This window comes from Octopus bimaculoides, chromosome 16 (assembly GCF_046866305.1).
Source record: "Octopus bimaculoides isolate indiv1 chromosome 16, ASM4686630v1, whole genome shotgun sequence".
In the NCBI taxonomy this organism is placed as follows: Eukaryota; Metazoa; Mollusca; class Cephalopoda; order Octopoda; family Octopodidae; genus Octopus; species Octopus bimaculoides.
Genome location: NC_142943.1, coordinates 39,912,352 through 39,984,440, shown reverse-complemented (window position 1 = coordinate 39,984,440; position 72,089 = coordinate 39,912,352). Strand labels below are relative to the sequence as shown.

Genomic DNA, 72,089 nt, shown 5'->3' with positions numbered 1-72,089 from the left:
ACTGTGAAAAAAAAACACTAAACTTTATATATTAAAATATATTTGGTCTTGATTCAGAGTTAAAACTAAAATTTAGAGAAGTAGCACATTTGCAAGTTTGTATGAAATTAATGATGATCATAATAATGGTGAAAACTAGGGAATTTCAGTAGCAACAAGATATTTAGCCTTGTTATAGTTGAGTTTTGTAACAAATATAATCAAAATATATGTTTACTGATATTTTCTTTGAAAACATGTTATTGTTCCAAGCAAAGTTTTAAAAAGATACTGGATTGGAGAGGAGACAAGTGAGAACCAGAAAGAGGCGGGTGGAAAGAGTCAAACAGAAAATAAGAAAGAAAATTTGTCAAGAGTAGAAAGTTTATAACAGGCTATTCCCGGAAGACTGGAGAATTAAGTAAACCAGAGATTGGTAAGCTTAGTTCAAACAAGAAAGAATGGTCATACACAGAGACTGATAGAAACAATAACACAGTAGATGTGAATACACGAACCAAGAACTCGTAGGCCGACACCGGCGATTCTTTACATTATGATCGTAAATTCAAATAAAATATATAATGCACAACAGAAGTTTAAAACCAAGATTTCTTGCTTCGGTCCATAAAGTATTGGATAAAACATAACCATCGCTAATTATATATTCTATACTATAACATGATTAGACTTAATTTTTGAATCATCGTTTATTTAGAAAATTGAATTGTTTTTGTTTGTATCGTGTAAAGGCTCTCCTGTACAATACGGTCCCGCCGACTCTCATTATTTTCAATACTTTGATCAGTCATTGTTTACCTTTTATTACTTCAGTTTAACACAAATAACTTGAGAATTGAGACACCAGCAACTCAAACTGATCTTAGAGATGTCGCGCATTATTAATGTGTTCTTGTATGTTTGAGTTATTTCGAAATAAATTCAACCAAGCGAAGTGAAGAACATTGAAACCAAATGTCGGTTTGTATCTAAAGAATCAAAGTATTCAGTCAGTATTATATATTTCATTACTGGTTTCAGTTTGTATGGAGTTTACTTTTAATGGTTTGCATTTACAGCCGTAATAAACGCTGTTGGTACAACACCTCACAGAATAAGGTAGGCGAGAAAGTTCAAAATACTCCGGTAAAATTCTGGTTTAAGCACCCCATATAACTTTTTATCTTCTGAAATTTTCAGAAAATTTTTGCGAATGTGTTCTGCACACAGGAATTCACACGATTAAGCAAAAGCAATTTTGCGTGTGATTTAAGGGCGATTTGGCTGTTGTATTTAGCACATCTCACAACCAGCTGATATCCTTCCTTGTTTCTTAGTCACTTGGGTATGTATTTATGCTTTTTCAGAATTCCGCGAATATTCTTTGGCACCGTCACAAATAGAATAGGTTATAAGATAGCAGTAAGAAAATAATTTAGCAGAAACGAGTTTATATGTGAGAAAGTTGAAATTACTCTTTACCACCGTCACAAATACAATATATTTAACAGATAAAAGTAACACAAAATGATTTGGCAGTAATAAAAGTTTATGTGTCTCTAAAAGGTATTTTATCATCGCCATACAGAAGTTATTTGAAAGTAACGCCTGTTTGTTATTGTTGATTATAAGGAAGTCATCTGTCATACTTACATTTTCTCCTGTAGAATACCGTAGAAAAAATAACACACCAAGATGCCCAGACTGCAAAAAAACAACATTCTTTTATTCTCTGTCGCCATATCGTTTCTTTCTATGGTCAGACTAACCTGCCGAGCTGATGCCGAAGTATCTTTGAAATCCAATTTTGCTTCTCTCTGTGATTGTGACATGTGCCCGGTATAGCTACGTGTACTTCCGCTAAACTGTAACGCTACGTCAACTTCCGGTTCTACATGCAACCGGGCTCCTGACCGAACACGTCGCACTGATTGCTCTATAACTGTGTATGTGTGTCTATGTAGGTGCTTGTATCTCTCTCTTTCCCTCTATATATGTGTATATATATATATATATATATATATATATATATATATATATTAATAATAATAATATAACAACAAAAGAATGAATGAGAGCTTGATATTATGTAAAATAGAGGAATTTATCTATACATATATGTGACAACTTGTTGGTTGTCATAATAATGTATATATGTGTGTATGTGTGTGTGTGTGTATAAAATCTACACTGATTGTTTATCTGTTTCTTTAGTTTCCAATAAATTCCATCAAAAGTCTTATTATAATATGCATTATAACGGTTCCGTTGGTTATTTGGCCAAATTCAACGTCTATTTTTTGCTATCTTCATTGCTCTTTTATCAAATATATTTGTTTTACACCGCCTCTAATTATATGGTATTAACAGTCTCTCTGTTGTTTAGAAATGCTTCTTTACACCTCAAAATATCTGTGCTTTGCTTGGTTCTGCTCTCCTTCTCTCTCTCTCTCTCTCTCTCTCTCTCTCTCTTCCTTTCTTCTCTCTTTCTCTCTTTTCTATCTATCTATCTATCTATCTACCAATATGTTCCGAATGTCCTCCCTTTAATAAAAAATTTCCCAGATTCCCCCCCCCCCCCACACACTGCCTCCTTCTCTTACTCTCTGACTTTCTCTCTCCTGTTCTTTCCCACCCATTTAGATGCGATAATCAACCTCAGGAATTCGGTTTTCTAGTTCACAGAAAGCCTACATTAATAATAGATCTCTACCCTACAGCAATAATTATTTAACAAGTGACTGCATCGCAGGGGTGTTCAGATATTTCGCGGATTTTTAAAAGTATGATTAAAGGCAGTGATGTTAAACATGGCTCGCAATGCTTTGTCCGTACAATATCGTATGATATACAGGCATACATCAATTTATGTCGTTTTGAGGTACGTCTTGATTGTTTTTTGTTTTTTTTTGGGGGGGGGGTCAGATTTTAATGAGAAATAATAAGCCTCAACCTAAGTCAATTTCTCGACTTTACGTTGGTCATAGCAAACATTCTTAAAAACATAAACATTAAAAATAAACAGGCACAGGAGTGGCTGTGTGGTAAGTAGCTTGCTTACCAACCACATGGTTCCGGGTTCAGTCCTACTGCGTGGCACCTTGGGCAAGTGTCTTCTACTATAGCCTCGGGCCGACCAATACCTTGTGAGTAGATTTGGTAGACGGAAACTCCAATATTCAATTTACAATGAAATATAGCAAGAGAGAGCTCCCATTACTTGACATCTTGATTATAAAAAAATCCAACAACCAAATTGCAACTCACATCTACTACAAACCACAGACTCAAAACAGTATATCCTTTTCAGTTCACATCAAAATAAATATCTCATTCAATCTAGCTAAAAGGATCTGTACAATTGTATCTGACACAACCACTCGGGAACTTCGCCTACAAGGCCTCAAAATAAGTCATTGAAAGTCAATACCCACCCGCACTTATAGACCATGGAATTGAACGTGCTAAGAAATTGGACACAAACACATTAAGGACAACAAAACAAAACACCACACCTCACTTTAAATCACTCCCATACATATCAACCCACAAACCCCGAAACAATGAAGCATACAACACAATTATACAAAATCTCCCTCTGCTGGCTCAAGACCCGAAAATGAGCAACATCCTAAATACACATAAACTCCTCAAATGCAAAAGACAAGACAAATCACTCAAGAGACTCCTAACAAATGCAAAACTATACTCAACACAAACGATACCAACGGTTAGAAAATGCAGACGACCCAACTGTGGTGCATGTCCAAACCTAACTGAAGGCTCGGAATTCACATTCCAGCAAGGAGAAAAATGCTCAATTAAGATCAACTTCACATGTGCTTCCCAGAAGCTTATCTATGTCCTAACCTGTTTGATAATGGGCACAGGAATGTTGGTCGACCATGGCTCAGATATAAGGACAAGCTGAAGAGTAACCTCTCAACAGTCAATAAAGGTCACAACATTTTTGAGTAAACAGCGTTGGAGTGAACAAAATGGAGATCGTCGTGTCAAATGGTATAAAAGACTTTGTTTCAATCAGCATTATCAGACTAAGGGGTGTCAGACAAAGGAGATAATCGACTACAAATATACCGCCTGCACTCATCTGCAATCCCCACTCTTGCAACATCTGAAGGTTTCTTTGCAAGTCGTTGGCGGGTTTTAAATGTCACATTCGACATAAGCATGATTTACATAAGTTTGCGAAGGCGAAACAGGCTTCTCTATCCAGCTGGCAAGCTACTTCAGGCTGATGACGAGCAAAGACTCAGAAACATGTCCCTGAATGCTGGCTAGGCTGGGTGGGGGAGCTTGTCTCCCCTTCACAAACTTAAGGACACAGTAATTGTGTCAAGGCCGACAGGAAGCGGTCCAGCTTCCTAGGGCTAAACGGCAGTAGTGTGTTCCCTTATTGGGATTGTCACATTAAGTTGACAATATACTACAACTTTATATATATATATATATATATATATATATATATATATATATATATATATATATATATATATATAATATGTTTTTTTTTATGGACTTGACATTGTCGAGGCACCCGCCCGCGGAAGCAGAGAAGAGATACTGACTTTCTTGTTTCTAGGCTCAGATGTAGCCCAACCTAATCAGTACGTCTTAACGAAGCCTTATTTCTATAGTCAGTTCATCAACAGATCACATTTTAGATTATAACATTTAAATACAAAGAGACAGAAAAAAAGACAAAAAAAGGAAAAGGATGAGGTAGAGCTGAAGATAGAGGTGGAAGAGGCGATGGGACACACACACACACACACACACACACACACCAGAACAAATGGTGAGCTCAGCTGCGCCCCGCGGTAATGACTGCGATGGCGTTGCTGCGAAGAATGGCCAACGATACTCGCTGCAGTAAGCCACTCCACCTCACAGGACTCGTTTCTCCGACGGGCGGCCGTTATCCTTATTTCGCGGAGGAAATCGGTAAGTACGTGGTCCCAGAACACCTGGCGTCCTGACAGCGACTGGTACAAGCCGAAAGCAGATTCACAATAACTTTTGGAAAATATAATCTTTGGACCCATGACAAGAGAATCGCAGGGAGATGGTGGTTCCTCCTTTATTTGGCCAGCACGATCAACACGAATGACGGGCGAAGTTCCTGATTTTCAGCTCGGTATTGCTATAGGAGTTGTTTAATTGGGTCTCAGTTAAAATCAAGAATTGTACGCTGTGAGTTGGTTCAGCAATACGACTCTCTTTGAAATGAATTTTATATTCCCGAGGGTTGACGGTAGGTTGATTGCCTTATGCATTTAATAAGAGAGTCGAAATTAAGGTAGATGATTGTTTGCTGTAAATATATGAATATATAGAGTTATTAATATTTCTAAGTCTCTCTAAAGGAGACTACGGCAGCGGTACTGGAAATTAATAGTTATCGCCAAGCCAACATGGCAGTCCCAAAATTAGGACGAAAGCTGCCGTGAATTAGCTCCAAGAAGCCATCGCCTCTAGCTAGCTATGTGACACACGAAACCTGTGTCACATAGCTAGCTAGAGGCGATGGCTTCTTGGAGCTAATTCACGGCAGCTTTCGTCCTAATTTTGGGACTGCCATGTTGGCTTGGCGATAACTATTAATATGCATATATATATATATATATATATATATATATATATATATATATATATGCCTGTGTGTTTGTGTGTGTGTGTGTCAGGACGCCCTTGAGTGCTACTGGCAACATGTAATCCAGTTCAACCTGTTGCATGGTCGAGTCAACGGCGACTAAAATGGAAATCTCACCAGGCTTGCTTGGTGAGGAGAGTGATTGTTGAACACCCTGCGGGATGAAAAATAAGACCCGTCAAAGGGCGAAGGAACTCATGAGCAGTGAACGGCCATCCAACAAATATGTGTAAATATGTATATAACTTTTTTTTTTTAATAATATTCTTATATGCATATATGTATATTTTTACATTTATATGTTATTTATATTTAAATCTTACTTTATTTATATTTTCAAAGTACATATCTTTTACTTTTAGATATATATATATATATATATATATATATATATATATATATATATATATATATATATATATAATTCATATTTAATTCTTATTTATATTTGTAAATCACATGTCCTACTTTTGTTTTTGTGTATGAATAAGCTACTCCGTATCGGACACCAGGGTGATATTTGATCACTTTATAAAATGTTTGGGTGTTAGTTTGGTGTCTGGAATGGTATAGTTTACCTCATGGGCAGATAGAAGCTCTTTAACCTTGGTTGGTAATCTACTCTGGAGAAGGAAATCTCCGTAATAAAACCTGAAGCCTTGGAAGTTCCTGGTTTTGTCAATTTTCATGTCACACCGAAGAAAGTCTTCTTGGGCCAATAGGTAGGGGTAGTACAGTGCAAGCTACACCCACTGAAAATTATTCATCTTCACAGGTACTTCTTGTACACCAAATCTTAGTAAAATCATTGAATTGGTTGGTTGGCAAAAACCTAAAAATGTACTTGTAATTTACTCTAAAATGTCACAAACAGATTCAGTAAATGGCAAAAGAAAAAAAAAAGGCTTGGGAACGTCAAGGGAACAGGTTTGGCTCGGCAGGTGTCCCAGTATATCACAGGCTGGGTCCGGTCGTTATCCGACCACTGGTCAAACAATCTTCAAGAAAAAGTAAAAATAAACATCCTTTGAATTTTGGCTGTTGAAATGTGCGCACACTTATTGCATGTGAGTTTAAGAAATATTTCCTTGATATAGTTGTGCTCTCTGAAACTCGTCTCTCTGGTGAGGGTCAAATAAATGAACCTACTTATGGATTGGATATACTATCTTTTGAAGCGACCTACCTGAGCGTAGAGAATCTGGTGTTGGGTTTGCTCTCAAGAATTCATTAGTATCCTCCATTGCAGAATTTCCAAGTGGTATATCTGAACGGACCATGTCATGTCGTATTAATCTGACAAAAGGTAGGTTTCTTACCGTTGTCAGTATTTATGCACGTGTTGTTGTTGGCGCTCTGTCGGTTACGACGACGAGGGTTCCAGTTGATCCGATCAACAGAACAGCCTGCTCGTGAAATTAACATGCAAGTGGCTGAGCACTCCACAGACACGTGTACTCTTAACGTAGTTCTCGGGGAGATCCAGCGTGACACAGAGTGTGACAAGGCTGGCCCTTTGAAATACAGGTACAAGAGAAACAGGAAGAAAGAGTGAGAGAAAGTTGTGGTGAAAGAGTACAGCAGGGTTCGTCACAGCCCCACCCCTGCCGGAGCCTCGTGGAGCTTTAGGTGTTTTCGCTCAATAAACACTCACAACGCCCGGTCTGCAATCGAAACCGCTATCCTATGACCGCGAGTCCGCTGCCCTAACCACTAGACCATTGCACCTCCACATTTATGCACCAACAATGTCTCATTCTGATGAAACTGTAGAACAGTTTTATGACGATCTAACACAATTATTGAGGAAAGTAATAATTTCTGACAAGCTGGTCATATTGGGAGATTTCAACGCAAGAGGTGGAAATGACTACGTTTCATGGCCTGTTTTAGGCCGTCATGGAACTGGAAAATGTAATAAAAATAGAGTAGCTCGTTTGACGTTTTGTATTGAGAATAATCTGGTTGTTACCAACACTCTGTTCAAGCAGAAAATATATATATAAAACCACCCGGATGCACCCAAGATCTAAGCACTCGCATCTCATAGATTATATTTTGATCATAAAACGTGATATGAAATATGTTTCTAGCATTCGGGCCATGAGAGGTGCAGAGAGCTGGACTGACCATCGTCTAGTGCATGGAAAAATAAATGTTTCGATAATGCCTAAAAGTCGACAGTCTGGTCCTAAGACACCCAAAAAGTTAAATGTTGCAAACTTCAAATTACCAAGCAACTTGCAAAGATTCTACACTGCTAAAGAAAGTATCAATATTGATCCAAACAATCTATGGGAAGATTTCAAAATAAAAGTATTATATATATATAAGCTTGTCAGTGGGATTTAAATCACGTAAGTCCAGTGACTGGTTCTCAGATATATCAGCAGAAGTACATAATCTACTTTTAGAAAAAACAAAACTTAGGCAATACACTTCTTCCTCAGTCCTTGAAATCCAACTCAAACGAAGCTTACAGAAGGCTGAAAGGGAAAGTGCAGACTGCTCTAAGGAAAATTAAGCAGGAATGGTGGAATGACAGAGCAAAAGGGCTCAAGAATCAGCTGATAGAAATGACGCCAAGGGTTTGTACTCTTATATTAAGGAGGTATACGGCCCAAAATCTTCTTCAATAGCTCCAGTAAGAACAGCAAATGGACTTTTGCTTCTGACTGACACCGCTTCTATTCATAAGCGCTGGGTAGAACATTTTTCTGCATTTTTGAATAGACCATCATCCGCTGACATGAGGACGATAGAAAAAGTCGAACACCTTCCAGTTATAGAAGAGATGGGATTTGAAGCAGCACTAAATGACATTTATTTAGCTGTGAATAAGCTGAATAACAATAAATCTTCAGGGTCTGATGGAATCTGTGCAGGGGTCTTTGAAATATGGAGGTGACAAAATGTTTAAACTCTTAAAGATATTAATTTGTCCCTGTTGGAGAACTGAGAAAATACCTCAAGACTGGATTGATGCCATTTTAGTCTCATTCTATAAATCGGGGCCAAAGGATTTGTATGGTAATTTCCGTGGGGTTTCGCTTTTGTCTGTAATTAGAAAAGTACTTGTACTCATTTTGTTAGAACGTTTAAGTACCTTTATAGTTCCAAGTATGGTGTCTGAGTCTCAGTGTGGTTTTCGTTCCTCCAGGAGCACAGCTGATTGTATCTTTACTATCGGACAGTTTCAGGAAAAGTGCATTGAACAGAATCTTGCCATATAACATTGCTTTGTTGATTTGAGTAAAGCATTCGATACTGTTAATCGAAATGCTCTGTGGCGAATGCTAAGGAAAATAGGTTGCCCAGAAAAATTTGTGAACATGATCAGGGCTTTGCCTCAAGATATGAAAGCTAGAGTTAACTTTGGTGGTAGGCTCTCTGAATCTGTTGCCGTGGAAAATGGATTAAAGCAAGGAGACCTTGATACACCCACCCACTTTGCAATATACTTTGCTGTTGTGTTGTCGCACACTTTTCAAAACTCCGAGGAGGGTATCTACATAAAATATCGAACAACAGGGAATGTTTTTAATCTGACCAGACTGAAATTCAAATCGAAGGTTTTTACTTCATTCATTGGGGAACTCTTATACGCTGACGATTGCGATCTCGTCAGCCATTCCGAAACAGGTCTGCAATCTCTTGTATCTGCATTTGACTCAGCTTGTGATGATTTTGGCTTGACCATCAATTTGAATAAACAGTTGTAATGTATCAACTTGCATGTGGTGCTGTTTGCAACCTACCTAAAACTTTTGTTAAGGGTAAGTTACTTGAAGTTGTTGATTCTTTCATCTACCTTGGAAGCTCTGTTCAAAATGATGGAAATCTGGATACAGGAATATATCTACGTATTCAAAGGGTAGTACAAGCTTTTGGTGGCTTGGAGTCACGCGTTTGGCACCAACGATATATAAATAACAATGAAAAATTGGCTCTTTACAAATCATTTGTCTTACCAACCTTGCTGTATTCTTCTGGAACATGGATATGTTATGAAAGATATTTCAAATTCTTAGAACAATTCCACCAAAAATGCCTTCATCGCATTTTAAACATTAAATGGAGTTCTTTTACTCACAACACAGATGTCCTTGCATCTGCAGACATCACCTCAATTAAAGCTATGATTTTGAAAAACCAAATGAGATGGTATGGCCATATTGTTCGATGAACGCACGCCCAAACAGCTATTTTATGGTGAGCTTGCAGAGAGGAAACGGTATCGGTGTAAATCTAAAAAAAAAAAAAAAGAAGGTTTAAGGACGGCATAAGGACTACCATGAAGTCACTTGGAATGAATCCAGAGGACATAGAAAGCCTTGCTTCGGATTGTGCTGGATGGCGAAGAAAAGTGTGGAATGGAGTGAAAGCGTTTGAAGAGGCCAGGATGACGCATGCAAGACTCAAGAGAGATTTAAAGAGGAACGTTGCGATCGTGAAGCTGAAGGACCTTTTTCTGTGACAGACGATGCCTGTCTTTTGCGGGGCTCAAATCTCATTTGCGAACCCATGGAAAACGAACCTCCACCAACTATTCTGCCTATATATGTCTGTGCACACCTTTCAATGCAGTGTATGCCAGATGGTTTGCAAATCTAACGGAGGCCTCAAAAGACATTTTAAGATCCACTAAGATCACAACTTATCTGCAGCTCTTGGTGGTCCAAATAGGATATGCAATCTATGAGGGTGTCTTTTCAAAACATTGTCTGGTTTAAAAAGCCACGTCAGATGCCATGATAGATCTAAGGTGTAGGTACAGGAAGGGGTCAAACTCTGCATAAGGAGTAGACAACCACCACCATATATATATATATATATATATATATAATATATACACACACACATGCACGCACGCACGCACACACACACACACATATATATATACACACACACACACATATATATATATATACACACACACAAGCTTATGTATTTTTGGTTCACAAAATTCCTGATGTGAAATCGGTGTGTTGAAACAAATATTGTTATATTTAGGGATGGTCATATTTCTTGCCAGTTAACCACAAGCACTATATACTTGGTGTGCACTTTAGTTTTGTTATTATTCTTATTTTAGACTCCTTTGAAATTTTTGTATGAAGAAAGATTTTATTCAGACAAAGATAAGAATGATAACAAAACTAAAGAGAAGACTAAGTACGTAGTGCATGTGGTTATATATATATATATATATATATATATATATATATATATATATATATATATATATATATATATATATATACATATACATACATATATATATATATATATATATATATATATATATATATATATATATATATATATATATATATATATATATATATATATATATATATATATATATATATATATATATATATATATATATATATATATATCTATATATATATATATATATAGGCGTGTGGAAAGAAGCTTGCTTACCAACCATATGTATCTATGTTCAGTCCCACTGCTTGGTACCTTGGGCAAGTGTCTTCTCCTTTAGCCTCGGGCAGACCAAAGCTTGTGAGTGGATTTGGTAGACGGAAACTATGTGTGTGTGTGTATAAGTATATATTTATGTGTGCGTCTGTGTTTGTCCTCCATCACGCTTGACAACCAGGGCGGTGTGTTTACGGTCCTCGTGACATAGCAGTTCGGCAAAAACCACCGATAGAATAACTACTGGGCTTAAGAAATAAGTCCTGGGGTCGATTTGTTCGACTAAAACCCTTCAAGGCGGTGCTCTAGCATGGCCGCTGTCAAATGATTGAAATAAGTAAGAGATAAAAGATGTGTGTGTGTGTGTGTGAACACCTACATTCACACGCCACTCCCACTCTGTTTCTGAAATATGTTAGTCTGCAGCTTTAAACAAACACCCATTGGATCTTTCTGACCCATTTAACGCCAGAATATCAGATATCTCTTTCCTACACAAACACAAACACGAATGAAAATTTTGCAGGATACGGAAGATTCAATCAAATCTATTTTTCATCCAAAGACAAGAGTATTCGAACCTAAAATATAGAGCTTAGAAACAAAATACTGTAATGCAAGATAATACGATCTTCAATTATGCCAAGCTCTCCACCTCTTCTCTAGTCTGATAAATTATAACTGGATTTACGACATTACAATAAAAATAATAGGACACCTCAACTTAGTTGTAGACATTCTCTGGTAGCTATCTATTTCATTTGTCTTACCAGTTTTTTTTTTAATTAATGCCAAAATCTGTACACAACAGCCAGTCACAATCAACACGACCAGCACATAGATAGTCTCAAGGCTACTTGTCTCCGCCTTTTGACACCAAACTCAATGAAATTCCCGCCGTATTTTCTTCCTCCTACGACAAAACTTGTTGACACTAGACTCTCTCTCTATTTTTGCCTCCCTCTCTACCTCATCTTCAACTCTACACGACTTGAATCAAAGAAGGAGCCTCTAAGTGGTCACTCGATGTGCTTAAAATAGCAGCCAAATTTCATTCCCCTCACATATCCTAGCGGTTTAAATAAAGGACAAATTGAACAATGGAGTCCCTCACGCACAAAATAAAGTTGAAGATGAACAGGTATTTAACAATGCAAGATATGGGTGAGGTGAACGTATATATAGCACTGGGTAAACGTGTATATATATATATATATATATATATATATATATATATATAGCTTTACCCCTCTCGTTCTTCCTCTGTTACTACTACGTATCTCTTTTTTTCCCTCGTACTTCCTCTCTTCCTCCCGTTGCTTACCTATTCTTCTACTTCCTCCCTCTACCACTCTCTCTCTTCCCCTTACACCGGCATGGTCACATGCTTCCGGTCAATAATTCTTTTCTTCCTTGGCTATCGCCGAGCAAACACACGAACTTACTTCGTCCCTGCCTCACAGCGTTCATACACACATAATTTTTCCCGTCTGGCCGTAAAGCCTTTTCTGTTTGTTTTCCTGTCTTGTTTTTTGTCCGCCACTACATTCCTCCATGGCAAGGTTTAATTTGTGTATACAAATTTAATTTGCGGTCCATGGGAAGAGCCGTTTTAACGATGCGTCCTACCCAGCTCTTCGAAACGCAGGTGTTAAAACGGGGGTAGCTGATGAAGGAAAATGTTCTCTATGTGGCTTGTGTGTTTTCTTGTCTACGTTTTGTTTGCAATGTCCTGTACCCAGATATGCACCTATACATACAGGTGGATGTCGGTATGCACATACCTGTACGTATATATGCATATACTCATTTACTATTTGTTTATATATATATATATATATATATATATATATATATATATATATATATATATAGATGTATGTGTGTTATATATTATGTATGAAAATCAAGCACTATGCAACATCGAATACAATGCGATACACACCATCAAACACTTGACAAAAAAAAAAAATAATAATATATTTTATCCTTTCCTGTTTTTTCTATTCGAACTTACATTCATAGTTTGAATGCCTTCCATCACAGTTCTACTCAAACAATTACAGATAAATTAGAACATTTCTCACAAAGGTTTAAATGGCCAAAGCGATGTAAGGCTGTAATATTTATTCATTACCCTACTGGATTAGTAGCGACCACAAACGTAAGTCCAGAAATTATTTCAGCTGTGAGCATTTACAGATTCTATATAACGTACAAGTGCAGCCTTCGCTAAAGTACAGCTCATTCACCGGGGCCCGTAGATAGGTGAAGGGTCTTTTTGTTGTTTCACACACAAATAAAAAGACGAGATTTTAAAAATAACCATCTGACTACATACCTAACTCAGTAACAACTACAATGATAGCCAAGTCGTTGTCTATGACCCACTTCCCTAGCAATTTATCATCCACCTCCCAAGCAAGTTGTCTATCACTCACCTCCTTCAAGTTGTCTATCACCTACCTCTCCAGCAAGCTGTGTACTACACCTTTGTACCATCAATTCACCCGTCTTTCCGTCATCCTGTTAGGAAGCCTATCAAAACAGTTGTATCTGAGGAGAATGAATTAAACCTTAATCACAATACACTCATTAAACTAGAATTGAACTACAAATAGTCAGACACCCCTGTATGGATTATTATTACAACTATATCAACGTGAGTAAACCATAGAGAGCTGGCAGTTAGCAGAGAACTGTAATGTCTCTCGGTAGTCCCTTCTTCGTTAATACAAAGGTGTTTGCAAAATTCAACAACGTCGTAACTCCTCCCACTCCACCTCAAGTCAATTGAAAATTTCATCCGTAATAAGAAGGGAAAATCATTTGCGTTAACTGCAAACTCAAAAATTCAAATTAGTATAAAATAAAATGTAACCGTTCAGTGGAGAACGAGTTTCTTGGATGATAAGGGCGATAACTTAGGGCATGTTTCAGTGTTATAAAAATAACCTATAGCGAACATCAGCAGTTTGTCCATCGACTGAATATCAGTTTCACCGATACCGACCTGTCCAACTTATAATCTTTCACTTTGATAAAGAATAAAGGTTGTATTTCTCTAGATGCCATATTAATTACTTCTATGAACTGCAACCGCTTGAACATCCTTCGCACTTTTATTCATGATTTCCCTCAACTTTTGTCTTGTTATCACGATAAACAGACGATACCACCACCACCACCGCTGCCATCATCGTTATGTCCATTTTTCATGCTTGTATCATTTGGTTGGGTCTTCTCTAACACTTCTTGAGATCAACCTTCACTACTTCTGCCTTTATCTTTCTTGATCTTCTTCCGCTGGTGCTTTCTACACGAATCTCCTGGTACAGCTTCACACATCTATCATCCATACATATTCATATGTTCGTGTTAGCACAAACTCTTACACACCACATCTGATTCCTCTTATACCTAGCTTTTATGTGTCTCACTCGTTTGTATTTCGTCCTTCTCTTACATTACGCTACACCCATCAAATTATGACCACTTCGTTTCTTTCCAACTTACACCCACCTGTATTTAGTATCCCCACCTACCGCTGTCTCACTATCATGCAGCATTGCAATTTGTACATAAGCGTCGTACAATGTTCCCTTCACTGGGAGAGAGAATCCTTTGGTCAGCAGCCAAAGTGATAACCTCCGGAACTCTTACCACCATATTCTAATTCTGGTTACGATGCTTTCAGAATATTCTCCTCAGCTGCTGCCAAGGTCACCTACATAATTGAAACTTCTGTCTCATGCCTTCTGAGCATTGCAAGGAGTTCATATTCTCGATATCCTGTGGTCAACATCTAATTCAGGCAAAGTCTTTATTCACTATCAGTCTATCCTTGATTTCGCTCTCTTGTGCACCTGTAGATCATATTGTGTATAGCGTAATGAATTCCTACCAACTCCATTTCTGTATACTGAGCTCGGCCATTTCCATATTGGTTTCAGAATCCTGTCTTTCTTTCTGACTCAGGTTAGTATAAGGCCTATTGAGTAATTTCGTTTTTTTTATGTAACCACATCCGTAATTTCTTCTCTGACTCTTTCACAGTCTCTGTTATACAAATACTAGTACATGCGCGCGCATATATGCGTCTGAGTGCGTGTGTACGTGCATGTGTGTATACATACATTCGTGCATAATCTGTAAAACTTCCCAGATGTTTATCATTTAAGTATATATGAGCATGTCTAGATATGCAAGTGTATGCATGAGAAGACATACATAAAACAAAACACAAATCTGCACACATACATACATACATACACATATACATACGTACATACATACAAAAAAACACCCTTGTTGATGTTGAAATTCCAATGAAAGATCCTTGGATCTAGGTTAGAAACCAGTTCTTTCTCTATTGGCAAGAAATCTTGAAATAAAACTGAATAAAAGCATGCATGCTTGATGGGGCTGGGGTTATTCCAGGTTCGACTATCTATTTGTCTGTCTGTCTGTCTATCTTCGTTTATAAATCTCGTCAGCCACATAATGGCTTAATTAACACGTGTCTACCGTTTAAAGACCAAATAAAGAGGGAAATCTATGAAGAAGACACCAGTGGATGTTAATGGTAGAGGCATGTCTTGAACGAGTTACATTTTCCATTAGTTCAAATAGGAGATATCCTATATCTTTTTATCTCAACCAGCTAGAAATAACAGGCAAATTCTCTCGAATTACTCTACATCCTAATACAAAAAAAAAAAAGAAACAAAAAAACATTGCAGAATGTAGATTTGAATATCGTTAAATTATATGATCACGGATGGAATGTCTCCTCATCCGAGGTAACTCAACGGTTTCTTACAACAAAAGCCACTGTTGAACTGATCTGACCAGTTGATGTCATTCATACGACTATTCACTTGCACAAACACGGGTTTCTCTTTGTTGGGAAAGGGTACATAGATATATTTGTCCTTACCTTCGAAACCGGGGAGTAGATGGACAGGGACAACTGATGAAGGGAAATATTCTTTATGTTGCATGTCTCGTTTCTTTGTTTTTTTCGTTGTTCGAAAAAAAGTTCGTTTTCTGTTTTCGTTTCTCATTGTGTTTAACGTTTTTTTTTTTTTGTGATGTCCTGTACCGATATATGCATGTATGTATACTTATAGATGTAGGTACGTACATATATGTATGGATATATGAATATATTTATATATTATTTATATTAGTATATAGATATACATACATACGTATAAGACATTCTTTCGATAGCCGTACATGAAAAGTGAAAGCTTTCGGCAATTTCCGTAAAAATGTTTTTTCTTTCATTTTCTGAATCACTTGTGTTCATGTACTTTTTGTGTATATATGTGTGTTTATGTGGCTGTAAGTATATGTATATACATATATATTTTGTGTATACAAAAAATATACAAACATAAGTGATTCAGAAGAAAAAAACTATGTAAGGTTTTTTTTACGGAAATTGCCGAAGAAAGGTTTTCACTTTACATGTACGGCTATCGAAAGATGGCATATATGTATATCAGAACTGACCAAGGATCGGGAACGTGAAACTCTGAGTAGCAGTCTTTTTGTTTTTTGTAAAGTTTTGGCAACTTTAATAAAAAAGGTATACACACGCATGTGGATCATATCTCTCTCTCTATATATATACACACACACACACACACACGTATGCGAGAGGATGCACAAACTGAACAGAAAATATTAGAAATTGATATTGATCTTGACCATAAGGCCGAGAAAAAAATATCCTAATATTTAGTTAGATAAATATAAACTTGTTACCAGTTCAAATATTTTAAGAAAGTTTATTCATTCAAATTCAAAAGTGCATCGATACTCCATTACAACCACTCCGCGTTTCCAGTTTATTTTTTTTTATAGTTTTCCATATATATATATATATATATACACAGACAGATAGGCATGTGTGTGTATATATATATATATATGTGTATAATGTATGTATATTTGAGTGTGTATATATATATATATATATATATATATAGTCCACACGTTTAGAGAGAGCACGAGGGAGAGAGAAAGGGGGGAGAGAGAGAGAGAGATCTTGATAATTTTTTTTTCAACCACTTGGTTTTACTCTTACTTGCTAGAAAAAATAAATGAATGCAATATTCATCATTAGCATGCAAGACTGCATTTAAAAAAAGAGTCTGATAAAAAATTGAAAAAGTAAAATAGTAAGACATACTATTATTACTATTATATATATATATATATATCACACATATATACATACATTTATAGCTAAACACATACACACACACATATCTCTCTCTCTCTCTCTCTCTCTCTCTCTCTCTCTCTCTCTCTATATATATATATATATATATATATATATATATATATATATATATATATATATATATATATTTATTTACTTTAAATTCTCTGCTGCTGAGAATGAATATGAACAAAGGTACAGTGTGTTACAAATATATCACCCCCTATATTTATAGAAACAGACATTTTGTAAACTCACTAATGTTCGAACAATAAAACAAAAATACTGTACAGATTTCCCGCGATTCAGCTTGGGTACGGAAGTGACATCACAGAGCAAAAGGACTATTTGTAAGCGTGGTGGGAGATTGTCAACATTTCCTCGAGTTCCCACCTCATCTCTACTGTATTACCACCCTCTAGTGACCTAAATATCTGTGGGGATAACTTGCAGTTAGCTCTGGCCTGAAAGCTTTTCGCTACACTTTGCTGACCCCTCTGCTTAAAAGTGCTGGTCAAGTGAGGCGTCTGAGAAGAATTAGACCAAGCTGACAGTTGGCATATTGGGACGGTGTTATGTTTTGGCGGGAAATCCCCGTCTCCGCTTGCCTCACCCTACCTCCACCCCGAGGGTAGACACATTGCTTCTGTTCTCTTTATCTTGGCGTTATATGTATTTGTATATTTACTTGTAAATGCATGTCTTTTCTACATATACAGCTATGTATGGCATTTTATAAACTTTTACATTTATAAAATCAATGCATTTTCATGAGCATGCTTATGTGACAGGCAAAAGTATATTTTTACTTAGAACCTTCTGCTTTATATATGCACACACACACACACACACTTGTGTGTGTATGTATATATGCTTTATAAATACACATATACATATGCATAACTTTACATATTTTAGTCCCTCACACATACACAGCTACATTCACACAGATAGACACATATATCTATAAACACATATCTTTGATTAAATACTCTAATCTATACAACCATCTTAGAAGATGGACAATTTCCAAAAAGTGGAAAAAATCGGGGAAGGAACTTATGGTGTTGTTTATAAAGCACGGGACAAGATTACTGGACAGTTTGTAGCTTTGAAGAAGATCAGGCTGGATGCGTGAGTATACAGTTTTATTATATACACAAACACGTATGCATACATACATTCTACACACACACACATTCCCATCCATCCATATATATATATATATATATATATATATATACATATATATATATATATATATATATATGTGTGTGTGTTTCTACATGTTAAAATTCTTTGATTCAAAGGACCACAAAATATATTAAAATAATTCACATTTTCGCATAACGGAGTCCATGGAGGTGGTCGAAACAGCCTACTAAAAATAGTTGCGAAATTAGTTCTCCTCTAAGTCCCATGCCTTATGAAGAAGAAAAAGTGTAGAGAATTGGGGTGACACAAAGTGTAAAATATTGAAAATTGTATCAGAATCGTGATTCCCGTTGCATGAAACACAGGAATACAATAAAAAGAAAAAGTAATGAAGGCAAAAACTTCTCTTTCTTTTCTCATGCGGTATAGGATTTGGACCTGTTTTAAAGGGAAGGAGACCTGAAGTTTTAGATATACAGTATGTATGTGTATAAACGTGGGCGGGGGGGGGGGGGGGGGACATGTATGTGTGTGATGTACGCATGTGCAAAAATTGAGCAGATCTCTGAACAAAGTTATTCCCGTCACAAACCACTTTCTCTTATTTCAGATACTGTATGGTCCAGATGGACTATATGTAATCTAAAACTACCTTACTTCAGCTCTCCTTCCCTTTAAAACGGGACCAAATCCTATACCGCATGAGAAAGGAAAGAGCAGTTTTTGTCTTCATTACTTTTTCTTTTTATTGTATTCCTGTGTTTCATACAACGGGGGATCACGATTCTGATACAATTTTTAATATTTTACACTTTGTGTCACCCCACTTCTGTACACTGAGTCGTGATACATTCTTACAATGAACCGTTTTTTTTTTCAATAGAATCTTTCGGAAGACACCATGCTGAAAAAGAAAAAAAAACTCGTCTCATAATTAAAACATTCCTAAATATTTGCAGCCAATTGTCTCAAGGGTTAATAGTCCTATTCTCGTCTGTTGTTATTCTCTTCTGTTTTCTGATCAAGGCATTCCAGTTTTATTGTCTTTCATTGCTGCATTGTCTAATAATGCAGATGCGTATCTCCCCTTAAAAAATGCATTTTTCTGAAAAAGTTTATTCGGATTCCTAGGTTTTAAGGGGCTAATGCAGTTTCGCACCTATCCTTGAAAAATGCATTTTTTGGAAAAAAATTTTTCGGGTTTCTATATTTTAGATGTTGGAGATTACAAATATTCCCCGTCTTGCCCCCCCCCCCCCCCAATTTAAGTTTGTTTACTTTAAAGAGATTGTAGAGAATTGACGAACATATGCAAATCGAAATTAAATATAGACAAAAACATTAAAGTGAAAAAGGTTTTACATGTCGAGATTACGAATGTGCAAAAAAATAAATTGACGTCAGATGAATTCAACAGATTGCTTGAAGTTGCAATCTACGAGATAATGAAAACTATGATTTGAGGGAGACTTCCTGCTGTTTCTAGCAGGTTAGTGACATATAGACTCCTTTCGCTCATGTGGGAGATTCGGTTGTTATTTTTAAAGGCTCAGCGAACGACCACGTAATCTCCATGAGTTCGTGAGGGAGATAGATGTAACTTCTATTTTGAGCAGGTCTTTCATGTAGAAGTTGTGTCACGGATGACTTACTGAATGAATATTAGTTTCTTCAATCATCAAGACCAATAGGTCTCCGGCAGTTGCTGTTGGCCCAGTTCCACTTACAAGGCTTTGGCTGCCCTAAGTATGGTAGAAGACATGTCTCCAGGTAGTAGGGGCGAACCTGGGACCTTGTCATTTCATCATACACAGGAATCTCATTCTCTACGCCATATTATTGTTGTTGCACTGATTGCTAATATCACTCTACATCAGACTATCAAAGTGATTAACGCTTAATCCATGATACCTAATAGTAACATTGGTTGCTAACGTCCAGACAACCTTGGTTAATGGGTACTTTTTGGTTATCTCACTCCCATTAAAAAATTGGGTTATCTCCACCAACTAAAAAAATGCTTAACCCTCAATAAAACAAAAGAAAAAAGAAATGAAAAATTAATAAACATGCAAAGTGAAAAAATTAAACATCTTATTGAATCAGATATTTTTTATAACAAATCATACAAAACTGAAAAAAATTAATAAACATGAAAACTAAAAAAATTAAACGTCTTATTGAATCTGATAACATTTTTATAACAAATCGTACCATGAACTATTGAGGAGGCCAATCTCTTGTCGCTACATAAACTCAACTTTTTATTGGGGAGATAACCCAACTTTTTAATGGGGCTCAGGTAACCAAAAAGTACCATTTAATGTTAGCATATGCTAATGGGAGAATTTCTGTATGATCGCTCGATATTCTAGGAATGGCCAGGAAATTTCCCACTAAATCATATTCAGGTGTTAGAAGACATGGCAGCAACTGATCATCGTATGCTGTCTTTTTTTCAATACTGTATTTCTAAAACTATAGAAGTACCTTCATTAGATTGTCTTTACTGTAACCATTTATTTTTATTCAGATAGTGCACCCTGGATCCACACTATCAATGTCGCCTCTTTTATAAAAAAGCAGAATATGATTTAGTGGGGAATTTCCTGGCCATTCCTAGAATATCGAGCGATCATACAGAAATAATCTTGCATGCATTAACTTCAAACCTTATTAATAGCTTCGTTGTTTCTTTCCAGGTTTAGCCCCAAAAGACATTTATGCTGATATGGTTGCTACATTAGATGAAGATCCAGCTTTATCAACAGCTGAATTTAAGGAGGGAAAAGGAGAGTCTTGAAGATCACCCCCAACGTCTGGACATCTTGCAACTGCTACTGTGGCGATCTTTCGATAGCAACCATATCAGCATAAATGTCTTTTGGGGCTAAACCTGGAAAGAAACAATGAAGCTATTAATAAGAAGGCTTGAAGTTAATGCATGCAAGATTTCACAGCTCCTAACATCATTCAGCCAACTCTTATATATATATATATATATATATATATATATATATATATATATATATATATATATAAATTCAATAATAGGACGAATTCTTTTACAAGAATTTATCAAGTAGCTAGCGTGAATCCCTCATAGCGTGAGGCATTATTGTATAATAATGACCTTATATAAATAAGAATATATATATATATATAATCTGTAAAAGGCAGATTTTCTGTATGTGTGTATATGTTTAAAATTCATACATTTACACAATTCCAAATTTCTTGGATGAAAGAATTGGAATTAATATTCTAAATACCATAACTGAGGTCACAGCGTCATTTTTTTCCGTCAAAATAACTCCCATAAAACTACACAAATTAACATTTTCCCCTCTAATAAAATCTAATTTCCTCTTTCTACTACCTATACAGATCCTTTCAACTCCTACTTTCTCTTATGAACCTTTACGAACAATCCAACAACAAATACAAAAAAAAAAGGAAGGAGAAACACTCACAGTAAAAGAAACGGACACAATACCAATCCTACGTAAAAACACATCACATTTTGATACTGTAATGACAGATACTTTCACTTTAATGGTTTCATTTTCATACTGAGACTACTAGTGAAACTATACTCTCACATATATACAGGCATACATACATACATGCATATGTATATCTGCACAAATGTATCCATATACATGTATATATATAGGAGAGAGAGAGAGATGTATATGTATACATATAGATGTATATGTACACATATATGTATAGATATAGATCTATATGCATACATGTATATGTATACATATATACACCCATACACAAACACACACATTAGTCATTTTTTTATTATCCAAAACTATGTCAAAAGTACTGAATGGATCTAAAGAAATTTGGAAATTATATTCTATGCATAACGGCTATAACCCCCTTGAAAGTTCATATATTTTTGATGTTGATGAAATTTTAACCATTCATATTACACACAAATAAAGTAATATTTCTAAAATTTCTTCTTAGGAATTACAAAGACCCCTTCATGGGCACTTCACACCCACAATTTAGTCATTTTTCCTAAGCAAAGACGAATACAGTTATTGATTGTAAATTTTTTCCGCCCAGTTACCTATCGATATAGTGGTCATTTGCAAACTCCAGAGGCAACACTTTCATTTCCCTTTACACCAAATGTCACATGTTATTTCAATTGGGTCATGCCCTTCCAGTTGCTATAGATTTGTAATGCATCTTACAGCTGTGCCTGTCACCTGTATGGTGACGAATCCTACATTGGGGAGTGGTAACGACTAAGCTAGGGTAGCTGACTGATTATCGTGATCATTCGTCTTTTGCTTTCCTGTAGCTTTGCTCTCTTTTACAAACTCAGTGAACATATATTTCCTATTTCAAAGAAATTCAAACAATACATATAAGACCCAAGTTAAAAAGATTCCCATCAATTCAACTTCTCTGGTTGACATTAAAACACCCACCCCCAATAGAGGCCTTGACTCCCACATTTTTCAGCTCCATGAGCTCCATTTTCAGGAGCAAAATCCTTTTTACAGGGTCCATAACCCTGGAATTTTTGAGTGTGCGCATAAATATCAGTACTATGGGATACATGTGTCATGATTAGAATTTTTTAGGGTCTGTAAAGAAGGAAAGGACCCCCATATGCATTTTTGATGAAATTCAAATCATGGGGATAAAGAAGATGATGTCACATGTTATCGAGGCTACCATTCTTTCTGGATGTGGAAAAAGTGATGGCGTCTTTATTCCAAGAATTCCTCTTACTCCATCAGGAGCAGACATTCCTTTTACATTCAGAAGACTTCAATTCCCCATTCGTGTCACTTTTGCCATGTCCATTAACATATCTCAGGGTCAGATCTTCTCTGTGGCTGGTCTTCTCTTGGAAGAGCCCTGCTTCTCACATGAACAACTGTATGTTGGCTGCTCAAGAGTGGGAAGCAAAACAAACCTATTTGCATTTGCTCCACAAGGAAAAACAAGGAATATTTACGAGGTGTTCTAATCACAACAGCAAGAAAGTATGTACATGATCACCTTTTTTTACCAAACTTCATTGGCATTTATTGATACACACACACATATATATATATATATATATATATATATATATATATGTGTTTGGGTGTGTGTGTATATATATATATCTATATATATATATCTATATATATATAAAGATGAGAATGTGTGTCTGTGTGAATCCCTAAAACTCGAGAACTACACAACCAATTTCATTCTAAGTTTACACATGCCTTACTTAGGGTCCATGTAGTGTCTTAGCCCCAAAAAATTTTAACTTCTTGCATAGTTCGAGCCTACAGCAATATCATATCTCCTCCACTATTTCAGTATTACGTGTCAAAAGTGAAACAATAACATCACTCTACTGTAATGTCAGATACTTTCACTTAAATACTTTCAATTTCATACTGAAATTATTAAAGTGAAACTATACTCTCACGTATATACAGGCATACTGTAAGACCCAAGTTAAAAACATTCTCAACAATTCAACTTGTTGACATTTACACCCCCACCCCCAATAGGGGCCTTCATTCCCACATTTTAGAGCTCCATGAGCTCCATTTTTCAGGAGCAAAATCATTTTTATTGGTTCCAGAAGACTGGAATTTTGGAATATGCGCATAAATATCAATAGTATGGGATACATGTGTCATGATTAGAATTTTTTTAGGGTGTGTAAAGAGGGAAAGGACCCTCATGTGCAATTTTGATGAAATTCGAATCCTAGGTATTCCAGTTCCTTAAAGAAAATATAACAGAAAAGTCTCATTCTTCAATTGCATGTTACACGGGCAACGCTGGATATCTCTGCTAGTATATATATATATATATATACACATTTCGAATTTACAGAAAACAAAAGATGGGTGAGGGAACAACTGACGCTTGGGAAGAACGGAAAATTCTTTGATGATTTGAGCCTATGCTCTTCAATCCCAATGTATTTCATCTGATGGGTAAATCCTGGGTTTGCTTCATTGGATTATAAGCAGTTTACTGAGTTAATATCCAAAACAATTTCAATAAATAAGGAGATTAATACTGTAACAATTTATACACCATATTTAGTTTAGACTTATGTCTGACATATGTTTCTGCTGCATGGGTATCATGCAGTGTGATTTTCATTCAGGTTAAAAACGTGTCCATGCAGTGTGATTTTCTTTCAGGTTAAAAACGTGTCCATGCAGCCTTTATTCAAGATGCTGTCACTATTGAAGTTTGAAGTTCAAACTTTAATAGTGGCAACACCTTCATTTCTGTATTTTCTGACATTTCTCTTTCTCTCTCTGATGATAGAATATCTAGCTTATGGATGACTCTGTCTCTGACAACAGGACTCTGCACCTTGCCACACAAACAGGAGAACCCAGTCATGGCTGTCAGACAGTTTCTGTGACCACATCACCCCTAACATCTGGCCCACTAACTCCCCAGACAGCAACCCCCTTGATTATTACTCCTTTTATCACCAAAGATGAACTGGAGACGAGGATTATGGCAGCATTCACCAACTTAAATAAGGAGACTGTCCAGAAGAGTTGCAGAAGATTCCAAAGTCGTCTGGAGGCCGTGGTTGAAGCCAATGGCAATTTTATGGAACGAATTTACTCTTTAGTATTTCAAGATATTTTTTTGTAATTTTGGTAAATATATAGGTGTAGGAGTGGCTGTGTGGTAAGTAGCTTGCTTACGAACCACATGGTTCCGGGTTCAGTCCCACTGCATGGCACTTTGGGCAAGTGTCTTCTGCTATAGCCTCAGGCCGACCAAAGCTTTGTGAGTGGATTTGGTAGACAGAAACTGAAAGAAGCCCGTCGAATATATATGTGTATGTTTGTGTCTGTTTGTCCCCCCCCAACATTGCTTGACAACTGATGCTGGTGTGTTTATGTTCCCATAACTTAGCGGTTCGGCAAAAGAGACCGTTAGAATAAGTACTAGGCTTACAAAGAATAAGTCCTGGGGTCGATTTGCTCAACTGAAACAGGTAAAAGAGTAATATCTTAAAATGAGATGTTTGTTATTTTCATTTTTGTGAAATTTTGGTGAGTTTATTCACTGCACCCTGTGTATGTATGTGTGTGTGTGTATATATATATATATATATATATATATATATATATATATATATATATCATCATCATCATCATTTAACGTCTGCTTTCCATGCTAGCATGGGTTGGACGATTTGACTGAAGACTGGCGAACCGGATGGCTGCACCAGGCTCCAATCTGATCTGGCAGAGTTTCTACAGCTGGATGCCCTTCCTAACGCCAACCACTCCGAGAGTATAGTGGGTGTTTTTACGTGCCACTGGCACGAGAGCCAGTCGAGCGGTACTGGCAATGGCCACACTCAAATGGTGTTTTTTATGTGGTACCTGCACAGGAGCCAATCCAGTGGCACTGGCAACGACCTCGCTCAGTAAGGCATATATATATATATATATATATATATATATATATACATATACATGGTGGTTGTCTACTCCTTAAACAGAGTTTGACCACCTCCTGCACCTACACCTTAGCCCTTTCATGGCGTCTGATGTGGCTTTTTAAACCAGACAGTGTTTTGAAAAAACACCCACACAGATTGCACCTCTGATTTGCGCTACCAATACCTGCAAGTAAGTTCTGCTCATTGTGGATCCTAACATGTCTTTTAAGACCCCCATTGGATTTGCAAACCCTCTGGCACACACCACATTCAAACGTGTGCACAGACATAATCAGAATAGCTGGATGAGGTTTGTTTTCCATGGGTGTTTGGTAAGAAGTTTGCTTCCCAACCACTGCATGGCACCTTGGGCAAGTGGATTTGGTAGATGAAAACTGAAAGAAGCCTGTCATATATATATATTTGTGTCTGTGTTTGCACCCCCGTCCCCAAATTGTATGACAACCAATGTTGGTGTGTTTATGTCCCTGTGTCTTAGTGGTTTGGCAAAAGAGTCCAATAAAATAAGTACTAGGCTTGCAAAGAATAAGTCCTGGGGTTAATTTGTTTTGACAAAAGGCGGTGCTCCAGCATGGCTGCAGTCAAATGACTGAAACAAGTAAAAGAATATATATATATATACAGGGTGTCCACAAAGTCTGGGTACATTGGGTACATGGGGATTAACACATACTTTAAGAAATTATTATTTCTTATATTTAATTGTTCATGTTGTGATTTTTTTGTTCTTCATGTACCCAGACCTTGTGGACACCCTGTGTATGTATATATGTATAGGCTTTGGAACATGTTCATGCACACACACTCCCTCCCCTCTCTGTCACTCCTCACTCCTCCTCTTTCTCCTCCCTCCCCTCTACCCTCTCTATTCTCTCTCCCCCTCTCCTCCCTTTTCCCCCCCTCTCTCTCTCACAGAGAGGAAGTGGAAATACTATGATAGTGACTGACTTCTAATGGGTGGTTAGAAGGAGTAAGCAGCTGGCCGAAGCTGACGGTGATGCCTGTTGTGTGTTACATGTAGGTCACTGATAGCACCACCACCACCACCACCACCACCACCACCACCACCACCACCACCACCACCACCACCTCCTTGTGCTGTTCTCATTTACTGGTTCACTTGTGTGTTCTGTATACATATGTATATACACTTTATGTACACTTGACTGTCTCGTTGAGATCCTGTTCACCTTGGGGGCCATCATTAATCTAAAGATGTAGAAGCAGACAAAAAAATTTGTGACTATTTATAAGCTCAGTATTTTTTTAAATAATTTTTTGTCCTTATTGGATTGGTCTGGATTAAAAGAGCTGTGCCCATATTTTTCACAGAGAGGGAATTGCAGAAGACAGTTTGAATTCTGAAGAGAGGTAGGGTAAGGTATAATCAAGACTGATGTTAGGAAGTGTGGGGCCCAATTAGAGAATTGTCAGTGGGGTCCTCTCCTCTACAAGAGCTAAGATTGATGTTTTATGTTTTGTGTTGTACACCAGTCCCAGCCAAAAAGCATTGAGGGCTTCAGGTTCCACCATTAGCCACAATGATTTACTAAAAATTGAAAACTCGTATGAAAGTTTAAATGGTTTTATTACAGGGTGAGCATGTGCATAGGGCCCTCTCTTGGCGCAAGACCCAATTTGAACAAATTTTGGTTTAAAACCAGCCCTAGGTGTAATAGTTAGTGTGGACACAATATGATAGGAAGAAAGGAGTTAGTGAGTCAAGAATACCTGCATACAGTTGGGTGTAAGATCCCAGTCACATGTGAAGAGCAGAAGCTACTGTAGTAGCATCAATAGTAAATGTAAAGAGCATGCAGTATATTTGTGAATGATTTTGTACCAGTCATTTGAGTAGTCTTTCTTGGTTAAGGTCTAAGATGATGCAGTTCTGTCCCAGGTCTGGGTGCTGTAGCCCCAATCAATAGTTGGTGTCGGTGCTGGTGCCATGTAAAAAGCACAGGTTTTGGTGTTATGTGAAAAGCACTGGTGATAATACCTGGTACACCCTGTAAAGTGGTTGGCATTAGGAAGGGCACCCAGCCATTGAAACCAAGCCCCCCCCCCCCCCACCCACCCCAAAAAACTATGGAACCTGGTGTGGACCCTGACCATGTCAGTTCTTGTCCAGCTGTCCAACCCATGCTAGCATAGAAAATGGACATTAAATAATGATGATGATGATGAAGTTTTCCTAACCCTGAACAAGAAGGTCAGTCTTGGTAGAGACATTTTTAGACTGATGATTCTTGTTGTATATTGCTCATGTTTAGAAGTGAGACAGTCCGTCAGTCTAGTAGTGGTCAGGGTGCTGTTGGAAAAAGACTGATATGATCACATTGAAGTGTGAGGTGTCTCCCCTGGCACTCCATCAGTTATGATAAGGATTCCAATTTATCTGATCAATAGAACAGCCTCCTCATGAAATTAATGTGCAAGTGGCTTAGCACTCCACAGATGTGTATACCTTTAATATAGTTCTCAAGGAGATTCAGTGTGACAAGTAGAATATATATATATATATATATATATATATATATATGACAGGCTTCTTTCAGTTCCCATCTATCAAACCCACTCACATGGCTTTGGTTGATTTCAGTAGAAGTCACTTGCTGAACCTGGAACCATGTGGTTGGGAAGCAAGCTTCTTGCCACACATCCACACATGTGCCTGCATGATTGTTTAGTTTTTGAATGACATTGTAGGGTATGTGTGTGAAGCCAAATCTGGCCAGTTTGAATATAAAACAGGTAGAATTTTCAAGCCAGGCATAGCTGGTCTAAATACTAGAGGGTTAAACCAGCTGTACCCAGCCTAAATATTCCACCTGTTTTATGTTCATACTGGCTAGATTTGACCTCTGGACACCTAGTCTATAATGTCATTCTAAAAATAATTCAAAACTCAAAACAATGTGAATAAATAAGCATGATGTTTACCAGTGTAATCTGACTGCTAAAGAGTTAAATGGCTTAAAAGAATCATTAGCTTTTAAATTTGGTAGGGAAACATAATCCATGGAATTCTTGATTGCATTTGTAACCAAATTTCCTGGACATTGGCAACCTGGGAATCCCTAAAGAGAAGCCATATTACTCAAATGCACTTAGTTATGTATGTTGAGGAAGAATGCATGTTAGGAAGATCTTAGAGGTGGTCTTGTGCCAGATGATGAAAGGTTAGAGTGTAACAAAAACAGGTGTCTTGCTGTAAAGGAAATACATGGTTGCCCGATCAGAGAGAGAGGGAGAGTGAGAGAGATCATGAATGAGGACAGAAACAGGTACGTTGTATGATAAACAGTAGCTGACTGGTGTGGGGACCTTGTGATGTTAAGTGAAGTGAGATGTCATAGCTTCTTGACAGATCAGATCTCTGTGTGTGTCACTACTGAGTGTTGGAAACAAACTTTACTAACCCATAATATAACAGCTTGTAAGTGGAGTGAAGTATGTCACATGAGTGACAGGTGTGTGCTGCTATGAGGTTCACTTTAACTCTGGGAAGTCATGAACAGCTTTAAAATTGTGTAAATTATGTCATTTATGTAATCCCTGACATTGAGGATCCTGCTGCATGAATGAATCTCTGAGCCAGTTTTAATTCCAGGTTGAAAGTAATTCATTTTAGTTATAATAATAGTACAATTGTAAAAAAAAAAACCTGACCCAGTCTCCAGTCTGTCTATCTTTCTAACTTCCTTTCTAAGTATTCACATGATTACACTCCTCATTAATAATTATGCTATCTGTAAAATTTATGTAAATATCTAATTCAAACTCTTCAACTCTTTTTCTCTCACTTATCACAAATGATTGAGATAATTTATTGACATCTGACCTACACTGCAGGATGTATTATGCAAGAAAAACAGAAGAAAAAAAAACCAAAACACTAGCAAATTAACTGCTGGTTAAGTCCACCAAAATTACCAAAAAAAAAAAAAAAAAGTATAGGTTTTGACATGGCTTTGTGGTAAGAAGCTTGCTTCCCAACCACATGGGTTCTGGGTTCAGTCCCAATGTATGGCATCTTGGGCAAGTGCCTTCTACTATAGCCTTTGGCTGATCAAAGCCTTGTGAGTGAATTTAGTAGATGAAAACTGAAAGAAGTCCATTGTGTGTATATATTCTGTGTATGTATGTGCGTACATGCATGTCTTCGTATCTGTTTGTTCCCTGTCACCACTTGACAACCAGCATTGGTGGGTTTACATCTTTGTAACTTAGTGGTTCTGCAGAATCAGTGTTGCGACGGGAACGCATGGGTTGGGAGTTTGAACAGCAGAGGTGATCAGGTTGCACGTGCTGGGCCTTTCGGACCACCCCCCCATCATCTAACCAGCCTTGGCCCATGGGTTGGGAGCCCTTCTAGCAAGGAAAATAGAACGCCCAAAAGGGCTCCCAATCCTGAAATGTCTAGACTTCTTTTAGTGAGCTCTTCTCTTATTCACCAGCATAATGATTTTTTTTTTCTTTCTTTCTCCGACTGGACTGTTGTTAACTTCCGAATTCATGGTATCATTTCACCTTCTTTACATTGCCAAGTCCACTGTTTTCACAGCAAGTTCAAAACCATCCACTGTTCACATTAACCACTGAAACCAACTTCACATTTGATACCAAATACCTGTTCCACATGAATTCGCTTGGCACCATCTCACACATTAACCATGTTGCATCGACTACTGCATAAAACTGTTCACAACAGCTTCCAGCACATCATCTTCCAGCACATCATCTTCCAGCACATCATCTTCCAGCACATCATCTTCCAGCACATCATCTTCTAGCACATCATCTTCCAGCAGACTTTGAACCACCTGTTCGATATCATTGGCTTCCAGTACAAACTAACTCACCACATGTACAATACTAGTCTTTATCATTGGCCCAAACAGTAAAAAGCATGGCAAAATCATACCACTTATGCTTTAAGCAGTCACATGACCACAAAGAATTAATTTTTTGGTCTTTACTTGCAAAACCAGAGAGTGATGTTTCAATTCACATTGTGCAAACAAGAAATTATCTGAATATAACTTTTAATTCGTAACAATACGATGAAGTGTTCTCAGATGGTCTGTTGTGGTTGAGCATTTATATACGTTTGAATATGTGTGGTGCTGAAAAGTTCTTGGGTATTGCAAAGCCCTGGTTGGAGGCCCAACCTTCTGAGTTCTTTTACAGGGCTTAGTCAAACAGAAGGACCACTGTAATAAATCAGTGAATCTCAACTGATCCTCCTGTATTTTCTTTTAATTGAAGCCAGGAACTTTTCAGTACTCCCTCGTATATATATATATATATATATATATATATATATACTCTTTTACTTGTTTCAGTCATTTGACTGTGGCCCTTCTGGAGCACCGCTTTTAGTCGAGCAAATTGACCCCGGGACTTATTCTTTGTAAGCCTAGTACTTATTCTATCTGTCTCTTTTGCTGAACCGCTAAGTAACGGGGACATAAACACACCAGCATCAGTTGTCAAACAATGCTAGGGGACAAACACAGACGCACAAACACACACACACACACACACATATATACGACGGGCTTCTTTCAGTTTCCATCTACCAAATCCACTCACAAGGCTTTGGTTGGCCCGAGGCTATAGTAGAAAACACTTATATTTTTTACTTGTTTCAGCCATTAGACTCCAGCCATGCTACGATACTGCCTTGGTGAAGTTTTTAATCAAATGAATCGACTCCAGTTCCTATTTTCCTATAAAATATTCCCCATATCTCACCCCCACCCCCTGCAACTCCCACAACACCTATCGTTCCTCTCTCTCTATGGTGCTACTTAGCTGCTGTCATCACTTCAGAACAGAATCAGCAGGTATTACATCACCCACTTTGTATTATCAGTTCCCTCTTCATCTCTCCACCCCTTGGAACCTCTTTCATCCCTCAATTCTTACTATCATCCACTCCCACGTTATTTTCACAAGTCACCTTCCTGTGCCTTCTGTTGTTTGCCCCTGTCCTCTGCCATACTTTGTCTTACCACCTCTCATGTTTATCATTCTCAGTACTCTCTCACATCTGCCATCATACCTCACTCACTGTAGCCACCCTTACCTCTACTTCACCCTCCCCACTACTTCTATACCTTGCACTTCTAACTCTCTCACCATAACCGCTTTCCATGCTGGTATTTTGTTCCTGTCAGCTACACCTCCACCTTCATTCATCACCCATTACATTTACCTATATCTCCCACCATCTATTATCCTCCCTTCATACTTGCTTCCACCATCTACCGTCCATCCGTATCTTTTCTTATGCTCACCTTCTTGCACCTTGAAAGTTTGCTCAGGTACCTCATCGCTACCATCCTTATCTTCTCCCCAGTTCCTCGCACCTGCTTTTGTATAATGCTGGGGTAGCCAAGTGTTTCCATAATAACAAGACACCTGTGCTTACACCTCTATCATACTTCAGCCACTTAACACCTGGCATAAAGCCAGCTCCTCTCTCAAATATTTCACTGGCTTTTTCATGTTGTTTTCCTGTTTTGCAAGTTACTTGGTGATCTCTCTAGTGTCAAGTGATATATATATATATAAAAAAAAAGCACCCAGTACACATTGTGAAGTAGTTGGCATCAAGAAGGGCACCCATCTGTAGAAACCAAGCCTAAGCTGATCCTGTCAAACCATCCATGCTATGCCAGCATTGAAAATAGGCAGCAAATGATAGATATATATAGTCATTGTCTTAACCTCCACTTCTCCGTACTTGCATGGGGTGACTTGTGGAATGTCACCTTATATCATCATCATCATCGTCGTCGTCGTCGTTTAACGTCCGCTTTCCATGCTAGCATGGGTTGGACGATTTGACTGAAGACTGGTGAAACCAGATGGCTACACCAGGCTCCAATTGATTTGGCAGAGTTTCTACAGTTGGATGCCCTTCCTAAACGCCGACCACTCAGAGTGTAGTGGGTGCTTTTACGTGTTACCCGCACGAAGGCCAGTCAGGCGGTACTGGCAACGGCCACGCTCAAGATGGTGTATTTTATGTACCACCCGCACGAGCCAGTCCAGGGGCACTGGCAATGATTTCGCTCGAAAGTCCTTAGACATGCCGTGGGCATATATATATATATATATATATATATATATATATATATATATATATATATATATATATATATATACAGGGGAAGAATTCACAAAAAAAAAAAAAAAGATGATGGCAAGTGGTGTAGACAACAAACAGATGTATTAGTTTAACACTCAAGAAGTGAAAAAGTCTTTAACCTTTCAAACCTATGCTCTTCCACAGAAAGAAACAGGGAGAGAAAATAGTGTGTAGTGGCTAGCGATCTATCATGCCGAATGTGTGTGTGTGTATGTATGTATGTATATATATATATATATATATATATATATATCATCATCATCATCATCATCATCGTTTAACGTCCGCTTTCCATGCTAGCATGGGTTGGACGATTTGACTGAGGACTGGTGAAACCGGATGGCAACACCAGAGTTTCTACAGTTGGATGCCCTTCCTAACGCCAACTACTCAGAGAGTGTAGTGGGTGCTTTTACGTGTCACCCGCACGAAAACGGCCACGCTCGAAATGGTGTCTTTTATGTGCCACCCGCACAAGCCAGTCCAGGGGCACTGGCAACGATCTCACTCGAAAATCCTACGGGAGCCAGTCAGGCGGTACTGGCAACGGCCACGCTCAAAATGGTGCATCTCGTGTGCCACCCGCACAAGAGCCAGTCCAGGGGCACTGGCAACAATCTTACTTGGCTTGCCGGGTCTTCTCACGCACAGCACATTTCCAAAGGTCTCGGTCAGTAGTCATCGCCTCGGTGAGGCCCAATGTACGAAGGTCTTGCCTCACCACCTCAGCCCAGGTCTTCCTGGGCCTACCACTTCCACGGGTTCCCTCAACTGTTAGGGTGTGGCACTTTTTCACGCAGCTATCCTCATCCATTCTCACCACATGTCCATACCAGCGCAATCGTCTCTCTTGCACACCACAACTGATGCTTCTAATGTTCAGCTTTTCTCTCAAGATACTTACACTCTGACGGGTATTCACATTGACATTACACATCCAACGGAGCATACTGGCTTCATTCCTTGCGAGCTTACGTATGTCCTCAGCAGTTACAGCCCATGTTTCACTGCCATGTAGCATGGCTGTTCGTACGCATGCGTCATACAGTCTGCCTTTTACTCTGAGTGAGAGTCCCTTTGTCGCCAGCAGGGGTAAGAGCTCTCTAAACTTTGCCCAGGCTATTCTTATTCTAGCAGCTACACTTTCAGCGCACCCACCCCCACTACTAACTTGGTCGCCCAGATAGCGGAAGCTATCGACTACCCCTAGTTTTTCACCCTGGAATGAGATATATATATATATATACATACATACAAATATATACATATATACAGGTATAGGTGAAGTCACAAGTCTTGGTGGCACATTATGTTCTTGAGCAAGGCACTTAATTTCACGTTCCAGTCCACTCAGTTGACAAAAATGAGTAGTACCTGTAATTCAAAGGGCCAGCCTTGTCTCGTGCTGTGTCATGCTGAATCTTCCTGAGAATTACATTAAGGGTATACATGTCTCTGGAGTACTCACCCACTTGTACTTCAATTTCATGAGCAGGTTGTCCCATTGATTAAATCAACTGGAGGACACAGTTTTTTTTATATATATATACTGGCAAACCCCAACTTAAGCTTGTAATTGGGTTCTAAGGCATGCAATTTATCTCAATTTATTAGTTTATATCTTTCAGTAAATGGCAGTACATATTTTCATTTCTATTTTGATTTCCCCTTCAGTATCGGTTTCTAGATGTCTTAAATTTTCATGCTTTTAAATGTTTGCTGAGACTGATGTAAAGTCAGATAAATCAGCTTCAGATTATCTTTCTCATTAATTTCTTTAAAATTAAAAAAAGGAACTATGTAAAGTAAGAAAAAAAACGTAATTCAAAATGATGTAATTTGAGACATGCACACACACACACACACACACACACACACACACACACACACACACATATTGCTTAGGCATTGCAAAATTAATTACCTGGAGTAGAACTCAATATATGTATGTTTCAGAATGAAACGTTAGATGAGTATAGAGCGGTATATTGCACAAATGTAGTTTGTTCCCCCCCCCCCCCCAAATAATTTGCATTTTATATTCGAGACTCTGATGAAGCTATACAATGTTAATCACGCACTCAATTATGAGCCCACTACATTTCACAGCAGAAACAGCTGTAAGCTAATGAGGTTTATAACATAACTATCGTTTTTCCTGTGCCATTTCTTTTTCTTATTACCACTCTATACTCACCTAACACTTTGTTCTGAAATATATAGATATATATATATATATATAAAATTTATTAATGAGGGTAGAAATTGATATTAATCAATTAAAACCAGTGGTCTAGCATATTAAAAAAATCCGAAGATTAAAATTATATTACATACAAAAATAAGAGGAATGACCAGCAAATCTATTTCTAGCATATAGGAGTCCACATTTGCTGGTCATTCCTCTTATTTTTGTATATATATATATATATATATATATATATATAAATAACCTAAAATGTGTGTAATTTCAGAGTAGTTTAACACTACTAAAGTAGCTGTTGTATTATATTTCAGGGAAACAGAAGGGGTCCCCAGCACAGCAATTCGAGAGATTTCTTTACTTCGAGAGTTGACACACCACAATGTTGTACAGTAAGTAATTATTTAGTTGATGACTGATGATGTATTAGATGTTGTTTTTAAGAGAACAGACCTCGTTTACTTCAGTTTCCATCCTGGGTGGCACACTGTCCACCTTGTGCTTAATAGTTATTGAGTAAGCTAAGGCAGTGAGCTGGTTGAATCACTAGCATGCTGGGTAAAATGCATAGCAGCATTTCATATCTGTCTTAATGTTCTGAGTTTAAATTCTGCTGAGGTCGACTTCACCTTTTATCCTTTTGGGCTCAATAATGATGCCAATAGAATAGTAATTGCAGTTTAGTCCCAGGTCAGTCCTTCTTCACAAGACCTATAAGCAAAGGTGTTCCAACAGTGACCATCCCCTTGGAGTAACACTACATACATTGACGTGTCCTTTCTTAAGACAGATATGATCTGAAGGAACTTGTAGCTATTTCTAGCAATTGGAATGACTTCATAGAGGCTCCTTCTTTAGTTGGAGCCTCTATGTTGAGAGAAACCAGTGTCTTGGTATCTGGAAATTATCTGTTGTTAGATAGAGAAAACCATGTATTTATGATATGCCAGGGCATGTTTATGAATGTTACCTTTCTTCTAATATACCTGACTTATCTTTTAACACAGAATCCCAACTATTGGGCCACAGCCCAGTACCATACTCCAGGTCATTTGAGACTTGGCCACGAAGAAAGAATAAATCTTAAAATCTTATTTCGATTTTATTGACAACCACAGTCCACAGGATGATTTTTGCATTACATATGTAATATATATGTATTAGGTATCAAGGCAGCGAGCTGGCAGAGTCGTTAGCACGCCGGGTGAAATGCTTAGCGGTATTTTGTCTGATGTTACGTTCTGAGTTCAAATTCCGCTGCGGTTGACTTTGCCTTTCATCCTTTCAGGTTCGATTAAATAAGTACCAGTTATGCACTGGGGTCGATGTAATCGACTTAATCCCTTTGTCCTTGTTTGTCCCCTCTATGTTTAGCCCCGTATGGGCAATAAAGAAATAAAAGAAATAAATATATATGTATTATATATTATGCACTTTATTGTGTTTAGTTACGCATGTGATCCCCACATCTGTGGAAAAATTGCCTTGCCTGAAACTGGTTTGTGATTCAAAATTGGTTAGGGACTGTTGTTCTTACACATTAATTCTCATCCAGGGTCCATATAGCCCTTGGGGTTCATATAGCATTTTGTTGCTAAAATTTATCAGCAATAAATCGGTTATACTTCTACAATACCCAAAATATAAAAATGTGTTTTTGTACAATTCTTAATAATATTTAATTACAAAATTATCATAGAATTTTTTTGTAACATCAAATGACTAGGAGGGTCCATCGGAGTAAAATAGGAATCAAAGGTGGAAGTGGGTTGAGAAACACTGTTCTAACACACCAGATGTATACATTACACAGTGTATCGCTGTTATCTTCATTGTAGGCTGCTTGATGTTGTACAGAGTGATAAAAAGCTTTATCTTGTCTTTGAATATCTTGACCAAGATCTGAAGAAGTACATGGACACAGCACCAGCATCAGGACTTTCACCAGAATTAATAAAGGTACCTCCCTCTCACTCCCCACTCGGCCATTGTTTCTTACTCATTCTTTTTTTTTTGTTTCCCTTATTTGCATTTTCTCTTGAAGTCCTTCATTGCCTTATAGCTTGATGCACAACATCATCTAAGATTACAGTAATTCACAGTATAATATGGAGGTAGCAAAGGTACACTACAATTTACATTCATAATTATTTAATAATGAACTTTTAATTGCAAGAACATATATTTTTCCCAGCTGTTAGTGTTTTAACTTTAAAGAGACAATTGTCGACCCCCTGGGCACAATTTGTAATTACAAACGTTAAGGTACAGATTCATATGTGCTGTAAGACACAGTATTTCTCTAGTTAATAATGAGGATCTCACAGATCCTCATTAACTAGATTTTGAGAAACTAGGGATTGATGGCAAATGTGAATTTGTCTGCATTGAGTGGGGAACATCTCTTCCAATGTGGACAAACCCTGACATTTGTTGATATGCACACTGACACATTTCACATATATATATATACACACACACAAACACACATGCACACATATTTACATCATGGACTCGTCCATCAAAAATGATGTATGACCTGCACAAATGATTTATTTATAGCATATGCTGTGCATTAGCTCACTTCCTCTATCAGATCAATGTTGCCTGAACAGGCGCACGGTGTATCACATGTCAGGTGTCGAAGTGACTTGCTCAAGAACACAATGCACCATCTGGTCTAGGAATTGGAACCATGATCTCAGGATCATAAGTGTCATACCCTAACCACTAGGCTTCACACACACATACGGAGTCATGTAGTGTATGTGTGTGTGTGTATATATATATATATATATAAGAAGTAAAAGGGATTCATAACCCCAGGCATATATCTATAAAGAACTCAATGTTAATGAATTTAGTTAACTATATCAAACAAACAGATACCAATGAATGCAAGTAGAATAAACATCTAAGTTAATTCTTCAGGTATGACAAATAAATCCAAATATTACTTAGAAGAATATCAGAATGGAGCAAATCACATCTTTAATTGGTGATTACACCATACATTACTGATGAACATTTAAGTATTTCAATACAAAATAACCCATTAATTATAATTGCTTTTCCTTTATTCTAATTATGCATAATTTTTCTAATTGTTATGATATTGAATTTCTATGTTTATAATTGTCGTGACATGGAATTCCTGTCATCAAAAGTTAAATACTAGACTGGCTTTTCTTATGCATTCACCTATTAGAGATATTTTCTTAGTTCATTTTGAATTTAACCCATTTTGATAATGTTGTGTTATATATTTTCAGATAGATTAATTTACTGGTAGTGTATACTTTTACTGTATATGCTGGTACAATAGAAATGATTGTCTGTATTGTATGGTGTAATCACAAATTAAAGATGTGATTTTCTCCTTTCTTAGTCTTGTTATATATATATATATATATATATATATATATATATATATATATAATTGACCACACATTCTTAATGTATGTGTTTTGTTTGTTTGCCAGTTTGCTGCGTCACTGCACTCTAGGGTTGACTTGCTCTTAGCACTAGGTGTTAAAACACCCGAGTCATAGACAGGCGAGACAACTCGCCTCCAATTCCATTCAGGAGGGGTGGACACTGATATTTCGCCATTTTTGTAGCTTATCAACATCACATCCTCAAATCGAACCAGGGGTGAACAGAATCACTAATTTATGACTCTATACAAATAGTGTATGAACCATTTGCTGGTATGCCACAACAATGCATACATATGAAGAAATTCAATTATGAATCCTAAAGCTGGTTTTCTGTAGTAGTAGTAGTAGCAGCAGTAGTACAGCATTGGCTATAGTTCAAAGTGGGAGTCGTACCTAGAATGCTATACTGTAGCCAACTGGCAGGCAAGCAAAGCACATAGAGTGAGTATGTGTGGTCTGTAATGCTTATGACACAGAAGCTGCTTTTAGTATATTACACTATATGCTGCACATTATACATGTTTATATTTAAAATAATGAAATTTTGTTGAAATGAAAACAGTTGGATCTGAAGTAAATACTAACTTGGCATTGGTATTTGGACTAAGTGACTTAGGTTGCTCATCCCTGGGCATACCCCAGGACAGTGTGAATGTGAGTGTTATGTCATTGATATATCAAAATATGAAATAAAAACAATGAAATGTCTTACATTGTGTTCGTCTTCTTATATTGATGCCATGTTTGTGTAATGTTTTCATTCCTATTTGCTCTTTCTAGAGTTATATGTACCAACTGCTCACAGGGATCGCCTACATTCATGCCCACCGAGTCCTCCATCGAGACTTAAAACCACAGAACTTGTTAATTGATGCTGAAGGGAATATAAAATTGGCAGATTTTGGTCTGGCGAGAGCTTTTGGAGTTCCTGTCAGGACTTACACACATGAGGTTAGTAACGTTGTTCTTGTTGAGTCCCGGATCAATTCAGCAGACTTATGGTCCAAGGCGTTCCAACCATGACTATCTCATTCCATTTTCCCTTCCTATCATGACTGAAATGTGCTCTCATTAGCTAGAAAGTATACTGCATCTCCTAATTACTCATCTGAAGATATATTTGCCAACAACCATATTTTCTAACATTCTTACTTAACTCTATATTCAGGGGCTGGATTTTTGTTTGGGCTAATATGGGCTATGGACCAGGGATTCCCAAGTTTGTAGTGAGGACCCTTTAACTCAGAGAAACATAAGGCTTAGAGTTAAAAATTTTTTTAAATATACTTACAGCAATAAAATAAATCATTTGTAATTTCTTTTACTCTTTTAAATTTATTTTTAATCTAGTAAAGTTCTTATAAAATTATTGAGCCCTCTTGATTTAATTGACCTGCAAAATCCTATGCCCCCACCTATTGACTCAGGGACCCCACATCGTTTAAAGCTGGCTCTGTATTTTTTCTCTTTTTTGTCTCTTACTTGCTTTGGTCATTAAACTGCAGCCATGAAACAAACCAACACCAATTGTCAAGCAGTGGTGGTGGGGACAAACACGCACGTGCACATGCACACACACATATAATCATCGTTTAACATCTGCTTCCTATGCTGGCATGGGTTGGATGGTTTGACATGGAGCTGTCCAGACTCCAATTGTCTGCTGTGGCATTATTTCTATGGCTGGATGCCCTTCCATACACCAAAAAACTTAACAGTGTGCTGGGTGCCTTTTCATGTCATGTGCTTCTTTCAGTTTCTGTCTACCAAATCCACTCACAAGGTTTTGGTTGGCCCGAGGATGTAGTAGAAGGTACTTGCCCAAAGTGCTATGCAGAGGGACTGGAATCATATGGTTGGGAAGCAAACTTCTTACCACATAGCCACATAGGTTTTTCCAGTTGAGGTAATTGTGAAGTATAGATAGATCCTTAATATTGTTTCTAGAACATTGAGGATTCTTAAGTGACGGACATCAATCAACAGTCAGATCAATACATGATGTGATAGAGATCAATATGTATTGTTATTGTTATCGAAATCAAAATGGAAATTGTTGTAGTGGCAGTGCCACCTGACAGGCTCCTGTTCTGGTGGCATGCAATAAGCACCATTCATGTGTGGGTTGATGCCAGTGCTGCCTGACTGGCTCCCTGTGCCGGTGGCACGTAAAAAGCACCCACTACACTCGGAGTAGTTGGCGTTAGGAAGGGCATCCAGCTGTAGAAACCTTGCCAGACCAGATTGGAGCTTGGTGCAGCCTCCTGGCTTGCCAGTCCCCAGTCAAACCGCCCAACCCATGCCAGCATGGGAAACAGACGTTAAACGATGATGCTGATTGTGAGAGGATACAGTTTCCACTCGTCAAAAAACTACTGAAAACTTTAGATAACCTAAATGACTGAATATATAACATTAATTGAGAAAGACATTCGTCCATCCATCCCCTCTGTCCACCATTCATGGGAGTAGAATCCTCAGGCACCTCCTGCACAAGGTCCTATCAGAAGCAGCTGTCATTAAATTTGCTGAGTAGATTATCAAGTACAGTCAACTGAAACTTTGGATATTTTCCAACCATCTTGTTCTTGATCTATGCCTAGGTCTACTGCTTGTTGGCTTGACTTGAAGAATCCTTCTTGCAATTATTTTCTGGAGCATTATAGTCAAATGTCCATAGTACCAGAACTGTAACTTCTCAGTGTGAAGAGACTCACTGATTTCCAAGCTACTCACCTCATGCTGTTGTGTTAAAAGCGCCCAGCATATGCTGTAAAGTGGTTGGTGTTAGGAAGGGCATCCAACCGTAGAAACAAAGCTATAAATCAAACTGGAACCTGGTACAGCTCTCCTGCTAGCCAGCTCTGGTTAAACTGTCCAACCCATGCCAGCATGAAAAACAAGCATTAAATAATGAGGCTGAAGAAGCAGCAGCAGCAACTCCTTGTTGAGTAATGTCACTCTTGAGGTCCTTCAATGGAACCCTATTTTGACTGATTGTTTTACATTTGACCACATAGGTGAAAATAGGCACAAAAACTAATTTGATAATAATGTGTTTGGGCTTTTTTTTTTTAACTACTTTCTCCATTTTTAAGGATGAAATATTGGAGCTGGTACATGTCTGTGCCAGCACCTGCTATTCTGGCATCCAGTTCTGCTTCCTATTTTCCATCACTCGTGAATATGTCTGAAATTCCTCTACTTGTCTCGGTGAGAAAGACGTGGATAAACGTTCAGGGCCAAGTCAGCTTAATAAAACTGTTATTCTTTAATTGAAGTGTCATTTATTCTGCAGTAGTTTTGTGGCATTGCAGTCTAATGGATTAGAAGTATGAATTCAATTCCAACCCAAGTGGACTATATATAAATATGGGCAAGGTGACAAGGAACAAGTTGTTAAAATAATTGTTTTACATGAATACGAAGATTTTGCTTGTGCCATCTTGACTAAAATGTCTTAATATTCACCTGAGTATTAAAAAAAAAATCTGTTAAGGGGAGATAATTTTCATAGTCTAATGTAGGAGTTATCTGCTGCTGGATTATATTATTTTCTTTGATGTTGCGTTCTGTTAATGCTAGCCTTTCAAACCTTTTCGAGTCCGGCTTCTGTTTCTGAGTCATTTTTATTTCACCTATGGACCGCTTTGATTCCTATTTTACTCTGATGGACCCTGTTACCCATTAAATGTTTAAAAAATCATATTTTTATAATTAAATGTTATTAGGAATTTTATTAAAAAAAATTAAAATATTTTGTGTATTGTAGAAATATAACAAATTTATTGCAGATAAATTTTAACAACAAAATCTTATATGGAAGCCCAAGGGCCACATGAACAGCAGTTGAGAACGACTGTTTTATTCACCCTTAGGTAATTTTCATCAGAACATTACTTTCTGCGAGCCCCTACGTGGTTACATGAACTGCTAGAAATAAGTAAAATCCACTTCAAATTATTTACTGCCATCTTACAATAAGGACAGAACACCTTAGATAATCTAGACCTGTGCATCTGTAAAAAGACAAGACGATCATGCTGGAATATCTTCTAATAGTTTTGACTTCGAGCTAAACAGCTACAATGAAACTCACTATTTATTCATTATTAAAGTGTATTGTTACAGTTGTGAAGGTTAAGATAATTTTTCTTTCATGATCTTTGGTCTAAATCTACCAAGCTTCTTTCTGAGCTACTGTTCATTTGTATGCATGTTTAAACACATGCATGCATATATATATATATATATATATATATATATATATATATATATATATACACATACATACATACATACATATATATTCATACATACATATATTTCTATAAATATATACATACATACATAATTAAGCACAGTTTCCTCTTCTGCACTGTATGTTTAGAGAAAAAGAAACTTAAGATCTCTTCGCTCCATCCAACTCTCTCGCTTTCATGCTAATTTATTATTGTCATTTATTCTTCCATTTATCTAATTTGGCTGACTGAAAAACTCTTGGTTATAGCTCTAGTTTAGAATTCAAATGACCAATTCTATCTCATTCTTTTCTACTCTAGGCACAATGCTCGAAATTTTGGGGGAGGGTGCCAGTCGATTAGATCGACCCCAGTATGCAACTGGTACTTAATTTATCGATCCCGAAAGGATGAAAGGCAAAGTTGACCTTGGCGGGATTTGAACTCAGAACGTAAAGGCAGACGAAATACTGCTAAGCATTTCGTTTGTTTAATAAAAATTCCTCCTCATAATGATTTTGCTTTCATTTTGTGCTATAATGCAGAAAATGTCAGCTTCCAAATCTTGTTTTCGGATTAAGTAAAATTGATTAAATTTTCTATCCCAGTGCAATGTAAAGAAAGAACTCCTGAATGATTTTATATTCTTGCATCTTCTAGTTTGAGTTGTGTGTTATTTTTCAATTTTATATTAAGAATGAAACAGTTTTAGCTATGGAACACAATGAAAGACATTATCTATAATTTTATTGCTTCAGTATGTTGGTTAAGTTTTAATAAAGCTTAATGCGTTGGGTTTTGAAAACAAATATAAAAACACTTTACCTTTCACTTGTTAGTTTTACATCTGTTGTTGGACATATTGTAAGTTTTGACTGAGCATATGACAGTTAATTCACTAAAGCACATGTGTTAACTGATAGGTAAAAATTAAAGAACAAAGTATTAAAATTCACTGTTCCCTTCAATAAACACATTCTCTCTCTCCTGCTCTATCTCTGTCTGTTGCCTTGTCTCTCACATTGTCTGTCTCTTCCTGTCTCCTCCTCTTGATATCAACCACCTTCATTATGCCACCACATTTTCCTCAACACTCTTTGCACACTTAGGGAACCCACTATCGATTTTTATTGAATTCCAATTAACCTATAATTGAACAGGATGTTAGTTTAATATGTATGCACAGTTTCATGGAAATTGGTTCACTGGTATAGGCAGCAAGATGGTAACAGACAGAAATTGCCATTTATATATATGTTTATATACCGTAAATCCTCGAGTATAGTCCGCCCTTGAGTATAATACGCAGGGGATTTTTAGGGGGCTGTACCTCTGAAAAACCTAAACCTCGTGTATAATACGCACCCCTTCTCTAACTTGAGTCAAGGAGGTCTATATAACGTCCTAGGTTTGTAAACATATATACGGTAACGTCCTTTATTATTATTGTATAGATAACATAATGCAAACATGTAGCTTTTTTTGTGCACTTTCTTTGCAGAAAATAAAGAAATAACAGTGAAAAATAAATATTAAGTAAATTGTCTTTACATATTTATCACTATCAGTTACAAGCCCGACATCACAAAATGCGTCTGAATAAACATTGCCGGACAAAAATAGAGACTCGGACATTACTTAGAAAATATTTTTCATTTTTAACCTTGTATACAGTACGCACTAGGGATTTTGACCTTTAAATTTTGGGGGAAAAATGCGGATTATACTCGAGTATTTACGGTATGTATATGTATGTGTATGTATATATGTATTTTGTCCTAAGTTCTATATACTCTAGGAATGTTTTAAATCCCTTTTCGGGTTACTTTATTTGAATTCTTACTATCCGCTAATTAATTTCAAGTTATTACATAACTGACTTCATAATTTGGGTATTCATAACTTATTGGGAATTCCTAAAAACATGATCCTGTGTAAGACAGTTCCGTATTCTCAATAAATGCACAAAAACCGCTTTAAGGGCTACATACTTTGTATTGTTGTTATTGGATTAGAGAAACAATTATAAGAATGGAACCAAGAGATAAGCACCCGCTTTCCCGGGAATTACTGAGTACGTCAGCTAGTATATATATATATATATATATATATATATATATATATATATATATATATATATATATATATATATACATACATGCACATATAAATACACACACACACACACACATATATATACACATATACATACATATATATGTATACATATATACATTATATATATACATATATATGTACATCAATTTCAAAAAAGGATAAAACTCTTTTACAAGAATTTTATCAAGAAGCTAGTGTGTAAAAAAAAATTCATTAGGGAAATATCTATTCCCAAGAATATAATTGTTCGTATATATATATATATATGTATATATATATATATATACGTATATATGCATATACGTTTTCGCCATGATAGATCGTTAGCCACTACACATTCTTTATTTTCTCTCCTTGCTTCTTTCTATGGAAGAGCGTAGGCTCGAAATGTTAAACACTTTTTCACTTCCTGAGCGTTAAACTAATAGATCTGTTTGTTGTTTACACCACCTGTCTTCGTCTTTTTTTTTTTTTTGTGAATTCTCCTGCTACATACACACACAGGCATACCTCACCCTCTGTCTTTAATTGGTTCCAGGAGACACAACTTAAATCAAAGTCATTTGTCTCTAGGCTAGGGTAGGCTGAATTTACTTGTCTTATGCTAAACCGATAATAACTATTCCTAGTTCTGTACTTTATGAATATTTTTTCAATAGTATATGGTTAATAAAAACCTATTTAAAGCTTTCAAATAAATAATTTTTATTTTTTAATATAGTACAGTCAAAAAAAGAAGTCATCTAAATTTCCGAATAAGCACCAACTACACTCTCGGAGTGGTTGGCATTAGGAAGGGCATCCAGCTGTAGAAACTCTGCCAAATCAGATTGGTGCCTGGTGTAGCCATCTGGTTCACCAATCCTCAGTCAAATCGTCCAACCCATGCTAGCATGGAAAGCGGACGTTAAACGATGATGATGATGAATTTGATGTTTACCATACATTGCAGGCGCTTTATGTATGAATGCAGTTTGCAATAAGACATGGTAAAATAAAGACTTTTTGAAGCTTAAAAAAGCAAATTCAGTAATTATTATTATTTTGCAATAGTAATAAAAAAAACTAAATTATTTTAAATTTACCAATACCTATGTAGAATTTGGTGTTTTACATTGCGGATGTAGATGGCTGTGGATCTTCAGCATCAACAGCTGATGCTAGCTATTCTTGTTGTTCAATGCGCTTAAAAAACCAGTTGAGAATTCCTTAAATTGTCTCCTTCTTTTCATCAAGGATTACATTATAAGGAGCAAAAGCGTTGTGACAAGCCCCTATAATCTTGGAAAAGCGTTGAGCATTTGGATTCACATCCTTGCACATAGAAAGACCTTTTTAGATATATGCAAATGCTTGCTGCATTTTTTTAATGGTGAAATGATGTGGCTCGGGTTTGACTTCCTCTTCTTTATTTTGCCAAGGGTTGGCCTTATTTATCTCATTTCTGGTCCTTTCTGTGCTATTCCAAGATTTACTCCTGTACAGCAGGCAGATCCCCTTAGCATCACTCTCTATGATGGCTTTGTATTTAGTCCTGGCTCCTTTCTACACTCTAATCCCACCCGTTGGATTGTAGCCAGAGAACTGCATGCAGTGGATGAAGTGTTGTATCTGTCTTTCTGATTCCATTGGGAAGAGAGAGAAAAAAAAACATAAATAATACAGATACATACAGGGTAATGCATACAAAGTAGACATATATGCGTGTACCTGTGATGCACATAAGAAACAGAGACAGATAAATAAAAATAATAAATATATAAATAAATATATTTGTCACATACCTGTGATAAATATAAGAAATGGTGATAGATAAAATATATAAATAAATCTATATAAAGGGCATGGATACAAAGAATATATGAAGCGAAGCCACACAAACACACAAGAAATTTCATGGACAGCCACAACAATGTCAACAACATGAATAACAATGACAGCAGCAGCGGCAGTGACAATGATGGCAACCCTGTGGGCGAACATGGAGAGATACAGGAACTGGACCAAATGTTGGGGTCTTAAGGCAGCAGTAGCACAATGAGGGTGAGAAGATGGGGTTGAGGGGAAGGCCATACTGCTGCTAAGAACAATGACACACACACACAAACACACACACACACATACACATGCACACACACAAACACGAACGCAAATGCATGCGCACATAAGGATACACATCTTAGAAGAACAGAATGGAGTAAGTGGAGCAAGAGTACGGACAGTGGACATGAGTTTCAAAAAAATAGCAGTAATAAACGAGTGAAGAGCAAATATATAGTGCGTGTGTTTATTTGGCGAAAACAAAAAAAGAATGACCAGGAGTGGCTGTGTGGTAAGTAACTTGCTTACCAACCACATGGTTCCGGGTTCAGTCCCACTGCGTGGCACCTCAGGCAAATGTCTTCTACTATAGCCTCGGGCCGACTAAAGCCTTGTGAGTGGATTTGGTAGACGAAAACTGAAAGAAGCCCGTCATATATATGTATATATATATATGTATGTGTGTGTATATGTTTGTGTGTCTGTGTTTGTCCCCCCAACATCGCTTGACAACTGATGCTGGTGTGTTTACGTCCCTGTAACTTAGCGGTTCGGCAAAAGAGACCGCTAGAATAAGTACTAGGCTTCCAACGAATAAGTCCTGGGGTCGATTTGCTCGACTAAAGGCGGTGCTCCAGCATGGCCGCAGTCAAATGACTGAAACAGGTAAAAGAGTATCCTGAAATACAACAATATATATATATATATATATATATATATATATATATATATATATATATATATATATATGTATGACTGTGGCCTGCGTAATGTATGATTAACTAAATTTGTGAATAAATAATCAATGCATTTAACAGAGTAATCTGAATGCTAAAGTGTTAAATTAGAACTAGTAAAGAGGCATGTAATAAATTTCTTTCTGTGTGTTCCAAAATGAATATTTGCTAAAGTTTAGTGTGAATATTTTGTCTCATTAAGAAACCCCAATCAGGTATTTCATTAATTTTATGTACAATTTTCATTATATTGGCAGGTTGTAACTCTTTGGTACCGAGCACCTGAAATATTACTTGGTAGTCGGTTTTATTCCACACCAGTTGATGTTTGGAGTCTAGGCTGTATATTTGTGGAAATGGTAAGTTGACTAGTTAATGACGAATCCAGTCTGGTTTATGCAGTTTTGTTGTGTGTTTTATAACATTGCTTATCTCCTCTGTTTTTCTCTCCGTGATTTTTCTTCCTTTTTCCATCTAAATATTCCCATTCAAGTGTCAACTACTTCAAACACAGTCGATTAACCATCTTGTTTTCGTTAGCTTGAAATATGGTGAAATACATTGACCAGAAAACCCTGGATAGCTGTATTTCACGAGACCAGTGATTTTTATTATAATATCTTTACTCCCTTTGCTGATTGAGTGGTATGCTCCTCATTGCAGCCTTACCACACAGTATATATATATATGTATATATATATATATATACACACACACACACACACACACACACACACACACACACAAGTACATAACATATGCAACGTATTTGTGTAATGTTTTATAACGTTGGTTATATACATATGTATTTTTTTAAATGTTTTGCAATTTTTCTTAGATAACAAGAATGGCATTGTTTCCTGGAGATTCTGAGATTGATCAACTATTCCGAATATTCCGAACATTAGGTGAGTTCCTCCTCTACTTTTTTGTTGATTGTTGTTGATTCTCCCTCAAGTTAATTTGTATGTATGTATATATGTTTATAAATATGTATGAATATCTATAATCATCATCATCATACATCCACTGTCCATGCTGGCATGGGTTTGATGGGGACTGGCACACTGGAAGGCTGCACCAGGCTCCAGTCTGATTTAGCATGGTTTTCTACGACTGGATGCCCTTCCTAACAGCTACCATACCAAGAGTGTAATGAGTGCTTTTATGTGCCACTGGCATGGGTGCCATTTGCGTGACAACGGTATCAGTCACAACTGCAATTTTGCTTGGCTTGATAGGTCTTTTTCTCATGTACAATATGCCAAAGGACTTGGTCATTGCCTCTGTGAGGCTCAACACTCGAAGGGAACCCAGCCACTTTACGTCCATGAGGCCCAATGCTTGAAAGGAACTCAGCCACTTTGTCTCTGTGCGGCTCAACACTCGAAAGGAACTTGGCCACTTCGACTCCGTGAAGCCCAATGTTCAAAAGTTATTCTTTATGTGGTACCAGCATCAGTCTTGACTACTATTTCATTTGGCTTGACTGGTCCTCTCAAGCACAGCACATTGCCAAAGGTCTCGGTCACTAGTCATTGCCTCTGTGAGGCTCAAAGTTTGATGATACTTTCACCACCTCATCCCATGTCTTCCTGGGTCTACCTCTACCACAGGTTCTCTCCACATTTAAAGATTGGCACTTCCATGCTAGCATAGGTTGGACAATTTGACTGAGGACTGGTGAAACCGGATGGCAACACCAGGCTCCAATCCAATTTGGCAGAGTTTCTACAGCTGGATGCCCTTCCTAACACCAACCACTCCGAGAGTGTAGTGGGTGCTTTTACGTGCCACCGGCACGAAGGCCAGTCAGGCGGTACTGGTAACGGCCACGCTCAAAATGGTGTATTTTACATGCCACCTGCACAGGAGCCAGTTCGGCGGCACTGGCAACGATCTCGCTCGAATGTCTACATGTGCTAGGAAGGTGATGCTGGGCACAGGTGCCATTGACGGTTTCGCTTTCGCTTGCCCCAATAGGTCTTCGCAAGCCGATGTATGTATATGTGTATATATGTATATGTATGTATATATATGTGTGAATGTATATATATGTGTATATATTGTATATATGTGTGTGTATATATATATATATATATATATATATATATATATATATATGTATGTATATGTTTGTATGTGTATATGTTTGTATATATATGTGTGTGTATATATATATGTATATATATATATGTGCGTAGCACCTTGGGCGAGTGTCTTCTATTATAGCCTTGGGCCGACCAAAGCTATGTCAGTGGGTTTGGTTGACAGAAACTGAAAAAAGTCTGTTGTGTTTACATCTCTGTAATTTAGCGGTTTGGCAGAAGATATTGATAGAATAAGCACCAGGCTTACAAAGAATAAGTCCAGGGGTCAATTTCTGCAACTAAAAGGCGGTGCTCCAGCATGGCCACACTGAAATGACTGAAACAAGTAAATGAGTAATATATATATATTACATGGAAAAATGCGATCATGAAAAGTAATATTCTTAAGATTATAAATCTGGAAAAGTACAGGACAAATTATTAAATCTGTGAAAGTATAGGACAAACTATTACTTCAAGTAAAGTTAATAATAAGAAACAGTTTACTTAAACTATTGCAGCAAAGAGTGCCATTCTTCTAATTTATCACCCTTTACAGATGTCATCTTTTAAATTTATTGTACAAAACTGTTCAGCTAATTTGTAAGTTTGTCTAATTAGTCACTTTTTTTTTGTTTTTAAGGTAGTAAATTAGCCAAATTCTACTTAAAATATTTTTTTAATATTCAAATTTTAATTTTAGCTGCAATATTTTATGTAAAAAATTTCTTATTCTTTACTTGAAGTAATAGTTTGTCCTATACTTTTACAAGTATAATAACTTGTCCAGGTTTATAATCTTATGAATAATACTTTCCATGTTTGCATTTTTCATGTAATCCATGATTTTTCCAGGCATTGCTGTTATAATTAATAATGTGTCAGTTAAAAATTTAGGATTTTACCTTATAAAATACTGGGTAGGGGGATACATTGGCTGCTATTTTTAGCATATCAAGCGACCAGGTAGAGGCTCTTTCATTGGTTTGATTGTGTGATGAGATTTTTTTTACACATATGTATAAAATGTATATATATCATCGGCAGAAGTCAGAGAGTAAGTCAAAAGCTGAGAGTTACATGTATTGACACTTATCAAATACAAATTTGTCCATTGTCACTCTGTAACTTGTGATGAAATAACTTCTAAAATACAAAATTTTGTCAAAAATGTTAAGAGTAAACCCTGTTGTATGTGACACATTCTACCAATATCGGAAGTTTGAAAGTGTTTAGTTAAAAAAAAATTAATCAAATAATCTGTATGTCAAAGTCGACCTTGGCGAAGTTCGAACTCAAAAATGTAAAGACAGACGAAATACCGTTAAGCATTTCACCCAGCACGCTAACGTTTCTGTCAGCTCGCTGCCTTAGAAAGTAAACATTCATTTTAGAAATATATTCTTTAATTCTTATAGCTAAAGCGTTACTCCCTTACTTACTGACACGAAGTTTCGTAGCATTTCACCCCCAAAACTTTTCTTCTACTAATTTTTGTTCAATGTGACTAACGGCTCTGAATTCCTCATACATTTTTCTATCATTTAAGCCTAAGTAAAGTATACTTTTATTCTAAAATTAAAAAGTTTATGTTGAAGGCGAATAGGTGCCTTACTGCCCCCCCCCCCAGGTCGCAGATATATTGATGTAACTTTTTTTCTACTGAACCAAATCTCAAGCTATTTATGCCAAAGTGTAGCTGAGGAGGTGTCCTTGAGAACTGAATTAGAGTTGAAGCTTGGAAGCTGCTGCGATTGATGAAATGATGGACTTAAGAATATATTTAACCACTACCGTGGTTGAATTATATATATATATATATATATATATATATATATATAAATGTTTTAATTTCTAAATCTCTCTAAAGGAGAGAAACAGCAGCAGTACTTGGTATTAATATTTATTGCCAAACGAATGATATATGTGTGTGCATATATATATACATACACAAACGTGTGTGTCTGTATGTATGTATGTATGTATATATATATATATATATATATGTATATATATATATATATATATATACATACGTGTATATATATATATGTATATACGTGTATATATATATGTATATTTATATACACACACGTGTGTGTGTGTGTATATATATATATACACACACACACACACACACACACACACACACACACACACACACACACACATATATATATATTTATATATACACACATTATAGCCTCAGGCTGACCAAAACCTTGTAAATGGATTTCATACACGGAAATTGAAAGGAGACTGTTGTATAATTATGTATATTTGTGTTTGTTTGTCTGTGTTTGTACTCCCACCATTGCTTGACAATTAATATTGCTGTGTTTATATTCCCATAACTTAGCGGTTCGGCAAAAGACTAATAGAATAAGTACCAGGCTTACAAAGAATAAATCCTGTGTTCGATTTGTTCAACCAACGGCGGTGCTCCAGCATGGCTACAATTACATGACTGAAACAAGAAAAACAAGAAAAAAACTATTCCATTTTAATCCCAACAAAGCCGAGTATCTCTGCTAGTATATATATATATATATATATATATATATATATATATATATTACAATCAACACATTTTTTGCCAATGAGTTACAAGTTTGTTTATTCTGCTAGCATAAAAACCTGGAGTTCTGGAGCTGATGAAGTCTTCAAACGCACTTTCATCATTGGTTTGGTTTTTAAACTCCTCTCATAGGAAACCAGCAAGGTCCTTCAAAAAGTGGTAGTCTGTAGGAGAAAGGTCTGTGGGGTATAAGCTGGGTGGGGAAGAACTTCATAGCCAAATTCCCTCAACTTCTGGAGCATCATTAGTAAAATGTGTGGTCAAGCGTTGTCATGAAGAATGATTGGCCCTCTTCTGTTGACCAGTCTGGGATGGAGGAGTAGCAGTTTTCCATCCATTTTGGCAATTTCATGGCAATATGTTTCTGCTGTAATGGCTTTTCTGGGTTTGAAGAAGTTCTAGCAGCACACCACCAAACAGTCACCATAACCTTCTTTTTGAAGAGTTCAGGTTTGGGGAGGTTTTAACGTGCTTCATTTTGGTCCAGACACTATGAAGAACATTTTTTATCATTGTACAGTATCCACTTTTCATCACAAGGTACACTACGGTCAAGAAATGATTCGGTCCGGTTACAGAGAAGCGACTAGCAAATTTCATACCTGTGCATTTTCTGATTTTCATTCAAATCGTGTGGTACCCATTTGTTGAACTTTTTTTGATTTTTTTCCAATTGCATGCAAATGTTGCAGATAATTTTCTGGCTACCTTGAAATTCTTTTGTCAGTTCTTGAGTGGTTTTATGTGGATCTTTTTCAATGACTGTCTTTAATTGACCATAATGGATGCCCAAGGCTCCAGGTCTCCATTACCAAATTGTTTAAAGCATTTTTGAGCTGACCACTCACTGGTCATTTCCTCACCAAATGTTTCGTTGATATTATGAGCAGTTTCAGCTGCTTTATGTCCTTTCTTGAAGTTGAGTAGCAAAATTGCTCGAATATCACGCTTTGACATTTCCATTTCAGATGATTGTAACAACTGTGAAAAAAAATATCAATGTTAATTTATTGATTCATTTGGATCAGTCTACGTCTATATTATCAGCAATTGTGAAAAATGTTTTTAAAAAGAATTCAAAACTATGCAAAAATCCGGTACAAATTCTTCATGGTTCAAAACGTTGTTTATTTTTAATTCAAGCTGATATGTCTAAAAATGAGTAAAAATGAACAGAATATATCTAGAAATAGGAATTGCAAATAATTAAAATGAATAATAGGGTATTTAAAAGTTAAAATACAATAAAAGATAATGGTATAGATGAGAAATGAAATAAGTATACAAACAATATGTAACACCACAAATAAAAGAAAGAGAAAGAAGAAATAACGATATTGGTCAGAAAAGTGAAGTAAAAAGCTAAAGACAGAAAAAAAGGGGGAAGAGGGAGAAGAAGAAATAAAGCAAAAATGGAAAGAGACAGAGGAAGGCAAAACTGAGAGAAAAATGAAGAGTATATGGGGGAAGGAAGAGGATAGAATAATGTTATGAAGCCTGGTGTAACTAATGTTAGGGTGTTGAAAATACCTGAAAATTAAAGGCAAGTTTGATAGGAACAGACCGGAGAAAAGTAGAAAGAGTAAGATTAATAGTAATAACAGTGAAAGCTTAGGAGAAACATGTACGAACACACAAACACAGAAAGTGAAAGTGAGGAAGCTAAAAAAGGAAATCGATACATTGAAATGCATATACGTCCATGCTTATTAATGCACATAAAATACACACATGTATGAAATCAAATATAGATATATAAACTCATGGGAAATGACATACAAACATATAAACACATGCAAAACAACATGCAAATATACAAATACATTCATGTTAACACATAAAGTATACATACGCATGCATATAAAATATGCATATACACTCATAGAAATAGACAAGACAAGTATGTTAAACATATGCAAAGAAGAAAATGACAAAGAGAGAAAAACAAGTAGTATACAGTGATAAATGAAAGCCAGTTAGAATGAAAATAGATTATAAATAATTAAATTATATACATAGATAAAATTGCCCAATGAAATTGGTGGCCATTGAAAGGTTTACTGGTTTAATTACACTAATTATATAGAAATATAAAAATATAATTTTGTAAAAAACTTAAGTCCGAGCTGTAGCATGCAAAACAAAGTGAATAAGAATACAATAATATAAAATAGAAAAGAATGAATAGAACTTGCAAGACCTTCAGAAATACACAAATGATATTAAGATAATGTTATTAAAAAATTCTGTCTGGACAAGAGCTTAAGATATACATATGGTATTGCTGTGTGGTAAGAAGCTTGCTTCCCAACCACATGGTTCTGGGTTCAGTCCCACTGCATGGCACCTTGAGTAAGTGCCTTCTATTATAGCCTCCGGGCGACTAAAGCCTTGTGAGTGGATTTGGTAGACAAACTGAAAGAAGCCTATCGTATATACATATATACATATATATGTGTGTGTATGCATATATTTGTGAGTGTGTGTGTGTGTGTGTCTTTTGTGTCTATGTTTGTTCCCTCGCCACTGCTTGACAACCAATGTTGGTGTGTTTATATACCCATAGTGATTTGGCAAAAGAGACCGAAAGAATAAGTACTAGGGTCAATTTCTTTAACTAGAAAACCCTTTAAGGCAGTGCTCCAGTATGACTAGTCAGGTGACTGAAACAAATAAAAGATTACATATAAGTTAGTTAGAAAAAACCATGGACCAAATTCCATATAAAGCAGCAAAAAGTAATTGTTTAAAATAAGTCTTTTTAAAAAAGAAGGGAAGTGTGCAATAAAAATGGAGATTATATGGTGAAGTCCAAATAGGCTATCCATATGGAATCATTTGGCAGCTCATAAGTTACCTAGAAGCCAGTTGGCAGAATCCAAGGGGCTCTTTCTTGTGATTTAATGTATGCTTATCCTGGAAAAGGATAAAGAAACTTTTCACTGACATAATGGACCTCTCATTGAGTTCCGATATGAAGTATCCTTCTCAAATATGGACCAATAAATTTGAAATGGAGGAAGAAACTGCTTCTTTTGAGTGCTGTATAAGTTTGGCCAGGCTCGTTGTTGACTTGTCTTCTGGGTACTTGAAAGGATTTCTGTGCAAATATAGTCTTGTTTTGAAGTTATATACAATACCTTTAATTAAGCCATTTCCATCCAAATGACAGCTACCTGGGTCTTTAAAATTTCATTTAGGGTCAGGTTCTTCTGCAGTACTGTTAGTTTTGTTGAGAATGGTTGCATTATGTTGGTTTATAAAAGAGGTGGAGTTTTTGCAACAAGAATACTAACCTTTAGCGGTCTTCTATTGAAAATTTTATATTTGTGACTGGCTGGAAAGTGTCTAGAGACTAGATTAAAAATTTCTCTATCTACATTGCTTCTAACGGTGATGCTAAAAGTTGAATTGTACCACAAGACCTTTCTAGTCCTAGTTTTTAGGTCCTACTATGATTACGTCTGTTATTAAGACTGTAGATCTTCACATGAGAATCTACTATTTTGCAATGCATTATTGTAATATGGAGAGGCATTGCAAAAGGCTGCCCCATCTGATGACAATCATGAAATGCACTTTCCTATATTGCTTACCATATTTCTAAGATTAACAGGTGGGTGGGTGATTAGATCCTTATTAAAACTATCTGATCCTAAACTTAGGTTAATGTCTAAAAAGTTAACACTCCTGAGGTTTGTGTCAGTTGTGATTTTTAAGCCCATTCTTTGGAAGAATGGAATAAGATTCTTTCTCAGGCCATCTTTAATCAATGAACAATTGCTATCATCTGTAGTCGTAGTATGCACAGATGAGATATTTGGCTTGTGAAAGACTTATGTGACTAAAATCCAAGCCAGGCATTCATCCACATTGTTTGATTGAGATGTCTGGTGTGGAAGGGTTTCATTGGTCTGGGCATGTCACCTGACCTGGCGGGATGATAATGTAACTTCCTTTCAGTGGTGCATCTCTCTTGTCTTTGCAACAGTTTACATTGATGCTAATACACAAGCCATTGAGTATGACTTCTAGTAAGTTGTTTTTGATTTGTTTCCTTTGGTAAGGTCTTGTCTCTAAAAAGGTCATCTTCGGTTTTAATAACTTCACATTGGTCATTTACTCATATTTCCCTTATTTCCTTAATTCCTTTGTTGACTCTCTTTTTCTTCTTCCCTCTGTTCCTATCTTTTAGTCTTCTCATTTTGTCACAGATATCCAATGTTTTGTTTGCGATTGATGGTTTGTATTTTCCCCAGAACATTACTTGCTGCTCTCAGTGTTGTAGTCTCTAAGCCTTCTTTCATTGAGGTGTGATGGCTGTCTGTCTTTGCTATTTTGCTTCGAGGACCTGGACAAGCACTTTGACTCCTTTATTTACAGGTTTTGCACACTGTTCTGTCCTTAGTTAATTTTTTCCCTACTCTTTGCATCGATGTGGCACTTGATCAAGCTGATCTTACATGTGTCTTTAAATTTCAGCTTTGGTTGCCCTCTGGGTCTGCTGCTACCCTGGGCCAAACAAAGACAACACAACACACTGCAGCGCTGCAGCACCTTCCTTGCTTGCAGACTTAGCAGCAGAACTTGTTCATCAAACATTGGAAGGATGAGCCATGAGAGGAGTTGCAGGAGGAAGGCTATGAGTACCTAATGAAGACATTCACTGCTTAGACCGTTTCTCAAGATGTAAAGAGCCATGTAATATAATTGCAGGAGTGGTGCAAATTTTTCACCATGTTTTGCTTGAAAATTCTTGAGAGATAACAATACCTTTATTTTATTAGGTTGAATCTTAACCAGTTAGTTTTGGTTTGTTGATTCCCTTCAAAAACATTCTGAAATTCATCATGACAAAGTCAAGGTCACTAAGCAAATAGGAAATAACACTTATTGACCAAAGACAAAAAGGACAAAATTTGTTACACAGTGTAATAGTTAAAATCTTGTGGAGTAATATGTTCAAGGTATGCCAGGTTCATATATGGGATATTTTGTGCTTACCAAGAGTATTTGACAACATGTTAAAACTAGCAAATTCCAGTGAGACGCTGCCAACTTACAACTGATTTGTCATTGCATCAAGGGCTGATCCACTCTCCTTTGTTCAACCCTCCCCACTTTGGCATTCCAGTCACCCTGTTTAATATGCTTCCTGTCCCTCTTGTGGATGGCATTTGTTGAAGTTGTTCAATGTGTTTGGCCTACTGCAAATCAACACTGGTTGTGAAGCCGTGATAGCACACACATACACCCATATATGACAATCTTCTTTTAGTTTCTGTCTAGCTAGCACTCACAGGACTTTGGTTGGCTCACGGCTATAGCAGAAGACACTTACCCAAGGACTGAACCCAGAACCATGTGGTTGGGAAGTGAGCTTTTTACCACACATCCAAAATACTTTCTAGAACTGTACACAGATAATAAAAGGGACCATCAGCTATTTGTATATAATTTCAACAATAGCAGTGACAAGAGCTCCTGCTCTTTCTGTATTTCTGCTTCAAAGGAGATCAATTATTGATCATGTATCACAGTTTAGTGCTTAGGAAGGGTATCCAGCCATAAAACCACAATGTTTTCAACATCTCACCACATTATTCTATGTCAATATTTGAAAAAAAAAAAAAAAAAAAAAAAAAAAAAGATAGAAGATATTCAGTAGTAAAAGAACTAATGTTTCTGTTTGTGTCTTTATTAAGGTTTTGCTCGTTATATAACGATACAAATATTTTGTCAATTATTTTATTGTTATTCTTGGAATTGGAAGTAAATTTCAATAATATTCAGGAATAAATATCAAAATAAAATTTTGTGTTTTTACTGTTTTAGATGGTAAAAACTTAGCTGAGAAAACATTCACACACATACATACAAAACTATAATATACATATATGTGTGTGTATAAAATATAAATACACATGTATATATATATATATGTGCATACACTGAAATATGTATGTACATATTCTCATATATGCTTATATATAGCTACATGTACACAGCAACTCTCTCTCACCCTCACATACACATTCAACTTGAAGAAGTGAATGTATAAGCATGTGTGTGTATATATAATTATATTGTCTAGATCAGAAAATTGGAAATTTTAGGTTTATTTTTGGTCAATAACTAGAAGCTATTAATATTATTATATATTGTGGTTATAGATTTTTTTTTATTTTTGTGCTATCATCATTTATTATTATTATTGTTATTTTTGTTTTTCCAAGTTTTTCTTTATTTCAAACTAATTGCACTAATAAGAGACAAGGAATATCTTTCTTGGCAATGGTTCACATTCCCAATAGCAGCCACACACACACACACACACACACACACACACACACACACACTACAGAGATGTATACACAAACATAACATACACATGGGCTCATATTGACATACACACATACACACACACACACACACACACACACACAAACGTGTATGTATAACTATGTACATGTGAACGTACACCTATATTCACATAATTGCATGCATAAATAATGCATAAATACAAATGCACGTGCATGTGTACATACATACATATGTATATGTGTGTGTGTGTGTATATATATATATATATACATAATATGCACACACATACACACATGAACATAATGACTCACAAATATGTATATACAGAAACAGACCGACATACACATGGAGTTCCTAACACATGTACACACACACACACAGGCACACACGCATTTGCAGTTGTCCCTGTGGCTGTTACTGATTCTTTCTCCAAATGAAGATTCTTGGTTGACAAATTAGTTGCTGTCTTCTGTTGTTTGTCTTTGATGAAAACACGACAGTTTGGTGGACATATTCTTTCCCATGGAACTGTTTGCTATATTTATTTTGTTTATAACAAAGCAGCAGCATCATCAACATCAACCAGGCTTAGACCCTCAAACCTCCCCCTTCTCTTCCTCCACTTGTGTCCATCATTAAGCTCTCTACTTCATTTCACACACATTATTTCTATATTTCTCCACCCCAGGCTATTCTCAATGTGATCTTCACTTTCAAATCTATAACTTTGATCAATGGTCCTTCTCCCCATGTTCCCCCCCCCCGCCTGTCCCTATCTCCTCCTTCCTCGGCAACATTGCCAAATAAGGATCCTAGTTCCTCCCCACTTTCTCCCCATGGAGCGTCAGACAAGAAAAATTAGGATTGGAGAATGGATATTTAAAGGATATCTGTTCACCTTAATGTTTTCCTTTTTTTTTTCTCCCTTTCTCTCTACAACAATGTAGGGACAACACTTGGCCATCTTCAAGTAGTAGCAGTAGTAGGTTAAGTTTTTCCTTTCAGTTGTGTTTTAAACCCAGGTTTCAAGGGTGTTCAGGACAGATATTTTGACTGTTGTAGCAGTTGGAAACAGATTTCAATATCATCATCATCACCACCACCACCACCACCATCATTATAAGTGCTGTGACCACCACTGCCTGTGTTAATATCTCTATGTATCTCACTTGCTAACTCTAGACAAGTGGTTTTCAGCCGGGATTCATATGATCCCGGGGGGGGGGGGGGGGGGGTCTATGTAAGACTTTTGGGGGGGTCCACACATGCAAAATACTAAATTGGAGATCCACAGTAGCATTTTAAGAGTCTGTGAAAAAAAATGTTACTTTGGATTATTTATTGCAAGAAACAGCTCGGTTTCTTTCTCTAACATTTTACATAGTTCACCCTACATAAGTTAATGTGTGAGAAACAAAATAAGAATCTTCAAGGCTCCAGGTCTCCACTACCAAATTGTTTAAAGCATTTTTGAGCTGACCACTCACTGGTCATTTCCTCACCAAATGTTTCGTTGATATTATGAGCAGTTTCAGCTGCTTTATGTCCTTTTTTGAAGTTGAGTAGCAAAATAGCTCGAATATCGCGCTTTGACATTTCCATTTCAGATGATTGTAACAACTGTGAAAAAAAATATCAATGTTAATTTATTGATTCATTTGGATCAGTCTACGTCTATATTATCAGCAATTGTGAAAAATGTTTTTAAAAAGAGTTCAAAACATCAAATGACCAGATTACTATTTTATTCCACCAGAATAGAAAAGTAATCAAAGGGGTCCATAGGCTAAAAAATGGTTGAAAATCACTGCCCTAGACCAATGATAGCTAACTTGCAGCTTGCAGGACTTTCTGAATGGCACACCTAATGAAAATTTACTTTCACTTTTTTAGTAGTGCAGCCTGCTTGATGGCGAGCCATGTCTCATGTGACCCACTTCTCAAAGTCTGCTCATGCCTGCACAAGACAAATGTATTTTTGTCGTCCTTGAGATGCTTTTGACCTGGTGTATATTACTTACAAGCCAATATGAGCAGCTACTTTGTGTACCATGCTGTTGCCTATTGTTTTAGATGTCTCTGTAGTTTCAAGCAGACATAGTTGTACCCTCAGCTTTCCCCACCATTGATCTAGTGAAACCTCCAGTGTGACAATTAGAGGGAGAGCATTATTAATATTAAGGCTGGTCCTCATTTTCAGCTGAGTGGACTGGAGCAGCATGAAAATGATGGGCCTTGCTTGACTGCAGTCTGCCATCCAATCCACAAATCGAATGTATGACCTTATGATCATGCCCCACCCCAACACCCCTAATGGCTAGGACACCATATCTTCATACATACGTAATATATTTATTCACACACTGACACACATTGCTATGAGCAATGTACTGGTCAAGCTAATTAAAGTATAATAAAACAAAAGATAGACAAGCAATACATACCTATATATTTATATTAATGCTTAGCAGAAGCAACAGAGTGGCTCAAGGCCCAAGAGCTAAATATTAATAAAAATATACATATACTCATATTTCTTGTTTGCAATCACCACCTCAATGGGAGTCTTCTATAAGAACAGATGATACTGCTATTTTAACTCCAGGAGGACGCCTTCTCCATCTGGTTATTCAGTGTGTTAGTTTGCTATTAGTGCCGCATAAAGTGGCTGGCATTAGGAAAGGCATCTGGCTGTAGAGATTATGCCAGAATAGACAAATACCGTACCAGTTTTCAGTCAAACCGTTCAACTCATGCCTGCATGGAAAGTGGATGTTAAATGACGATGATGATGATGATATACATACATAATATCTTTATGCATATGTTTTCTGTTATTTGGTCTGTGTTCATACTCCACTCTTAACAGCTAGACTTTTCTTCATCTGTTCTTTCTTTCCAATATACCTGTTTGATAAAATAATGTCTATATTTGTTAAGAATGTGTTAGGTAAACACTGTATGTACACTGAATGTGAGGACTATATTATCGACCTGAGTGAATTCAACATCAATTACCTTTTATATTCTACTTGCCATTCTCACCTTTTTTTCAGGTACACCAGATGAGAATACTTGGCGTGGAGTATCCAGTTTGCCAGATTACAAATCTTCTTTTCCACGTTGGCCAATCCAGAACATGGATCACCTAATACCAAGGCTGGAGAATGATGGAATTGACTTGCTCAATGTAAGAATTTCGACATCTTCTCAAGCCACTCTATCTCTATGCCCATTGTACTTCGACTGTTATTTAATGAAACAGGTCCTTCATTTACTGTCTTCGAAATCATTTCGGTGTCACCCCAGTCTACTCTGTAATTGTGAATTAATTTGTAAGTTTAGATTTGAATGGAAATGATATTAACACCAAACATTTCCAGAGAGAATGCTTTTTTTCTGTTGAGAATTTGGACAAAGAAGTGCAGCATCAATATCTGTCCAATTTGAATATAAAACAGGCAGAATATGTGAACTCGATATGGCTTGTTTAAATGCTAAAGGGTTAAACATACCCATAAAGTACTGAAGGATGACCTCAGGACACTGAACCTTTTGGAGGAGATGATAAAGGACCAAATTATCTGGCACCTTACTGTACACAAGAAGTCCTACAGAAATTTTAAGGCAACTCCCCCTGCAAGAGTCTTAAGCCAGAGCCACATAAGCACTCATGCCAATGCCATATTAACAGCACCCGGTACATATTGTAAAGTGGTTGGTGTTAGGAAGGGATTCCCACTGTATAAACCAAGCCAAACCAGACTGGAACCTGGTGCAGCTCCCCTGCTGGCCAGCTCTGGTCAAACGTCCAACCCATGCTAGTGTAGAAAATGGACATTAAAGGAGGAGAATAATGATGAGCCAACTGGTGGTGTTAAATTAGGGTATAGATTAAGTCTACAATCCAACAACAGGGGACACTAATCCCTCATGAAGGGACCATGCAGTTTCTGTCCATTAAATTTGGCTTTTTTTTATAAGGCTTGATTAACCAAAGACTAGTAGAAGACATGCACTCACCAATCCCTGAAGCCAGTTGTTTGTAAACTTCTTAATGAAATAGCCATGCCTACATCAGAATTGCTTTGTTAAAAATTAGTTATGTAATTACTGTTTTAGTGTTCATTAGATGTTCATTTAAGTTAGAGATTCTGATCATCACTAAATATGGTGTTGAACAAAGATATAAATGATAAAATTCACACATAACCACCACAGTCTCTCTCATTCTTTCCATCTCTCTCTTTCTCTCTGTCCCTCTTTCTTTCCTCCAACTGGGATATCTATGTATCTCTTCTACAGCACCTTTCTCTATCCTATTATTCTTTTAACCTCTCATCATTTGGCACAAAGCCACCCCTTTAATACTACTTCCCCTAGTTGAGGGGACTTTGTTTTGCAAATGCTTGGTGACCCCATCGCTGATGTCTTATGACAATCAACAGATTAATAACTGATGTTGAGATGTTTTAATATTGTTAATTATCATCAAGGCAGCAAGCTGGTAGAATGGTTAGCATTCTGTGCGAACTGCTTAGCAGTATATCGCCCATCTTTACATTCAGAGTTCAAATTCTGCTGAGGTCTTCTTTGTCTTTCATCCTTTTGGGATCGATAAAATAAATCCCAGTTCAGCACTGGGGTTGATGTAATCAATTAACTCCTCCTCCGAAATTGCTGACTTTGTGCCAAAATTTGAAACCAGTCTTATTCTAAGGATTTGTTAATGTTTGTGTGTGTGTGCTGGCGTGAGACCACTGTTGCTGCCTTCTACTCTGTAGTGCTCCTTTCACAAATGTTCTGATTTCTCTTGTAGAATATGTTGCGTTATGAACCTAAGAACCGCATCACGGCCAGACTGGCACTTCTTCACCCCTACTTCAATGATGTGCGGAAACATAAACCTGTGATTGTCTGAGAAGAACTTCAGAAGGAATTATTTTTTGTTGAATTTTCATTCTTCAAATTATTTCTTTTTTTTTTGTGTATTTATTTTCTCTCTCTCTCTCTTTCTCTCTCTCTCTCTCTCTCTCTCTGCTTTATGTCCTTTAAAATATCAGGAACTTTTCTTGTTTTTAAAATAGTTCAATGTTGAATGGTAGGAAAGTCAACTTGTAATAATTCTTTTTCCATTTGTGGATTGAAGTGTTGGGAGATTGTTCTATTTTCCAAAATTTGGGACTTTTTTTTTCTTTTAATAAGATAACAATTAACAGTTTCTCTTCTGTTAGTCATTGGGAAGAGTACTTTGGGTTATCTGCAAGTTTGATTTCTTAAAATTATATTCTTTTGCACTATTAACTTCATTTTTACAGTGCCTATGTACAATTTTATTTCTACATTGTTTCAATGCCATAGATCTCTGATCATTATTACTTCAATTCTTATTTCTCAATATAGATACAAACTAGGAACCTTTTCTCTAATCTTACAGTAATTATCTCTTTTGCATATTCTTTCTTTGAATCCCATCTACCAATGCTATATTTATATTTAGGAATAAAACACCCGATAACTGGAGATCAAACTGATTAAAATATGTGGATTTAAATGGAAAGTTAACTGTGTGAAATATAAAGTACTGTCATGCATTTAGTTTCTCTCAATAAGCTTTATTTCTTCATATCTGAAATCTCCTGCTTTCTAAATTTTTATTTGGATCCTATTTTTAGATTGACAGGAGAAAGTGTAAAGGCTTATATTGTTTGAATCTCAACTAGTTTACTTGAATTTTCAACCGTTGTCCTTTGAAAGACAGTTGTAGGCTTCACTATTTCTGTTAACAAACATAAAATGAAATGTTTCAGAATACTGCAGGTTCCTGAAATTCTTGGTCTTAAACTGAAGAGTTACTGTAATAGGTCTTAGGCCAGAACATTTTATAAAATAAAAAGCTAGATTAAGTGATATCAATAAACTAATTATTTTGACCAGTAAATTTGCCTGTAAATTAGGTTGTAAAAAAAAAAGCAACTCTGTTTATCAAATCTTACCTCTCTGAAGTACTTAACTTTTGGAATTTAAAGTTTCTTTACATATTAATAATTTCAACAATGAATTTTCCCAAATATTAATCATTATGATAATGACGATGTTAATGATGAGTATGGTGCTAGAGTAAAATATGCATTTATTAAAAGTCAAATTAATAATATGATGATGATGGTTGAAGGGAACCAATTTAATGTAATGTTTGTTTGTTTAATGTCATGAATGGATGAGCTTTTTATATGCTTCAATATATTTTTTGGTCCATCAGATGTTAACATTGTTGTGCTCACTGAATCAAAATCTCATTCGCTCACATAATATCATTCAGGAAAGGCATGAATATCATAACTTCATGCTTTTTTTCTCTCCTTGTTATAAATTAGAAGCTGTTTACCTCTTAACTGTTGTGGTCAATTTCCTAAAATTCCAACCACTTTGTGGTCCCAGCAGACAAAATGGAAAAAGGGTTGTCCTGGAGGATGGTGAAGGAGATGAGCTTTGAACAGCCATTCTGACTCACAGGCCTCACAGCGATTCAGTGTAGTCATAGATCTTGTAAGAATATGTGAGAGTCTCTCATAGTTTGAGGCTTGGGTTGCATACAAGGTAATGTACCCTTAACCCTGGGGCACTCAAATTATTCTGTCAAATGTAGGATAGGTGTGAGAGGCTGGATCTAGCCAGTTTTAACATAAAATATTTGAGCCAGATACAGCTGATTTAAATGCTAAAGGGTTAACATAATATTTATTAAGTAACTAAAAGAGAGTTTTCAGGCGCAGGAGTGGCTGTGTGGTAAGTAGCTTGCTTACCAACCACATGGTTCTGGGTTCAGTCCCACTGCGTGGCACATTGGGCAAGTGTCTTCTACTATAGCCTCGGGCCAACCAAAGCCTTGTGAGTGGATTTGGTAGACGGAAACTGAAAGAAGACTATCGTATATATGTATATATGTATGTGTGTGTATATGTTTGTGTGTCTGTGTTTGTCCCCCCCCCCCCCCAACTTCGCTTGACAACCAATGCTGGTGTGTTTACGTCCCCGTAACCTAGCGGTTCGGCAAAAGAGACCGATAGGATAAGTACTAGGCTTACAAAGAATAAGTCCTGGGGTCGATTTGCTCGACTAAAGGCGGTGCTCCAGCATGGCCGCAGTCAAAGGACTGAAACAAATAAAAGAGTAAAAGAGTGTTATATCAGTTGTCAGTTGTGCAATTTAATGCACATTTTCATTACATTCATCAAAGACTTTCTGTACAACCTTAATTTTCTATTGTCTCTTTCCTCCCCAGCAATACTTTTTGTCACCATAACATTCTCAAATTTCAAAAGAAGAAACTTACAAAAAGAAAGTTTTTGTCATATTTATTGTTTGTGATGTTTGTTAAGTTTTTCTAAAAAAATTTTTTAACCTCAACATTTCATGGATTTTACAGTCAAATTTTTTTTTCTTTTTGAGATTGAATGTGATTCAAGAGATACTTGTGTATCTTGAGTTCCTATTATGAAATAGGTACCCACATCACTCTGTCTTTGGGTTAAAAGAGGGGAAAAAAGGGAAAAGAAGAATTAGATCTTTGAAGAAAATTAAGGGTGAGAAAACAAGATTCATCGATTGCTTAGGAAACTATTTTCCAGTAATTCTTGGTTTTATTCCAACTGGAACCTGGAATTTCAAAGGAGATTGCAATCAACCCATTCTGTCTTTAAGTTATTCCAATAAGCTTAAGATGGAGTGACTGTAAAGCTAGCTTGTGAACCACTTACTTAATGGAATACCTTATTTTTGCTAAAAGAAAATAAAACAAATGTTTATAAAGTACCCAGGAGAGATAGTGTGTATTTTTAGAACATGTAAATATTTTGAAATTTTTATTTTTTTTTATTTTTATATTTCTATTAAAAAAAATTTACACATATTTTTGTATTTTTTCATGATAAAAAAATTTAACTGAGTAAGAAATTTGAATGAAATGTATGTTGATGTGATTTTAGCTGACAGTTCAATAGTTTTGTCAATAATTTCTCAAGTTTTGTGAGAGTTGATAAGTTTATTGGAAATATTTTACTCAGAAATAAATGATAGTTTATCAAACAACGATTTTCTTTTGTTTTAAATAATTTCAATGACGTCACACTGTAAAACATAGTAAAATCTTTGTTTGTAACAAAGTGGATGGAACTTGTGGAAGAGGGAGACCCATAAAGATATGAAGGCCGATCTGAAGACACTGAGCCTTACAAAAGAGATGATTAAGGACTGAGATGTCTGGTACATTGCTGTACTCAAGAAGACCCATCTGTCCCAGCAGAATTGATACCAGTGCTAATGTTGCATAAAAAGCAACCAGTACACTATGTGGAGTGGTTGGTGTTCGGAAGGGCTTCCAACTGTAGCAACCATATCAGTTCCATTCAACCCATGCCAACATGGAAAATGATAATGAGAATCTAAATAACAACATCAATTATAGCTGTTTCTTACTAAATTCAGTCTTGTGGTTCATCAAATGAAATCAATATACTCTGTGGTTGCAAAGTAACTGGTTTTGTGATTCACTTTCCTCTTTGGCTATTTTTTAAAATTTGTTTCATTTTATCTTCATGCCATTCTTTGTCAAAATAACATCCTTGGTTACAGATTTTCAATGAAACACTGATTTTTTGGAACTGAAAAAAGTTGTATGCATGCAACTAGGGCAGAACAAATACCACAAAGTGTTTTTGCATGAAAGTACAAGTTATTGATTTCTCTGACTGAGGTTTGTGTCATTACAAACACACACACGTGTATATATATATATATATATATATATGAAGGTTTGGAGGTGATGTACAGAAATTATATAGAAAAAAATTAAGGTACTCAGAAATCTGGATGTTTGTACATTTACAGATTTTTATTAATGTCACATATATATATATATATAGGCGTGGGTGTGTGTTAAGAAGCTTACTTCCCAACCATATGGTTCCGGGTTCAGTCCCATTGTGTGGCACGTTGGGCAAGTGTCGTCTACTATAGCCTCGGGCTGACCAAAGCCTTGTAAGTGGGTATGGTTGACGGAAACAGAAAGAAGCCCGTTGTACATATATGTATTTGTGTCTGTGTTTGCCCACCCATCGCTTGGCAACCGGTTTGGTGTGGTCCCCGTAACTTAGCTGCTCGGTAGAAGAGACCGATAGAATAAGTACCCGGCTTACAAAGAATAAGTCCAGGGGTCGATTTCTTCGACTAAAGGCGGTGTCCCAGCATGGCCCCAGTCAAATGACTGAACAAGTAAAATTACATATATATATATATATATAGAGAGAGAGAGAGAAAGAGAGAGCAAATGACTACGGTCAGCTTGGGTGTGAAGTTGGGGTATTTCCAGAGAAGCACTCAACCCGAATACCGGGCTATCAACATTGTCGGGATCCAAGCCATTGTCGGGATACTTCTGGTGTAGAAAATCCAAGTTTCACGATGATTATATTGTCATATAGTTTGGCGAAGAGTAAATAATCTCATGGAAAGAAGACCAAGAAAATTATTTAAGACATCTTTAATTATAAGTTACAAATGTTTCCGTACTATCTCCATTAGCAACGCCAGTTTACGCGAAAATTCTAAAAGACAAATCTCGTAATGTTTGCGGTTTTAGACACTGGAGAGGCACTTCCTCAGACTTGCATCAAAGGTGTGCTATTACATTGTGCGTTTTTTAGACCTTGTTAAGAGAATATTGGGAGGAAATAAAAAAGAAAAAATTAAAGGAGTATATGTGGGGGAGATCAAGAGGGTGGATACGTATAGTGATAGGAGGGAGAGAGAGAGAGGAAAATGAAGGTGCAGTAGGGGCGGGGGGAGCAAGAAAGAAGAATCAAAAGAGGGAGAAGTAGATACAGTGGGCAGTGTTGCGTATAGCAAAACGGTTTATCTAGTATGCTGGTGGCGTGTCAGCCAGTACGGACAGAACCATTGTTGACAGTTATAGAAATCAGTCAATCCATGATGCTAGTTTCAGAATCATTCAATGTGGTTGAATTCATTTTCGTAAGATAAAGTAACTAAGTCGTTACTGTTGGATGAAAATGCCTTGGCGAATATATTTTATTTTCAAACCACTGTTGTCAACTCTCATTCTTCAGGGGTTGATAAAATTGCCAGTGTAGGACTGTAGACTGGTGGGAATGTCAGACATGCCTTGCATTATTTATGACTCTTTATATTCTGTGTTTAAATTCCACTGTAGCCTTATTCCCATTTCACAGATCCACATACATCCTTTTATGCATCTCTACATCCATACAGAGTAACCGTACCACGGGCTACTTTGGCATGCGGGTGTAGATAACCTTTTCATGTGTGTACTCACAGACTCACTGATGTACACTTCATCGCATGCCTCTAAATTGCTATCCCACACCATAACGTATCACTTAAATACATTGCGTATAGACACCCTTCTTAGCAAGAATATCCTACACACAAACACCGGTATTATGAGCTTTCCACAACCCCAGTCTTTTTCCCTCGCCTTTTCTCCTCTTTCCCTTTCCCTCTTTTTACATTTTCTCTCTCTTTCTCCATTTAATCTCATTGGGACCCAGATTGTGTTTCCATTTTCCCTCTCATTCTACCTAACATCTGCCATGTGAATACACTTCTTTTTTGTGTGTTCTCCCTTGCTTCTCAGTTCTGTTTCTGTCCTTTTTTTTTTAACCCTAACCCTAACCCTAACCCGAACCGTCAGATTCTCTCCTCTTTCTTCCTTTGCTGCATTAAGCTTCATTGTACATTTCTTTGTTTATTGTTTTACGCTTTATATTTCTACACTTTTCAGGCACGTGCTTTCGCCTGTGTGACTTTGCATGGCATATTTTGTGTTTCTTCCCTTTTACCTCAAACTTGACTCCTGCTAACTGTATTTTTACCCCCCCCCCCTACACACACAATAGATAGACATGTGAATGGGAATGTAAACTTGATGTATATAATATAGATATTCTGATTACATTTGCACACGCATACACACACGCACATATTTTGTGTGTGTGCGTGTGTGTGTTTAAATCGCCCACATACGCACACGTCACACATTCGTATATTTTCAAAAATATATCAACTAAACAACAACCCACATTAGCCCATCCATACATAGAGATGAAAGCAATATGAAACTATATCTTTACAGTTTTGAGTTTCAATTCCAAATTTGAAGAGATGTTGTGCTTCTTCAATCGTGAATACTCTTCGTTCGTTTGTAGAACGATAGCGACATTATTTGCATCTTTAAAAAGGATGACCGGTGGAATTGAACTAAGAAACAAAAAGTGTGAATGAAATTCTGAAATACATCAAAACAAAAAAATCACAGAAACAAATAATTTGATCAAGGCAGCAAGTATTGTTGTAGCAGAAAATGTGAGTGTTGATGTGAAGAAAAAAAAAGAAATATATATATATATATATATATATATATATATATATATATATATATATATATATATAATGGGAGTGACAAAAGAAAAGATCTTTGGTTGAAAAGAAGAATACAGGCGGGGTTAGATGTGCCCTCGAAGGACATTTATGTGTTAGACCGAAAATAGAAGGGGAAGCTTAAAAGCGAACAAAAATACAGGGCACTGAACAGGAAGTATAATATTGAAAGAAAGGGCCTGAAAGTGGTAATGGAGGAACTGAAACAGCGCCTCGTTGCAAAGAAAGCAAAGATGGTAAGACACGACCTAAGAATGAAAGGTCACCAGCAGAATAGGTTATTCAGAGTAGATCAGAAGAAATTCTACAAAGAAATAAATGGAGAGTGTACAGATGAAAAGTTGATACCAGATAGCATTGAAAGTCAAAGGTTTAGAGTGACATCTGGAGCAAAGACAAGCAGCACAAGAAGGATGCTGAATAGTTGCAAGATCTGAAACAAACAGTAGTCTGTCCAAAACAGGACTTCCAAGATTTTATTGACTCTAGATTGCCAGGCTTCTACCGTTCCATGCTGGACTAGCTACCACTGAAATGGCAAAAGTGTATTGACAATGTGGGTGCATACTTTGATGAATAAAACTCTTCCTTGTATTTATAAAACATTGGCAAACATTTTTTCTTTTCTACAAATTTCATACTCGACAACTTATTTTATTGACCCCGAAAGGATGAGAAGCAAAGTGGCCCTCAGCGGAATTTAAACTCAGAATGTGAAGACGGACGAAATACCGCCAAGCATTTTGCCAGCCGTGCTAACGATTCTGCCATCTCCCGCCCTCAAAATATTAATAATATTTTTAGCAATTCTTTCACTCAACAATGATGAATGATGATGAAGGTGCACTAATATACGAAGCCCTAACCCTATCCATCATGATTATCCACCTCATAAGGGTACATGAGGTACGTGCATCACCACCATATGTGCGCGACATGGTAACCTCATATCAAGGTAAACAGCGCATGACCTTGCAGGTGAGGCCTATTTAGAATTTTTTTTAGGTCGAGTAGCACATCCCGCTCAAAAGGTCCCTGAATAAGGTTTGTTTAAGGATGATGAATGAAACACCCATGTTTCCAGAGGTGAATTATCTAAACCCCAAAGAATTCCTCTCAACACATGGCTATGTTGCTTCCCCACTACTTCTGCTCATGATCAGAGATGCACATATCATCATCAGCCACCGAGGGACATACTCAACTGGTTAAGATCAAACAACTGACAAGCAAATCTGTGGTATTGAGCAGAATATTTGCTGTAGTCCATCTTTTACACGAAGGCAAAACAACGTACATGATAAAACTTCCAAACATTTAAGATCAAAAGGCATGGAAGCCACTGCCTGGTACTGTACCAGGGTATAATAATAATGATGATAATAATAATGGTGATGATGATGATGATGATGATGATGATGATATCGATGATGATGATGATATCGATGATGATGATGATAATAATCGCGAAACTCAGCTACAATTATTGCTACTACTTCGACCACCACCACCACCACCATCATCATCGTTGACAGGAGGAACATAAAGACGGAGCAGGTCAACAAAGCCATTCAGTGTTGTTAAACGACAATTCTATGGTTTTACTATCGCTGGTCGGATGATACTTCAAGTAAAATATATTTGCTAACCATTGCAAACCTCTCTCCAACACCATTACCCGTGGGTTTCCGCTGTAAT

The 72,089-nt window shown here is 36.8% G+C and overlaps 2 protein-coding genes across 2 annotated transcripts in view; one reads left to right on the top strand and one right to left on the bottom strand.

Annotated features, from left to right (window-relative positions):
• The window catches only part of LOC106876680 (solute carrier family 35 member B1), an 18,570-nt gene extending 16,646 nt beyond the window's left edge, over positions 1 to 1,924 (bottom strand). Inside the window, exon 1 of the mRNA XM_014925314.3 lies at positions 1,633 to 1,924. Coding sequence (XP_014780800.1) covers positions 1,633 to 1,811 — 179 coding nt within the window. The 5' untranslated portion in view covers positions 1,812 to 1,924. The remainder of the gene's footprint in view (positions 1 to 1,632) is intronic.
• A 15,599-nt stretch (positions 1,925 to 17,523) lies between these two features.
• On the top strand, positions 17,524 to 67,004 carry LOC106876684 (cyclin-dependent kinase 2). Its single transcript, XM_014925317.3, has 8 exons — positions 17,524 to 18,470; positions 35,660 to 35,737; positions 37,184 to 37,304; positions 39,566 to 39,736; positions 48,179 to 48,280; positions 48,760 to 48,829; positions 61,970 to 62,103; positions 63,733 to 67,004. Exons 1-8 carry the CDS (start codon positions 18,355 to 18,357, stop codon positions 63,832 to 63,834), a joined length of 894 nt encoding a protein of 297 aa, XP_014780803.1. The 5' UTR covers positions 17,524 to 18,354; the 3' UTR covers positions 63,835 to 67,004.
• Positions 67,005 to 72,089: the final 5,085 nt, after the last annotated feature.

Excerpts from the sequence above, each read along its gene's own strand:
- LOC106876684 (XM_014925317.3), top strand. The coding sequence starts at position 18,355 with ATGGACAATTTCCAAAAAGTGGAAAAAATCGGGGAAGGAACTTATGGT. Across the intron at positions 35,738-37,183 it reads ACACACCACAATGTTGTACA|GCTGCTTGATGTTGTACAGA; the intron begins GTAAGTAATTAT and ends TCTTCATTGTAG. Across the intron at positions 48,281-48,759 it reads GCTGTATATTTGTGGAAATG|ATAACAAGAATGGCATTGTT; the intron begins GTAAGTTGACTA and ends AATTTTTCTTAG.